This window comes from Notothenia rossii, assembly GCF_949606895.1.
Source record: "Notothenia rossii genome assembly, chromosome: 9".
Classification (NCBI taxonomy): Eukaryota; Metazoa; Chordata; class Actinopteri; order Perciformes; family Nototheniidae; genus Notothenia; species Notothenia rossii.
Genome location: NC_136907.1, coordinates 45,097,237 through 45,169,325, shown reverse-complemented (window position 1 = coordinate 45,169,325; position 72,089 = coordinate 45,097,237). Strand labels below are relative to the sequence as shown.

Below are 72,089 nucleotides of genomic sequence, written 5' to 3'. Positions count from 1 at the left end.
TAAAAAGAGGTGGTATAAGTATATATATATATATATATATATATTAGGGCCGGGACTTTAACGCGTTAATTAAGATTAATTAATTACACACAAATTAACGCATTTTAATCGCGCTTATTTTTGCACCGCGGAACGTTTCTCACTGGATGAGTTTCATGGGTAGCGATTATACTGGAGCACCAACTAACGTTCATGACTTCAGACAACAACAAACCACAGTGAACAATAGTCAAACATGAACGAAGAAGCTGATGAGACCGCTTTGGTTGGCCCCATGGATGGGACATTTTGTTTTAAAAAACGGACGGATGGAAGCATCGATAAGAGCACGGTTGTTTGCAAATTATGCAAAAAGGAATTTGCATATCACCGCAGCACATCAAGCCTCAAGTATCACCTCAATGCAAAACATATAGCAGCTAGCGTGGAAGCTAGCGTGGACGTTAGCCCGACTCGGAGTACAAGGACCCACACCCAATTCGCGTTGATCAAACAGTGGCCTATGCAACAGAGAGATTTTATTTTTCATCAGGAATTGGAAGAATAGGAGGGATTGAGGTCAATCACTGGCACTTTTTTATTTTATTTTAAATGGTACACTTTATGTTGAACTATTTATTATGTTGTTGGTGCAACTGGCACTTTATGTTGAACTGTTTATTGTTTTGGCCAAGTTTATTGAGAGAGTTGGACTGAAATGTATTAGATTTTTTAAATCAACTGTTGGTAAATCAACAAAGTCTGTTATGGTCTCTGAAGCAACAGAGAGATGTTTTCTAATAGTCAGGGTTTCCAATGTTCTGAATGTACTTGAAAGTATTGTGTTTTACTTAAAAAAATAATAATATATAATATAAGTGTTATAGTTTACAGAAGGTCTACCTACCTATAGGCTATCTGAATCTCTGAAATGTACTATATTCCTAAATATGCTATTGCTACACTTTAGGGCAAAAATTGCACTTTTCTGTTGGTCTTGGTTGAGTACCACCTTGAAAAAAATAAACAATGTTTTGTTGCTTAAGCTTATGTATTCAGTCACAATTCAATGGTATACTAAAATCCATGTGAAAAAAATTGCTTCTCACTGTTCTCAGGTCAAATATTTATATGTGATTAAAAATGCGATTAATTTCGATTAATTAATTACAAAGCCTCTAATTAATTAGATTAATTTTTTTAATCGAGTCCCGGCCCTAATATATATATATATATATATTTATATTGTACTTGAGTAAAAGTAGAAGCACTCAGATCTTGTACTAGAATAAAAGTAGAAGTACTCAGATCTGGTACTTGAGTAAAAGTAGAAGCACTCAGGTCTTGTACTTGAGTAAAAGTAGAAGCACACAGATCTTGTACTAGAGTAAACGTAGAAGTACTCAGGTCTTGTACTTGAGTAAAAGTAGAAGCACACAGATCTTGTACTAGAGTAAAAGTAGAAGTACTCAGATCTTGTACTTGACTAAAAGTAATAGTCCCAGAGTGTAGGAATACTCTGTTACAGTAAAAGTCCTGCATTCAAAATGTTCCTCAAGTAAAAGTAGAAAAGTATTATCATCAAAATATAGTGAAAGTAGCGACAGTAAAAGTAGTCATTGTGCAGATTGGTCCATTTCAGAATAATATATATGATATGTTTTATAATGATTGATCATGAAAGTGTTCTCAAAGCTGGTAAAGGTGCAGCTAGTTTGAATGACTTTGTATACTGCAGGGTAGCTTGTGGATTTACTCCAGGTGGAACTAAAGTCTGATTTAACACTTGATTATATTTCACTTAATTAATCCAGATCTGTGAAGTAACTAAAGGTATTAAATACATGTAGTGGAGTCAAAGTACACCATGTACCTCTGAACTGTAGTGGAGTAGAAGAACAAAGTAGCAAAACATTGAAATACTTAAATAAAGTACAAGTATCTCAAAATTGTGCCCAAGTATAGTACTTGTTGAGTTTATGAACTTAGTTACTTTACACCATGTGGCTATAAAGATAAAAAGACTAAGCCTTGCACAGAGGCATGCAAATACATTTTCAAAATGCTCAACAGTGCTGACAAAATTATAAACTGACTGCTACACAATTAAAATAAATGCTTTTATATATTTCTATTAGATGTGACGCTTTGGCGTTTCTGTTATTATTAACACTGCTGATTTAGTTGTTCTGACTGCTAAAATCCTCTGTTATTCCTCATTTTAAAGCCGATATTCCGTGGGGTGGGGGAGCCGGGGGCTCGGATCCTTGTCACCTTTTTCATACCTGATGAGTTTGCATCCCTGTATATTAAAAAGCCTCAGTCACCTTAATTAATGTAATAAAAACATCTCAGGTCAGTAACACTCAAAGCTAAATGTGCAATACCATGTTCAGCTATGTTACTATTTATAATGTTATTGTTGTTACATCAGAAGATGTACATATTGGAATGATTTCTTAACTTACAGTAGGCTATTTTTTACAATGTGTGTTGGAAGGATTTATTAAATTACTATGAATATTGTCATTGTTGAAGGTTTTTAGAGAAGGATGAACTATAAGCCTGAATTACATAACATTTTATACCTAAAAACATAAAAGCCACAATAAATAAATCACAATTATTGTAGTTATTTGTACCTCCCGTATTGCTTTCAACCCACCAGCTTTTATGGTGTTGTTACGTCACTAACTGTAAGCTTGTCTCATACAGTCTATGGTCACTCAGAGTACCTACAGTTAATTTAGCTGCTGGAGAAGAAAGATCAGGGGGGGAGAGGGGAGAGAGCTGCCGTTTCATTCACACTGTTTAAAAAACGGTAACAACGGACTATTTTTCTTAGCGGATGCATGTCAATTTAAATCAGTACATACAACTATTTTTTAAATCAATAAAAACATTTTCTAAATCCATTAAAGCATTTAAATTAATATTGGGAGTCATGTCGTTACTTTGTTGAGAATGTGACCATGTAATAAGCGGGATAATTTGCAGCGACTTATTCCTTATGGGGAAAATAGCACCCGTCATGAAGATCAGGATCCCTCCGCCACGCTTTGGGATCCTGATCTGCCGACGAGGCTCCATTCAAATATAAATATTTTTAGTGAATTACTGAGTTTAGGCACGTTAATAACGTTTTAATGAAGTTGAATACAGTATATTCATATGTGTCAGTGATTTCATGTCAATTCGGCGAACATAAACATAAATGATCGTGGTGAAGATGATGATTAAATTAGGATTAAAAATCGAGAGCCGGGCTGCATTTCCTCCCGTTCGTTTTTTTCGACCAAACAACATTATTTTGTTAAATAACAACATGGTGATGTTTTGTAAATGATTACATGTCTCTTATGTAGCACAGAGTATGATATCCGTGACATATGGATCTTAACAAAGTTCCGCTGTACATCCAGCGTACTGTATCTGACTTTATTTCACATGAGCTCCAGTGTGGAACCCCACTGCACCCCCTGGTGGATCAATGATCCATTGCAGCTGGCTTCATTATAATTACATTTATCTATCACGGGGGCGGTCTCAAGTCAAGCTGGAGGTTTTCCCTTGAGCGAGGGCAGATCACGTACCAATCACGGCCCTCGCGTTTCAAACTGTCTGAAATGAATCGCTACATCTGTATGGGTTGGGAGTATTGTTCCGCACGGATATTTATGTTAACCTTACGTACTGTTTTCCCTCCGGTCTTCTCTTCCCGGGCTTGAAGCTGATAACATGTGTTTTCCTGATGCTTAATAAAGTCTAACTGTCACGATCTGTCTGTGTTGTGTTTTGTCTTGTCTAGATCTGTCTTTTGTTTTCTGTCTGCGTTGTGTTTTGTCTTGTTTAGATCTGTCCTTGGTTTCCTGTCTGTGTGTGTTCCCTCCTACCTCTTCCCTCCTAACTGTTTACTTGATTGTGTTCACATGGTGCCCCTGTGTTTTCTCCTCCCTCCTCACCTGTCTCTTGTTTCGTTGATTAGTCTTGTGTGTATTTAAGTTCTGTTTTGCTGTCTGTCATTGTTGGTTTCTCGTTTGTCTGAGACTGTGTTCTCAGGGTAGTGTTCTGTTTTTTGTCACCGACAAACCTTGAAATAAAGGTATTTTTCTCTGTTCAATCTGCATTTGGGTCCTGCCTGTTTCACTAACGCTAACAGAAGAAACCAACCAATGATGGGCCCAGCAGATCCTTTTGAGCTGGAATTACTCAGTTTTTCATTTTCTTTGGCTGGCTGCTCTGATAGGTGGAGGGGAGAGTCCAGTGTTCAGCAGTGAGAGGCTGCTCTGGCTGAGGCGCATCAGATGGCTATGGAGAAACCATGCTTGGTGAAATTCTTACCTGGCTGGATTTTGGACTTCCTCTCGGTTTGTGATTCCCGGCCTTTTAGCTCCAGGCGTGCTATCCCCCTGCCTCCCGGTTCCCAGCCTGACACATACGTCTCGGCGTGTTCCGTCTGGAGTCAACCTGTGCTCCTTCCCCAGTTCCTGCTCCTGTCCAGGAGCCGTTCTCTGGAACTCGTCTGGCTTTTGGAGGTCCACGGAGCCTCTAAAAGGCTCCTAAGAGAGGAAGTCGCAAGTCCAGGCTAGCAGCCCGAGCCCCAAGAGTCATGGTTCCGGCCCCAGTTATGGCCCCAGCAGCCATGGTTCCAGCCTCATTCCTGGCCCCACAAGCCATGGTTTCGGCCCCAGTTCTGGCCCCAGCAGCCATGGTTCCGGCCCCAGTCCTGGCCCCAGCAGCCATGGTTCCGGCCCCAGTTCTGGCCCCAGCAGCCATGGTTCCGGCTCTGGTTCCGGCCCCAGCAGCCATAGTCCCTCCTCTAGTCCCTCCTCTAGTCCCTTCTCTAGTCCCTCCTCTAGTCCCATCTCTAGTCCCATCTCTAGTCTCCTCTCGAGTCCCTCCTCTAGTCCCTTCCCTAGTCCTTCCTCTAGTCCCTTCTCTAGTCCCTTCTCGAGTGCCGTTGGCGGTTCCGCTGGGGGTCCTGCCAACTACTCTTCTGCCGGGGGTCCTACCAACCCTATGTCCTGTGCCGTTGGAGGTCCCACCGACTACTCTCCTGCCGGGGGTCCTGCCAATCCTATGTCCTGTCCGGTTGGGGGTCCCGCCGACTACTCTTCTAGCGGGGGTCCTGCAAACTCTGTGTCCTGTCCCGTTGGGGGTCCTGCCGAATAATCTTCTGCCGGGGCTCCTGCCAACCCTGTGTCCTGTCCCGTTGGGGGTTCCGCCGACTACTCTTCTGCCGGGGGTCCTGCCAACTCCATGTCATGTCCCGTTGGGGGTCCCGCCGACTGCTCTTCTGCCGGGGGTCCTGCCAACCCTGTGTCCTGTGCCATTGGAGGCCCTGCCGACTACTCTTCTTCTGGGGGTCCTGCCAACCCTATGTCCCGTGCCGTTGGAGGCCCCGCCGACAATTCTTCTGCCGGGGGTCCTGCCAACCCTATGTCCTGTGCCGTTGGAGGTTCCGCTGGGGGTCCTGTCAGCTCCATGTCCTGTCCCGTTGGGGGTCCCACCGACTACTCTTCTACCGGGGGTCCTGCCAACTCCTGGTCCTCTTCCGTGGACCGGCTCCGGTTCCTGTCCGGCCGACACCGGGTCCTGCCCGGCCTCCGGAGCTGTCCCGTCAGCGCTTTCCTGCCCGTCCTCCGGAGTTGTTCCGTCGCCGCCTGCTTCGCCCTCGAGCCCGGCCCCCTGAGAGCCGCGGTCTTCGCCCTCGAGCCCGGCCCCCTGAGTGCCGCGGCCTTCGCCCTCATGCTCGGCCCCCTGAGTTCTCCCGCTGTGATCTTCGCCCCTCCATGGACTCTGCCTTGCCCCCGGGCCGTCCGCCCGAGACCCCCGCCATGGACTCTGCCTTGCCCCCGGGCCGTCCACCCGAGACCCACACCTTGGACTCTGCCTTGCCCCCGGGCAGTCCGCCCGAGTCCCCCATCTCGGCTTCTGCCTTGCTCCCGGGCCGTCCGCCCGAGATCCCTTCCGGGCCTTCCGCTGTGCTCCTGGGCTGTCAGCCCAAAACCCGTCTTCCAGACCCCCTCCACCCACCCTGGTGGCCCTAGTTTTGTGTCCCTCCTCCGGTCCCCCTCCGCCCACCCTGCTGGACGTTGTTTTTTTTGAACGTTTGTTGGATTTTTTTTTTTTTTTGTGTTTTGGGACGTCTGGGATCCGTCCCTTGAGGGGGGGTTATGTCACGATCTGTCTGTGTTGTGTTGTGTTTTGTCTTGTCTAGATCTGTCTTTTGTTTTCTGTCTGCGTTGTGTTTTGTCTTGTTTAGATCTGTCCTTGGTTTCCTGTCTGTGTGTGTTCCCTCCTACTTGTTCCCTCCTACCTGTTTACTTGATTGTGTTCACCTGGTGCCCCTGTGTTTTCTCCTCCCTCCTCACCTGTCTCTTGTTTCGTTGATTAGTCTTGTGTGTATTTAAGTTCTGTTTTGCTGTCTGTCATTGTTGGTTTCTCGTTTGTCTGAGACTGTGTTCTCAGGGTAGTGTTCTGTTTTTTGTCGCCGACAAACCTTGAAATAAAGGTATTTTTCTCTGTTCAATCTGCATTTGGGTCCTGCCTGTTTCACTAACCCTATTTAGAGGCAATGGACGTCCACTCTCGGGAGACGTCCGACAGTGGTGCGGTTACCCAAAGTGACAGACCTAATTCCCCTTGCATTCCTCCAGAGTCAAAATGTGTCAGAGTAATTTTTTTGAGAACCAGAGAAAAGGGGTGAAAATGAGAAAATGTATCCCAAAATAGTGCCTCACAACGCGGGTAGAGTCCCCTGTCAACTCCCCTTACATTCCTCCAGAGTCACATTTTCATTCTGGGTAGAAGAGTCAGACTGGTTGAGCTTGACTCTGCAGCACATGTGCTGCACCATGCATCATATGTGGTGATGCATCTTATGATGGCCAATTTGGCTGCTCCAAGAGCCCCAAAAGACGGACTAATGATGCAGCATGTCTCCATAACTTGGGCACTTAGGTTATTTCACACCGCCAGGACAGAGACCGCGAAAACCACCTCTCTGTGGCCCCTCACAGACCACCAAAGGACAGATTACAGACCTCCAGCATGTGTCCCTGAAATAGAGACTCTGTTTATTTCCCACTTCCAGGAGAGACGACGGGTAAATCCCCTCTCTTTACCGTCCGCCCATCGGCATCCATATTCGGCCTTATTCATGGCACGACCACCACCCCTTCTGTGGAGGATATTCTCATGCTCCTGGTAACCCTTTAAATAGTCTGATACTACCAGGGCTCATCACTGCACTTTACAAGCAATAAATAATGTTTAAATGGTCGGGGAAAGTGTTTTTAAACGTCTGGAAGAGCGTTTTATCCTGTCATTTTGAACGATATCATTTAACATTGAACTCTCCTGGAAATGCACAGAATATGTGCATTTCCAGAAGAGGTTCAATGTTAAATGATATCGTGCAAAATGACAGGATAAAACCCAGGAATAAGTGTTTGAAAGGCGGAGAAAAGTTGTTTAAAATATTCTGATACCTCCAGGGCGCATCACCGCATTTTACAAGCCAGGGAAAGTGTCTGAATCCTGGGTACATGAGTGTTAAAAGTGCATTAAACTGTTTTAATTCAACAGCCGGCGCTTCACAGCACTTTACAAGCCAGGAAGAGTGATTGAATCCTCGGTATACATGTTTTAAATAGTCTGATACCTCCAGGGCGCATCACCGCATTTTGCAAGGTGCGAAAAGGTGGTCGAATAAGTCGGCCACATCTGGTTCTTCTTGTGCCCTGCGTTGATGACATTTCACATTCAACAGTCTCTGATTTGTCTGCATCTGGCGTGCATGGTTGATTGTCTTCAGGTAAGTCAGGTTCTGGGTCCATTTGGGCGTTGTGTGGTGTTTTCCTCAGATTTCTCCTGTTGTGCCTTTAGTGCTGACCTGAAGATGTGACAACATCATAGGAACGTGGCTCACCTCTCTGTGCAGTGACCAAAGTTGGACGCCAACCCTGTTCAGTTTCCATGGGAACAGTACTTCCTGATTGCAGCTCAGGAAGCGGCCTCGTTCCTAGGCACAGCAGGCTGAAGCACCACGGTGGAGCTCGGTAAGGTGCTCCTTAGCACTCTCCCCATGAGCATTTGTGCGGGTGAGTATTGCATGCCTGTTACAGGTGTGTTTCTCAGGATGAGCAGGGCAAGATGAGGATCTGTGTTCGTTAGTTGTGCTTTTTTAAGAACATGTTTACAGTTTGTACGGTCCTTTCAGCCAGACCATTGGACTGTGCATAGCGTGGGCTGCAGTGGCGGCTGGTGGAAATTATTTTAGGTGGGGCTATTGTAATGGTGAATAAACCACAAAGGGAACATTTTGAGATATTACCCCTTAAATTAAATTGGCTACACTATTTCATTGTTGCTGTTGTATGATTGGTGTTTAGCTACGGTATTTAGCGTCTACAGCACCTCCGCTTTTAGGGTTGACATAGATCCAAACGTCGCCCAGAGGTCCCCCGGTGTTGTTGCGGGAGCTGCTGCACTAGCTAACGCTCCACTAGCTAACGCTACATTAGCAAAACAAACGCTTATTTCTTTTGCAAATGGTGCGGCGGGCTTCAAACACGTTCCCCTCCACTGGTTTCAACCAAGCACTAAATTAGATGTTTTCCAACCATATATGGTTGAACTGACACTTCCTCATATTAATTTGTAAGTAGATTCGAAGATACATCAGTTTCTGACTGCCGCAAGCTGAAGCTTGGTTGCTAGGTTACTAGCTGGATGTTCTCCAATAAGGGGCCGGGGGAAACAAAGTTAGTGATTATTGGTTCCATGTTGATTTAATTCAATAAAAATTGTTGGGGGGAACTGAAAGGCTATTACCGTACTGGTTACTTTGCAGCCCGGACATTTCCCACAAAACACATTTAGACGCTATCGCAACACAGAAGAACCTTTCAAATCCAACCATTTTTAAGACCTTTTAAATCATATTTAAGATCTTTCTTATTTTTTTGGTCATATTTAAGACCTTTTTAAGGCCTTACATTCAGATTATCAAATGTAATACTTTTTAAGACCCCGCGGGAACCCTGAGGAGACTAAATACAAACATTATATGCAGACACAGACGTGGTTCAGAAACACAGAAATATTAGAAAACAGACCATTAAGGCAAAACATCTAGTTTGATGGATGCTGTCAAAACTACTGTTTTAATTCAACAGCCGGCGCTTCACAGCACTTTACAAGCCAGGAAAAGTGATTGAATCCTCGGTATACATGTTTTAAATAGTCTGATACCTCCAGGGCGCATCACCGCATTTTGCAAGGTGCGAAAAGATGGTCGAATAAGTCGGCCACATCTGGTTCTTCTTGTGCTCTGCGGTGATGACATTTCACATTCAACAGTCTCTGATTTGTCTGCATCTGGCGTGCATGGTTGATTGTCTTCAGGTAAGTCAGGTTCTGGGTCCATTTGGGCGTTGTGTGGTGTTTTCCTCAGATTCCTCCTGTTGCGCCTGTAGTGCTGACCTGAAGATGTGACAACATCATAGGAACGTGGCTCACCTCTCTGTGCAGTGACCAAAGCTGGACGCCAACCCTGTTCAGTTTCCATGTGAACAGTACTTCCTGATTGCAGCTCAGGAGGCGGCCTCGTTCCTCTGTCATAGGCACAGCAGGCTGAAGCACCACGGTGGGGCTCGGTAAGATGCTCCTTAGCACTCTCCCCATGAGCATTTGTGCGGGTGAGTATTGGATGCCTGATACAGGTGTGTTTCTCAGGATGAGCAGGGCAAGATGAGGGTCTGTGTTCGTTAGTTGTGCTTTTTTAAGAACATGTTTACAGTTTGTACGGTCCTTTCAGCCAGACCATTGGACTGTGCATAGCCTGGGCTGCAGTGGCGGCTAGCGGAAATTATTTTAGGTGGGGCTATTGTAATGGTGAATAAACCACACAGGAAACATTTTGAGAAATTACCCCTTAAATTAAATTGGCTACACTATTTCATTGTTGCTGTTGTATGATTGGTGTTTAGCTACGGTATTTAGCGTCTACAGCACCTCCGCTTTTAAGGTTGACGTAGATCCAAACGTCGCCCAGAGGTCCCCCGGTGTTGTTGCGGGAGCTGCTGCACTAGCTAACGCTCCACTAGCTAACGCTACATTAGCAAAACAAACGCTTATTTCTTTTGCAAATGGTGCGGCGGGCTTCAAACACGTTCCCCTCCACTGGTTTCAACCAAGCACTAAATTAGATGTTTTCCAACCAAATACGGTTGAACTGACACTTCCTCATATTAATTTGTAAGTAGATTCGAAGATACATCAGTTTCTGACTGCCGCAAGCTGAAGCTTGGTTGCTAGGTTAGTAGCTGGATGTTCTCCAATAAGGGGCCGGGGGAAACAAAGTTGATTATTGGTTCCATGTTGATTTAATTCAATAAAAAGTGTGTGTGTGTGTGTGTGTGTGTGTGTGTGTGTGTGTGTGTGTGTGTGTGTGTGTGTGTGTGTGTGTGTGTGTGTGTGTGTGTGTGTGTGTGTGTGTGTGTGTGTGTGTGTGTGTGTGTGTGTGTGTGTGTGTGTGTGTGTGTGTGTGTGTGTGTGTGTGTGTGTGTGTGTGTGTGTGTGTATTTAGCACGGGCACATAGTATCTGTCCACGGCTGTTTGAAGAGCAAGCATGGGAAACAAAAGACAGTGTTTACCTCTTTGCATCCACACACACAGTTACAATCACACTCCCTGTAATTGACATAATTAATAGATAGTTTAGCTTCTCACCATCATTTGCTGTGGCCCACTGATGTTAACGATCGTAACTGAAAGGCTGCCTGTCAAACGTAAACATTCAGCCACGTGACTCGCAAACTCTAGCGAGAGTTTTACACAAGACGGATCCTTTCTAGCCATAACCATCAGATTTGACACCGCTGATTGGCTGAAATTATGTTTCGGAGCCATAGCTTACACATAGCAACAGTCAGCTGCTAGTGGCTGCTGCTGTACTGGTTGAGGGCTCCTCTCTTAGCGCCCAGACGAGAGAAGGTAATGATACACGGGCAAGGCCAGGCAGGAAACATGTGACTTATCAGTAACTTTAGACATCGTAACACGATTTTAAACGAAATTTGATTGTAGATTATACATGTTCATTAAAAAATGTAATTCTTTTTTTTTCTTTTTTTTAAATATATATTTTAAAAATAAAACATTTAATTTTAATTTTTCTAATTTTAATTTGTAATGTGAGAAGAGGTGGGACGGCGCCCCTAGCGCCCCTATGGGCCGCCCGCCACTGCGTACACGTACTGATGGAACCTGTTAACAGAGAAGACAATTGTTAACAGTTCCTTTTCTATTTGAGGATAGTTCTTTTCTGTTTGTGTTAGTGCTATTGATGCATAGGCAATTGGGTGGCCCTCGTGCATTAGACATGCTCCCAAACCATCTTGGGATGCATCTGCCTGTATGATGAACTGTTTCTTTGGGTCAAAATAACTGAGTACAGGACCTGTAATGAGAGCATCTTTCAGTTTTTTGACTGCTTCATCATGTTCGTGCTGCCACAGCCACACACTGTCTTTTCTCAACAACTGTCTCAGCGGTGCTGATATGGTGGCCTCACCTGGGATGTACTGAGCTACATATTTCACCATGCCCAGCAATCGCTGTAGTCCTGTTTTGTCAGTTGGTGTTGGCATGCCTGTGATAGCCTTGACACTGCTCAATGGATTCCTTGCGTCCCTCACTTGCGTCGTTTCCCTGTGACTAGTCCCTCCCACCAGGGAAGCATGGAGGGACGCAAGGAAACCACGAGAAACAGGGAAATTAGTTTTAAGAGAGATGGGACGTCCTTTCCTCCAGAGCGTCACGTGAAGCGACGTCCGTTTGTGATGACGCTGCACAGCTGATCGTCTGACAGCAGCCAGCTCTGTCCCCGTTATTTCCACACATACCCCCGCCTCTGTTAGTACACATTTACTGACACAAACATTTGTATCATCTGTTGTAGACCCAAATAAATCAAAAATAAAATAAGAACTAATTCTCAAAAAAGATAAACACCATTCTTAAAATATATAAACGAACAATAGTTTGATTAATATTGATTAGAGTGCACAAAATAAATAAAATAATTCAGAGAAGAAAAAGAGATACTGTATGTTATATATCAAAACCCAGTTAGATTAACATTCATTGGATTGCACACTTTGTTTGTTTGTTTGGATATGTAGCAAATTAACATTTTAAATAGCACTTAATGACTGACTGAATGGAAATGATAATAAATGAAAATGTAAAACGAAAAAAGCGATCATAAAAATGTTTCCAAAAAATGAATAAAATGATTTTTGACCACTTTGTTGTTCAGATATATCACATATTTGTAACTAAATGATACATTAATTTACACAAAAGACGGTATAAACTGAGGAGTGACTCACGTGAGGTTCATGTATTTTCTTCACTCCGCTGGGAAACTGCTCTCATGTCAAGAAGCAACAGATCAGTGCATGCACTGCATCGTCCAATCAGTGAGCGATACACAGTAAGTGGGCGGGGCGAGTGTCTGAGGATTTCATTGGAGGATGGTCTGGTGGTTCCTTGATTATAGCTCCTCCATTATCGCTCCTCGCTCCTCCGACAAAAATAAGGCCATTGTGACCAGTGGTTAATTTGAGCCGGATCCTGCCGGAACAGGATCCGGCACCTCTTCATTTTGGCCACCCTGTGTTCCGGCACCTATTTGGGCAGATCCGGTACCTCTCACAAAAAATAAAAATAAAAAATGGTTAAAATGAAATAAAATATGCAGATATTAATTTACAGAAAAAATCCCAAGAATTTCATGTCGTTTATTAAGATTAAGATTTGAAAGAGTCGGAGATCTGTGTTGACGCACTGAAAAGCTGGACCAACGGACAAACGTCTTTCACTTTTGAAATTCGCCACATGAGGAGCACGTCGCAGAGAGGAAGAAATGGTGATTCAATGCAAGCATGTCAAAAAGACAGTTAAATTTACTGTCTTTCTTCAAAAAGAAGGAAGAGGTAATAGACACTTCAAAACGAGTCAGAAAAGCCTCCACAAGCAGCGACGAGGGCAGCTGCAGCGGTCATGTTGATGGTCAAAACCAGGAGGAGGTTAGCGCCGCAACAGCTAGCCAGCTAGCTAACCGACAGCTAGCCAAGCCCGGGCAGCGGGTCAGGTTCACCGCCAGCCGGAACAGGAGCCAGGTGGACCACCAACAGCAACGGGTGGGTACCCTGGCATCAACTAGCCCGGTACAACAGCCGGAGCAAGAGGCGAGCGGAACCGCGACATCAGCTGGCTTACAGCAGGAAGATTCAGTAGGAGAGGAGAGCGCATTGAGCGTAGAAGAGTGTGGGACGTCCAGCGACAGGTCAGTTTTTTCTAACTGTGGCCAAGAACTTGGAGGACCGTATGTTATCTCAAGGAGGCCGGATGCCAGATAAAACTGGATATAACAAGTTCATTGAGGAGTTGAAGGTGCTTTACGCACAATACTGGCCCGAGGACGCAGGTGCGCTGTATGGAGAGACTGAGGTCGAGTCACTGTGTCAGCGCTTCAACATTGCCAACCCGCGCGCAGTCATACGGGCCTACAGAACGTACAGAGACTCAGATGGTAAAGACACCCCCGATGAGCTGATGGAGTTACTTGTTGCTGTCAACAGCATTCCCATTGCAAGTGCTGAATGTGAGCGCGGATTTTCTCAAATGAACTTGATTTGCACTCCCAACCGTAGCTCTTTGCTCACATCTACCATGTCATCTTTACTCTTCCTAAATCTTGTTGGACCCTCCCTGGCTAAATTCAATCCAGTCCCGTACGTGAGGTCCTGGGTGGCCAAAGGACACAGAACTGCCACAGACACACGCAGTAAAAGCAGAAAAAAAGAGATAGAGGACAATGCGGACATGCTCGTGATGTGGGATGTTATAAACAACTAAATATGGTGAGCAAACATACTGTCTATTAATAGGCCGCCGTGCCAATCTTTGAATAGGCCTAATACATATTTTTTGTACACGTTAAACCTGTCGAGAAATTAATTGATGGCTATATACTGAAGTCCCACCTTTGGTGATGTGGGCATTTGCCTATGTTGTGCGTACTAGCCTAAAAAATTATAAATTATCGTCATAACATTTATACCATGGATATTATTTGAAATTGAGGCTTGTAAGTCCCACAGCGTTGCAAGTGGACATTTTCATGTTGTTTTCAGCACCTTTTCTGTATACGTTCCGGGACCTGTACGCGTCTCGTCATCCCTGAGCTGTCATATGTACTTTGCGTTCCGGCACCTTATGATTTACAAATTAAGCACTGATTGTGACGCTACTCAAGATGGCGCAGACAAATCAACTTCCGGTGAGACCGAGACCGAGGAGCGAGGAAATGAAAAATAAGAGAAGTGAGAAAGGCCCCGAGCTGTCCGACTTCAGGTGAGCTTTTTGAGACCTCCCCGGCTGCGATCGGCTATTCTCGTCTACTTTTGAGGCGAGCCGCAGCTCGTCTCAAACAAGCCTACCGACATATCACTGGAAAGACCAGGATATCCTCTGTACAGTATATCAGGGATTGATAGAGTAGCTCAATAGTCCAGCAGATATGTGAAAGAATTTTGCTTTTGATGATAAAAGCATGACATTTGGCAAACTGTTAGAGCATGCCCTAAGGAAGATTTTTGGCTATAGGGCCATCGCAAATTTGTCCAATGGCCGCCATTTTCAAAATGGCCGCCATTGGTTGTTATTTTACCAGTAGTTTAGGATCTAGACCACCTAGGATCTTGATTCTGGTGGCTAATCCTACATTTTCAAGGATGGGGAATGCATTGGTACTATTTACAACATGCTAGAATATAGCTAACTATATGTATCTGGTATTCAGGGAACAAAATACACAGTAAACCATTAACATATTTATTATGGTGAAGTCATACATGTTACATAATATATATGAAATATTACAGGTTTTCAACTAAATGCAGACTTAGTTCTGAAAACACAGTCCACCACAGTGGCAAAGGGCAGTGTACTGAATTGCTACCTTGACACATTCAGGAGGAGTTCACGACAGGCCTGGGTCGATTGGGCTGCTGTGATTGCCAGTAGGCTACTACCACATCCGTGTCAACTGTGCGTATTGACACCTTGCTATACCCTTCCTTCACAGCATCTCCTAGGTGCAGTAGGATGCGGGTATCAGCCTCCTCATGTGTGCATGTTGCAAGTACTGATTATTTGTTTGCCAGTGTTGATGGCTGTCACACTGGTTGCCAGGAAGAAGAACAGTTCAGCCTTCTTGTCTTCAATGCGCAGAAACTCTGGTCAGTTTCCAGGAATGACACTGGATGGCTCAACGCGTCTATGAACTCACTTCCCTCTCTTGCTGCGTGTTTCAGCCTTCAGACTTTCGGGGAAATATTCATCCCACGCGACATCAATTCTGCTGACATGCTCCAGCTGAGACAGGATGTATGGTGAGAACGCTTTCTGCGCATAATAAAAAAATGTCATAGCAGCACCAGGTCGTAGCATGTTCACAAGAGTAGCCCCATCAAGGATGAGGCATTAACTGTATGGTGGGATGCAACTCTTGTAAAGAAATCAGGTCCTCCAAACAGCCCACCAAGTCTGACTTGGTACCAGTTCTGAGTTTGCCCATTTGTGACAATGATGATGGACATGCCTGGTTTTCAAGTTTATTATATTTCACGTAATTAATCACAAAAAACTCATCCAGACTTCCATCAAGTATCTCAGATACAATGTACAGCCTAGAGAACAGAAAACAGTCATTTTTCAGAGATGAGAGCTGTTGTTGGGACCTGGACTTATCTTGGACTGGAGGGTGGCTGAATAGAGGGAGGTTTTTCCTTTTAATGGGATCTTTGATGGGCTTTTTCTGTTCGACCAGGCGCTCACTGACATACAGTGGAGGAAATAAGTATTTGATCCCTTGCAGATGTTGTAAGTTTGCCCACTTACAAATAAATGAACAGTCTATAATTGTAATGGTAGGTTTAATTTATCAGTGAGAGTAAGAATATCAAAAAGAAAATCCAGAAATGTACATTATATAAAAGATACAATTTGATATGCATTAAACTGTGGGAAATAAGTATTTGATCCCTTTGCAAAACATGTGTTAGTACTTGGTGGAGAAACCCTTGTTGGACAGCACAGAGGTCAGACACTTCTTGTAGTTGGTCTCCAGGTTTGTGCACATCTCAGGAAGGATTTTGGTCCACTCCTCTCTGAAGATCCTCTCCAAATCCTTAAGGTGTTGAGGCTGATTCTTGGCATCTCAAAACTTCAGCTCCCTCCACAGATTTTCTATGGGATTAAGGTCTGGAGACTGGCTAGGCCCGTCCATCACCTAAATGTGCTTCTTCTTTAGCAGCTCCTGTGTTGCCTTGGCCGTATGTTTAGGTGTATTGTCCTGCTGGAAGACCCATCCATGACCCTTTTCAGTGTCCTGGCTGAGGGAAGGAGGCTATTGGCCAAGATCTTACAGTACATGGCCCCGTCCATCCTCTCCTCGATGCAGGGAAGTCGTCCTGTCCCCTTAGCAGAGAAACACCCCAAAATTATAATGTTTCCACCTCCAGTTTGGTGTCATCTGACCACATCAGCTTCTACCAAGCCTTCTCTTAATCATTCAGATATTCATTGTCAAATTTCAGAAGGGCCTTTCATGTTCTTCTTGAGCAGGGGACCTTGCGGGCGCTACAGGGTTTGATCCATTATGGTGTAGTGTGTTACCAATAGTTTTCTTGGGTCTGTGGTCCCAGCTGCCTTGAGATCATTAACAAGTTCCTCCATTGTAGTTCTTGACTGATACCTCACCTTTCTTATGATCATCAATACCCCAAGGGGCGAGATCTTGTGTGGATTCCCAGACCGAGGGTGATTGATTGTTGATTGATGTCCATTTTTTTCCCTTCCATTTCCGAATAATCACAGCAAAAGTTGTCACCTTCTCCCCAAGCTGCTTGCTGATGGTTTTGTAGCCAACCCCAGCCAAGTGCAGGTCTACAATCTGAGTTCCTTAGACAGCTCTTTAGTCTTGCCCATGGTGGAGAGGTTGGAATCTGATTGATTGATTCTGTGGACTGGTGTCTTTTATACAGGTAACAAGTTGATATGAGGGGTACTTTCCTAAAGGAAATGGACTTATTCAACCAGTCTGTGGGAGCCAGAATCCTTTTTTTTTGCAAGGGGATCAAATACTTATATCCCACAGTAAAATGCAAATAATTGTTTATCTTTTATATAATTTCATTTTCTGGTTTTTCTTTTTGATATTCTTACTCTCACTGTTAAAATAAACCTACCATTAAAATTATAGACTGTTCATTTCTTTGTAAGTGGGTGAATTTACAAAATCGGCAAGGGATAAAATATTTATTTCCTCCACTGTAGGTGTCATACCCGTCCTGTCCGAGTTTCTCAATCTGGTTCAGAGTGTCAATGACTGCATCTGCAAGGTCTCTAGTATCCAGTACAAGAAGATATTCAATGCTTATTTCACAGAATGGATTGCCCATGTAGCACCAATTAGTGCTTTAACATCTTGTGCAAATGCCATTTGTGCATGTTTGGTCTGCTCATGGTGCAGGGTGTCAGTCTTCTTTCTCTTCTCAGTGGAGGCCTTAAACTCCCCAACCACACATGCCATCTCGGGGCCAGACACCATCCAGCATCGCAGAGCTGCAGGGTTCTCTGTCAGGCCTAAAGCACCACCATCACCTTTCACAGAGGCATTGTTCTGCTTGTGGGCATGGTCAATGACAATAGCAGAGAAGCTGCGTGTCGTCTTCTTCACAGCAAAGTTTCCTTTCAGAAACTGTTGATGGACATCAGGATGGTTATCTTTTAGCACAATCATGTCACGTAAGTGGACTGGTATCCATCCGGCATATTGGGTGTGTCCCAGGGAAAGGACCCTTCAGGTCACCCTTGAAAAAGAGATCAATGATCTCAATGGGATTCACCTGCATAAATAAAGGTTTGAAATGAAATGAAATGAACCAAGGCACAATCTTGGTCAAGGCATTCATGTAGAGTAGGAAGTCGCCCTCTCTTATTGATCGCACATAGATCATCAACTCTATTTCCAGCTGCAGGATGATAGACCAGAAGTGGAACTGGGAACATGACACTGCTCTTGTCCACCCGCTACCCCTCCAGGAGGTCGCCAAGTACCTTGAGTGCTGCCATCTCAATGTGAAACCCAACAAACATCACAATAAAATGATCTTCACTGTGAGTTGCTGGCCAGCTCCACTGGTTTTGTTTTGTCACAGCGTATAGAGGTTGATCCAGAGTGATCTGACCAGGATTCAGAATCTCTAATGCCTGACTTACCTCATAGATGGAATGACGAATCATGGCCACATATTTGGCCTGGTCGTAGAAGAGGGTAAGTAGAGAAGTGAGCATCGATTCAGCACACAAAGAGAGCTGCCTTCCAAGCTGGTCACTGCTGGGGACAGATGCAGCCCCTGAACTCCCATCCCCAGGTGACTGGGGGTGGAAGAGGAAGGCCACAGGTGGATGGGAAGTTTACTGGACCACATTACCAGGCCTGTTGTGAACTCCTCCGCTGTGGATGCAAAAAGGGTTGCAGTGGACAATGCAAATGTGTCAAGGCAGCAATTCAGTGCAGTGCCCTTTGCCACTGTGGTGGACTGTGTTTTCAGAACTAAGTCTGCATTTAGTTGAAAACCTGTAATATTTCATATATATTATGTAACATGTATGACTTCACCATAATAAATATGTTAATGGTTTACTGTTTATTTTGTTCCCTGAATACCAGATACATATAGTTAGCTACATTCTAGCATGTTGTAAATAGTACCAATGCATTCCCCATCCTTGAAAATGTAGGATTAGCCACCAGAATCAAGATCCTAGGTGGTCTAGATCCTAAACTACTGGTAAAATAACGACCATTGGCGCCATTCGACAAATTTGCGATGGCCCTATAGCCAAAAATCTTCCTCAGGGCATGCTCTAACAGTGTGCCAAATGTCATGCTTTTATCATCAAAAGCACAATTCTTTCACATATCTGCTGGACTATTGAGCTACTCTATCAATCCCTGATATACTGTACAGAGGATATCCTGGTCTTTCCAGTGATATGTCGGTAGGCTTGTTTGAGACGAGCTGCGGCTCGCCTCAAAAGTAGACGAGAATAGCCGATCGCAGCCGGGGAGGTCTCAAAAAGCTCACCTAAAGTCGGACAGCTTGGGGCCTTTCTCACTTCTCTTATTTACTGTGTATTTTGTTCCCTGAATACCAGATACATATAGTTAGCTACATTCTAGCATGTTGTAAATAGTACCAATGCATTCCCCATCCTTGAAAATGTAGGATTAGCCACCAGAATCAAGATCCTAGGTGGTCTAGATCCTAAACTACTGGTAAAATAACAACCAATGGCGGCCATTTTGAAAATGGCCGCCATTGGCGCCATTGGACAAATTTGCGATGGCCCTATAGCCAAAAATCTTCCTTAGGGCATGCTCTAACAGTGTGCCAAATTTCATGCTTTTATCATCAAAAGCACAATTCTTTCAGATATTTCACATATCTGCTGGACTACAAAGAGTAAAAGGAGATGCATGTTAACAACATGTCAACTAAAGTGGACATTTTCAATGGGCTGGGTCCCAGACTGAGGTGCTCTGCTTTCTGCACGGACCTCACAGTTGTTCTCACTGTAAACATCGCGTCCAGGGGATGAATGCTGAGATCAGTCCGGCCATGCGTGCGTCACGACTCTTTTAAACATCACTGTTGCCGGAAATACATCCGCGGAGGATCCTGTGTTGATTAGATAGATACACACTCCTACCACAAGGTGTCGCCACATAGTTGTGACCTATGTTTAAATCCACATGTACGGTAAGAGGTCCCGAACAAGACAGCTTGATCAAAGATGGCTAACGGTACGTCTACACTACAGGCATCAAAAAATGCTTTCAACGCTTCGCCCATTCACTTGAATGGGGTGACGTAGAAGATTTTGAATCTTCGCCAAACTGCATTGTGGGGAGCATGGCATGGCTTTGCAAGCATCACGAGCATCTATCGGCATCAAAAGTTGAACAATGTTCAACTTTTGAGGCTCGATGCTTGGCATCAGCCAATCAAATCCCGTTTATGCAAATCCCACCAGTGCAAGCGCAGCCAATCAAACCGCGTGCAAGCTGGGAGAGCCAGACCGCAGTTCATTTCCTCATATTCCAAACGAGATATTACGGTAGCAAATCACCCGGTTCTTTACGACCGGAACTATTTACCGGGATACAAACCGGAGGAACCAGGCATGGAGGGAGGTGGCAGAGACAGTGGGTGAAACTGATAGTTTTTTCGCCTGTTTGGAGAGTTTATATCCAGTTTACTTCGTTTTAACATTGCTATTGCTTTGTATGTCGGGGGCGGGAGATTCATGTGATTGGTTGCTCGCAAAAAATCGCCAAGCTTCAGACACGCCCAGCTTCAAGATTTTTTCATGCCTGTAGTGTAGACGGGCCGTAAGACTTTAGCACGGAGCAAGAGTCAGTTCATTAATAGACCAACAAACAAAACATGGTACCAGGAGTAAATTATGAAGTAAAATAAAAACACATTAAGTGAGGAGTTGTGACAAGCGACATGGATTCATTAAAGCCACCGGAGATGCTAAAACTTTTGGGAAATGTCGACAGCAACTGGCGGACCTTCAAGCAGCAGTTCCAGCTTTACATCACGGACATGGGACTGGAAACTAAGCCGGATGCTAGGAAGGTAGCGCTACTGCTAACTATAGCAGGCCCACAGGCGATAGAAGTGTACAATACTTTTGTGTATAAAGAGCAGGCTGATAAAGACAAACTGGATAAAGTGCTCGAGAAATTTGATGCCCACTGCTCTCCCAGAAAGAACAAAACATACGAGAGATAATTATTCCGTTGAGCAGCAGCATGAGCCTTTTGATAGCTTTCTTACTGACCTGAAGCTAAAAGCACAGTCATGCAACTTTGCTACGCTGAGGGACTCCATGATAAGGGACCAGATCGTTTTTGGCGTGGAGGATAAAAAGGTCACAGAAAGGCTGTCCCAAATGCACGTCAGGACTTTCAGCGAGATGGCGGGCGCAGCTAACGTGACGGCCCGTCTACACACAGGCATGAAAAAAATCTTTCAAAGCTTTGCCCATTCACTTGAATGGGGTGACGTAGAAGATTTTTAATCTTCGCCGAACTGCATTGTGGGGAGCGGAGCATGGCTTTGCAAGCATAGTGAGCATCAAAAGTTGAGCAATTTTTGATGCTCCCGATGCTTTCGAAGCTGGCGTCAGCCAATCAAAATCCCGTTTATGCAAATCCCGCCAGTACAAGCGCTAGCCAATCAAACCGCGTGCAAGCTGGGAGAGCCAGACCGCAATTCATTTCCTCATATTCCAAACGATAAATTACGGTAGCAAATCACCTGGTTCTTTACGACCAGAACTATTTACCGGGATACAAACCGGAGGAAACAGGCATGGAGGGAGGTGGCAGAGACAGTGGGTGAAACTGGTAGGTTTTCGCCTGTTTGGGGATTTTATATCCAGTTTACTTCGTTTTAACATTGCTATTGCTTTGTATGTCGGGGGCGAGAGATTCATGTGATTTGTTGTTGGTCGCGTTGCTCGCAAAAAATCGCCAAGCTTCAGACACGCCCAGCATCAAGATTTTTCAAGATTTTTTTCATGCCTGTGTGTGGACGGGCCGTGAGCAGTGTTGGGCAAGTTACTTCCAAAATGTAATATATTACATATTACTTATTACTCTCTTTTGAAAGTAATAAGTTACATTACAATATTACTGTCTCTGAAATGTAATGAGTTACACTACTTTAGTTACTTTTTTGGTTACTTTCACCAAAATAACCGCAAAAGAATGGCTAGTTATTTTAAATGCTAAAATGTAGTTTAGTGCAGCTCATTATACATCCAGTGAAGGGCAATGTGGTATAGCACAACAACTGTGTAGGCCCTGAAGGCTACTAACAACTTATACACTTATTTAAAGCAGACAAAGGATCAAAGTCTAGTCAATTATAGTAGAGATACTGTAAATATGTATAAGTCTAGGCCTATATATATATTAAATACAATAGAGCTAGAGCTAACTATAATGAAATCTATAACATTATGAAATGACAAGGTGTGCAATATATTTTTCTTTTTGTTACTTTCTTTTATTTAATTCAAGTTCCAAGCACAAGAAGTTTGAATGTATTGAGTGGACAAAGAAGAAGCTTTATCAAAAATACGAAAAGGATTATGCCTCAAGGAATAGCCTACGGCTCAGCCATTTTCAGTCCAAAACTATTAACATGTAAGCCAAACATTGCTTAAAATTACTACTAAATGCAACGTAGGCCAAAAATAGGAGCCCTGCTATTTGCCAAACAACGCCGAGAACATAGGCTACCAAACAAAGTCTGGTCAAATCTAAATACAAAAAAGGCCTCGTAGGAAATACTTCACAAAACAAATGAAGCTCCACTATATTTAACACACACATTGGAATATTGAAAATAAAACAAATAAACAGGAAACCTGTTACTGCCAAAACAGAGGTAGAATACAGCCGATTAATGCTCGTAAAATACATTTAAGTATGAAAGCCCTTAAAGCCTTGACCTATAGCCTACTTATTTTTCTATGGTGGGGGGCTGGCCTATTCCATTACCGCTTTGACTGAAATGACGGTTGAAGCGCATCAGGAGAAGGCGTTGAAAGCGTCCATCACCGAGACGGTTGCGTTTTGGGGTCAGCACAAGATTTCCAAGACTGAAAAGTGTTTCTACTGGTGCACTGGATGGCGTTGGGGCATTACAGCGGAGTGCGATTTTTTTAATTCTTGGAAACTGGTGCAGACTTTCCATCGTAGGGGCAGAATTGAAATAAGACATTACCTCTGTTTCCACAGACATGGGCGCATCAGCTGTGGTAACGGGCTGTAAGTCTAAGGCAAAAAAATCCTCCTCGCTGGAGGCAACAGCAGCAGGTTGAGGGACATCGGGCATGAGGGCTGCAGGCTCTTGTGTTGTTAGGGAACGACACTCTGACATGAGGAGTATCTTGATATAGTCTCTTCTGGCTTCTTCTTTTACCCAACGCAGCTTAAACTTAGGCAGTGAGACAGCGGCAAGCAGCGCTTCCTTGGAGTCAATTATTGCGGCAAATCGAGTTTTGATTGCTCCCACAATAACTTCAGGCAGCCCAGTGGTCATTGCTGATAGGCCAGTTTTCATTGCTAAGATTTTTCCCATGAGAACTTCAAGTGTTGGTTGAAGCGTTCCATAAAAACAAGTGTCCTCACCCTGTAAGATATCCAGTGCAACTGTGAAAGGCTTCATAATGGAACAGTATTCCTTGAGAAATTGGTATTCCCTGTCGTTCATACATTTCATTTGAAATTGTGTGCAGATATTATTGATGTCAGTGAGGGGAATTTCTGTGATCCGAGAATAGGCGTCAAAGTATGAGTCCCACCTTGTTACTGTGGGAACAATCAACTTTCTACCACTGACCTCTTCCAGGAACTCTGATGCGACTGTGGAGCGGCTGGCCTTCGTCCACAACGCTGAACATTTGGCTGTAGCACTACGATACACAGCTCTAGATTCTACGTTTGATGACAGCCATTTATCAACCTCATTGTTCGCAATTAGATTAAGTGTATGGGCTGCGCATCTATGATGGGGAGGCAGTACACATAGCCCGTCCTGGGCATTATTATCTTTGGCGGCGGCAAGCACACTGTGAAGGTCTGTAAAGTCTGCCTCACCATCGCCATCCACCTCATCTTCCTCCTCATCGGACTCCACTTGCCGCTGCTGATGCTCCTTGAACGCCTTCACAAAGTTACTCCCGTTGTCCGTCACACATGCAGTCACTTTATCGTTGGTAAGTCCATATTGAGAGAAAATGTCCTCCAGCTCTGTTGCTATTGCGTCGTACGTGTGTCGACCCCTAAATCTTCTACAAGCGATCGCAGCCTTCTTTCGTTTCAAGGTATCTGCATCGATCCAATGCACAGTCACCCCCAATAAACTTTTCTTGTTAGCACTCCATATGTCTGCCATTGTTGACACATAATCCTGGTCATAGATAGTTTTCCTCAGCTCCTTTTCCATGATAGCATATTCTTTATCCAACACTTTGGCAATTGTCTTTCTATCTGGCAACACTTGCTGAAAATTAAGAAGATAGAGATATTAAAGTCATGCTAGATAATAAACTAATGCTCCATTTATAACTGGGCTAAATAATATTTAAATACCGGTAATATTACTGTAATGATAGGTGCTTATGTATAGGCAATGCATCTTTTTACCACCAGGCAGCAGTATAACATTTAAGCTAACCATGTACAAAGAGTGGAATAAGATGCGAGTCCACACACACACACACACACACACACAAACACACACACACACACACACACACACACACACACACAAAATAACAACATTACAATTACGTCGCTGGTCGCTAACATGGTAGTACAGCCTCGGCATGGCCCAGTAATCTACTGTATTAAAAAGTCTCTATTGCAACGTTAGCTTACCTTGTCATTGGTGGTGTTGACAGGGATTTTGCTGACAAGTTTTCTAAATGCCGGCAACTCCACAGTTGACAGAGATTGAATGTCTTTCACAACATACTCTGCCACGAGTCTCTTAACTTCTCGGGGTTCCAGAATCATAGAAGACCGAGAGAATGTTAACTTGTGTTGCTTCGGCGTGCCTGCACTCACGTCTTCTGTATATTTTCTTTTCTCCGAGCTGGCAGATCTCTCGAATAACTTATTGTTAGCGTGGCACCGGTCCAGGTGTTTCTTTAAGTTGCTAGTGCTATTTCTTGATGTAGACAATTCCTTTGCTGCCGACGAACATAGATTGCACTTGACTATTACGTTTTTCTCTAATGAACTGATAATAATGTGAGAACACCCATCGCTCAAAAGTTCCTCCCGCCATCTTAACCCAATAGTAAACAATGCATCAGGTTTATTAATCTACCCGCACATTTTTTCTCTGGGGTCGGAATGTCTCGCGATATTTGTAAATTCTTAAAAAACAAAACACCATTTAATTTCGGGTTAAAATGTGTCGTGTAGCTGCGTTACTGAGAATTATAACGGGTAATATATTACCCAAATTTCATTAGTAATGCGTTACATTACTTCGTTACAGCAAAAAGTAATATATTACTGTAACTCCGTTACTTTTGTAACGCGTTACACCCAACACTGGCCGTGAGTGATGGCGCAGCAGTTGGTGCAGTCTCCAGCCAAGGCAAATGGCGTGCACAGACGCGGCCTACACAGCGGTCGGAAGAAGGGACATTCGGCTGTAAGCGCTGCGGCTCGAAGCACAAACCACGACAGTGTCCAGCATTTGGTAAGCAATGCTCTAATTGCCAGGGCCAGAACCATTTTGCTAAGCAGTGCTTCTCAAAAGGAAATGAGAGGAAGAAAGGAAAGTCTGTAAACAACTGTGAGTACACCAAATGACTCTATTGATTGTAAAGTACAGAGTTATGCAGATGTGTTTAAGGGTTTTGGGTTTTTTGGGGGGTTTAAGGGTTTTGGTGTGTTGCCCTTCACATACAAAATCCAGCTCAAAGAAAATGCACAGCCAGTTGTGCATGCTGCAAGAAGAGTTCCAGCGCCACTCAGAGATCGCTTAAAGAAAGCGCTCGACAGAATGACAATGCTCGGAGTGATAAAAAAAGTTGAGGAGCCAACAGACTGGGTTAACTCGATGGTCTGTGTAAAGAAGAAAAGTGGTGATTTAAGAGTGTGCATGGACCCAAAAGATCTTAATGAAAACATCAAGCGTGAACATTATCAGATACCCAAGCATGAGGAAATCACAAATGAAATGGCAGGTGCCAGCTTCTTCACAAAGCTTGATGCGTCTCAAGGCTTTTGGCAGCTGAAACTGGATGAAAGCAGCACCAAATATTGCACCTTTTAATACACCCTTCGGCAGATATTGCTTACTCAGACTGCCGTTTGGGATCATCTCAGCATCCGAAATATTTCACAAAGTGATGGAGCACATCATTGAGGGGCTGGATGGTGTTCGAGCATATGTTGATGACATCATTGTGTGGGGGTCTACACTACAAGAACACAATGAGAGGCTGAAAAAGGTGCTGGAGCGCATACACAAGTATGGACTCAAACTTAACAAGAGCAAATGCGAGTTTGGAGTTCAAGAAGTTGTCTTTCTCTGAGACAAGCTCTCTGCACAAGGTGTACAAGCTGACCAAGAAAAGATCAGAGCCATACAGGATATGCCAAGGCCCACAGACAAGACAGGTGTACTTCGCATTATGGGGATGGTCAACTTCATAGGTACATTTATTCCAAACCTATCTGCAAAGACATCTTGCATCCGTGAGCTCCTGCACAAAGAAAATGAGTTTAAATGGACAGTCAAACATGAGCAAGAGTGGAAAACACTCAGACAGACACTCACAACTGCACCTGTATTGACATTCTTTGACCCAACAAAGAAGATTAAAGTTTGAACAGATGCTTCAAAGGATGGAATAGGCGCAGTGCTCCTACAAGTTGAAGGTGAGCATTGGAAACCAGTGGCCTATGCTTCCAGGTCAATGACACAGACTGAGTACAGATATGCTCAAATAGAAAAAGAATGTCTGGGACTGGTTTATGGCTTGGAGAAGTTCCACAGCTACGTTTATGGCCTACCTTCATTCACAGTAGAGACAGATCATCGTCCACTTGTATCCATCATTAAAAATAATTTAAGTGAAATGACACCAAGGAAACAGCGTCTCATAATGAAGATACAGAGATATGACTTTGAGCTGATCTACACACCTGGAAAGCACCTGATACTTGCTGACGCTCTCTCACGAGCACCTACAGTGGATTATGTGAGTACAACTGAAGAGGATGTGAAAAGTCATGTGAACATGGTGTCTGCTGCTCTTCCTGTATCAGAGACAAAGTCCAGACAGATAGCTGAAGAAACAGCAAAAGACACAGAGCTGCAGTGTGTCATTGCAAATATGCAAAATGGATAGCCTGTAGGTTCCTGTCCGCTCTTCTACCACATCAGATATGTACTGAGTGTCGTTGATGGACTATTACTGAAACAACACAGGATTGTCATTCCACGCGCATTGAGACAGGAAGTACTACAAAGAATACATGAAGGTCATCTGGGTGTTGAAAAATGCAAAAGACGGGCGAGAAACAGTGTTTTCTGGCCGGGAATAAATAAAGACTTCGAGAGACTGATTGGTACGTGTGACACATGCCAGACACACAGAAACAAACAGACTAAAGAGCCCATGATGGTGACTGATGTTCCAACAGCACCATGGGATAAAGTTGGAATGGATTTGTTTCATCTCAAAGGTAAAGACTATTGGTCATTGACTATTACTCAAACTTTCCTGAAATGGCACTACTATCAAACTCATCATCAACATGTGTGATAAAATACACATGCGTTAATCGCGTTAAAATAATTAGTGGCGTTATTTTTTCTTTTTGCGTTAACGCGTTAATAACGCTAGTCATAACACATTCAAAATCAATTTTTGCCAGACATGGCATACCTAACACAGTAGTGAGTGACAACGGACCGTGTTTCAACAGCAGAGAGTGTGCAGAACAGTACGAATTTAAGCTATGGAATGCCATTTAAGCCAAAATAATTAAAATAAGTACATATATATATAAATATGCCTATGAAATAAATTCTGAAATAAATAAATTAGGCAATAAATATGTATACATGTACATTTAAATACACATTTATTTATTTCATGGGACTTTTATTTCATAATGACACATTTATTTATTTCAGGGGACTTGTATTACATAATGACACATTTATTTATTTCAGGGGACTTGTATTTCATAATGACACATTTATTTACTTCAGGGGACTTGCATTTCATAATGACTCATTTCCATTTCTTATATGCAAATGAACGGGGCGTGGTTAGCTCAAAGATCCAGAGACCCAGACCAAAGCAAGAGCACCACACTGACTACTCGAGAAGAGGAAGAAAAGGGAGGAGAAGGACTACTGAATAAAAATAAGGCAAATTACTAAATGAAAATAAGGCAGAAGCAGAAGTGGCATGATTTTGTTCTCAGGAGGGGACTTTGAGAGAGTATTACCCAAAAAGTGCACAATAAAAACTTCCTTTTATTTTAGCAGTCAAACTAGGACTGAGTCAAACAGTGTCAGTTTTATTAAGAATTTATGGTACAAATGACTTGTATTGCAAATAAAGCAGAAAAAAACATGCATTATTTTACCCTTGTACAGCGTTTACCATAAGGGCACTATTAATTGCGCACTCAAAAATGAATAGCTGCTGATTTGACCAAGTGAACGCCAGAGACGGCTGAGTTGACCGCAGTTATACAACAGCAACCGAAGCTAAACTGACTATCTTGACTACTTGTTGCTATCCTATTGTGGTATAAGCCGTTTTCTACAGGCACATTTTACCTTTTCATTATGATTCTACTTGTGATAGTCCGACAGCACAACCTGTGCAGCCCATGTATTGATTCCATCTGATAGCTGCTATAATACAAAACAACACTTATATATACATTTTTATTCATTGGGATAAACCCCTTGAGATGCACCACCTCGTTTTCAAGGGGTCCCGACAATAGCAACAACCTACAGACATACCTAAACAAAAAGCAAAACATGACACACAAGACAAACCACATGCAGTCTGTTAAGTGAAATTCAAGCAATGCACACAATCATTACAATTTGAGACAGTAGAGCAAATCAGTTTCATCAATATCAGTTAATAACAAGTACAGACCAGCTGAAAGTGAGATAACAATGCATGTTTAAATATACCCAATGATCCAAGAGATCTAATAGCATCAGGTAAAGTATTCCAGTCAGTTGGGGCTTTGAACATGAACGCTCTTCTGCCAATTAAATTTTTTTGCAGAGGGGACAGAGAAATAAATCTGAACAGAATGTCTAACTTGATGATTTGACGAGTAGGGTACGAAATACTGCTTTAAATAAGGGAGATAGTTAAGATAAATGCATTTAAATATCAGCTGAAGCCAATGCGTGTGTCTTCTTGCATTTAAAGAAGGCTATTTAAGTTGGTATTGTGCAGTGATGTGTACGAAAAGGACAACCAAGAACAAATCTGCATAGTCTATTGTAGGCTATGTTGAATGGAGCAAGATCCAATTTATGTGCATTTTGGTAGACAACATCACAATAGTCCATGATCGGAAGAATAAGTTGAGAAGCAATTCTCTTTCGGACACTGAGCGTAAAACAATTGCGAGAGCGGTGTAAAACACTGATTCTGTCATTTACTTTTTGTATTACATGCTTTATATGTAGTTTAAATTAAAGTTGAGAGTCTAGCCATATCTTGTGCGCTGACAGAAATGCTAGAGAGGTTCATGTTGTTTATGTTTGCTTTCTCTCATTTCAGACTTCCTGATTGTTTTCACCCTGTGCTTATCAGCGTCAGTCCCGCCCCTGATTGGTCTCACCTGGTTCTCATTACCCTGTGCTTAAATTCACCTGTCTCACAGTGTTCTTTGTCAGTTCGTATTGTCTTATGCTATGGTCAGGTTGATGTTTCTTGTGCTTGTGAAAAGTTTAATTCCTCACTACGTGAGCACTTTCAGTTTTTGTTCGCTATTTTTGTCATCTCGACTAGAGATTGATAGTTACCTTTTTTTGTTGTTCACTAGGGATGTAACGATATATCGAATATCGCGATAAATAGATGTCTCAATACCGTCGTGAGACTGACAAAATATACCGCGATTTTTTTAATTTAATTTTTTTTTTTTATTAATTATTTTTTTCTTTTTATAATTATTTTTTTTTTAAACTTTATTTAACCAGGTGGTCCCATTGAGATCATGGATCTCTTTTTCAAGGGAGACCTGTCCAACATGGCAAGAAGTAGGTTACAACATGAACATAAAACAACAGATAACACAAAAGGACATCGTATTTACAGGGCTACATGTACATACCTAGAGACATTGACAAGTTCCAACAGTATATTTATATCTCGCCCTGTCAATAGGCCTCACCTTCTTGGCAAAAACTGTATTGTTTTTGAAGTGGTTGAGAGACAATGCACAGTTTGAACCACTGCTGTCACCCATGGCCAAAGCATATCTCTGTCCCAGCAACATCAGTACCAAGCAAGAGAGTTTTTTCCACAGCAGGGGATATTGTAAACGCCCAAACATCCCAGCTTCTACCTGGAAATGTGGACATGCTCATATTCCTAAAAGATAACCTTGATGATGCTGAGTGAGTGAGTTAGTGAGTTAGAGTTGAGTTACGTGAAAAACTAAAGTGAAACTTGATTTATTCTATTGCAGGGTCTGATTATTATATTGTTGACACTTTAAAATACTACTATCCTACTAAAATACTGTACAAATCAGATGTATTATTTAATTTAAAAAAATTCCAATGTTTTTATTTTATTTTTCAATATCACGATAAATATCGTACCGTGGACTTTTTATCGCGATATTATCGTACCGTGAGTTTTTGGTATCGTTACATCCCTATTGTTCACTGCTGTATTGGAAAATAAAGTATCTAACAAATACTTTACTTTTGTCTCCCGGGTCGTGCAATAGGGTCCTACATCTTAAGTGTCTGAGTTCGTAACACCATACACCAAGATATTTAAAGCTATCAACTTTATGCAGAGAAATGCCATCCTTACATGTTATTACTACATTAGGTTTGGATTTGAGCTTCTGCCTGGTACCAAAGACCATGGTATAAGATTTTGTTTTGTTAAGCAGTAGTTTATTGTGTGATAGCCAGTCCTGTGAAATATTAAAATCCGATTGAAGAGAGATCTGAATTTGTGAAAAATCTGATATGGATGTATATATGACAGTGTCATCAGCATAAAGGTGAGTACAACAGTTAATGAGACTTCTGCCTGCTCTCCACAATGATCAATGACAGTGAACGGATTGTCAAAGTAAGGTACAAATAAACAGAATCACACGAAGCCTGGTTAGTGTTGCCTGACTTTATAAAGTGTGTTATTTTTTTATAAGTGTGTGGTTGCGTTCCTGCTGAAAAAACCAGCATGGACCAGCATGGTGTTGACCAGCATGGAGCAGCATATATTGTGTTTTGGTCACCAGCATGTTCCACCAGCATGATCCACCAGCATGGACCATGCTGGATCATGCTGGTCCATGGTGGTGGATCATTCTGGTGGTCCATGCTGGTCCATGCTGGTGACCAAAACACTACATATGCTGATTTTGCTGGCATACCAGCAGACCAGCAGACCAGCATTTATCTATCACCAGCTTATGTTAGCAGTGTTTCCCATACATTGATTTATTTGTGGCGAGCCGCCACAATTAAATATCATCCGCCACAAATGGATCTCATAAAAAAATATATATATATATTATTATTTCCCCCCCTGTAATTGGTCATTGTAAGTCGCTTTGGAATAAGGCGTCTGCTAAATGCCTGAATTGTAAATGATATTTTTGGGAGAATACACAGATCTTCAACTCCGGTGTGTTTCACTCATTAACAACGCAACACAGAGCAACAAGATCGTTGTCTACAGTAGCCATGACCTCGCATGTATTATCTTATTTGAGGGGGGGGGGGTGGATGCATGGACAACCCGAATAGGTTAAGGGGCCTTTGGCTTTTCTTGCCGAGGGGGGCGGGGGGTGTGGTGCGGTGCCCCCACAAATAGAATCGAATTCTGTGGGAAACACTGGTTAGTATTAAATATACAATATATTCTGGTAACTATCAAAATAAAGACATTGTATAGTGTTCATAACAGTATTTTTATTTAATAAATTATAATTAAAGGAGACATGTCATGGCCATTTCCACTGATCATAATTCCATTGTTGAGGTCTACCCAGAGGTTGCGCTAGACTTTTTCACTGCCCGTCATTTTGACGGATAGGATCGTAACATTTCTGTCAAAATTCAGTATTACCCGTCGGCCTTTACACTCTGGGGGGGGGGGCATGCCCACTGCACCTCGCGGGAGTGAGCACAGCATAAAGCCAAAACTCAGACATTTCAATGATTTGTATGGCAAAGTTGGGTTTGGAAACTGTATCATTTCCTTTTTGGCAGGCACTTTGGCGCTGTTTCGAGTTTGTTCCAATCCATCAAAATGACCGACTGCTTTCAGATTTTTCCGTCATTGTTAAAAAACATCCGTCATAGACGGAAAATATTTGGTTAACTCGACCTCTGGGTCTACTAGAATAGATTTATATTTAGACCCTCCAGAAAAACTTGATTCTGCGATCGCAGAATTTACCGAATAATCAGCAAAATGGCGCAGATTTTTAAAAGGCCGCATATTTATCAAAAGGCCGCATAATCCCTGCATCTTTCCACACAAAGTCGAGAAAAAAAAAAGTTAATTCGTCTTGACGTCATCACCTCGCGCATCACAGAACGTAAACAACACTGTATAGAGTGAACGTGTAGAGCCCACACGATAGAGAAAACACGAAGATGAAAAAACCTAATCCATCTCAATTACCGACGAACATTTCTACTAAAGACCGGGCAAACAGTGGGGGGAAACTATTCTGCACCCCGTGCAACTGTGTGTTGGAGCATAAGAGAAAATCGACGGTGACGACCCACTTCGATTCATTCAAACATTCGAAAATGCTTTCTGCTGCTGCGGACAAGAAAGCCAAACAACTCACGTTCACCGAGGCATCAACCTCCAAAACCCTTTCGAGGGCTACAAGAAACGAAGTGAGTAGCCTACAAGATTGAAGCTGGTCAGATAACGAACGAGTAAATGAAAACAGAATGAGTGGGAGAAGTGTGTGTGTGTGTGTGTGTGAGATTAAAATAGCCCAATTCCTTTTACAATAAATAAACATTGAATGTGTTTAATTGAATAGTAAAGGGGTTTAACGTTAGTGGCAGGTTGTGTGTGAGAGAGAATAAATAAGACAGCCCAATATTTAAAAAAATTGTTATTCTTTTTCCCCGCATATTTCGCAACTTTCCGCATATTTTGCAACTTCCCGTAATTTCACCGCATAAAATCACATAAAAACCCTGCATGTTTAATCGCATAATCAAGGAATTTAGCCCGCATAATCAAGGATTTTTGCCCGTGTTTTTCTGGAGGGTCTATATATTGTGCAATTTTCCAAACTCACATTTTTTCTCATACAGCATCTCTGTAAACTGCGTGTATTCACTGAATTTCACTCTCTGCCTTTAACGGCTCGTTGTAGTTCCAATAGCTCCAGCCCCCACCCTCCCTGTGAGCAGTGTGCTCTGATTGGTCGGGACGTTGTGAATCGCGCTGAGCTCCGTGAAGGTGTTGTTTCCTTGTTTAGTGATACACAGCGAAACACAGCCAAACTCATCCTGAGCACACACAAAGTCACAGCCGAAGTAAAAACAATAAGTGTGGCTTGATATTGAGTAAGAAAATGGTTAATAAACGCTGTGAGAATGGGTCTGCAGAGAGAATTTCGCGATCCCAACTGTCTGTTATCAGCCTGCAGCCAGGGAGGAGAACTCAGCAGAGCTGCCTGCACTGTGTGTGTGTGTGTGTGAGGAAGTCCGTGGATTGGTCAATTTGGACCAATCAGCGGGGGCTTAACTTAATGGCTCCGCTGACGCAACGTAACGTCCATTTCGTTCCAGGTACGTGCTTACGTAATCTCGTACCCGGAAGAATCAAATGGATGATGACGTTTCACCAACGAGGCGTTTTGGGGAGGTATTTTGTTTTACTCGCTATAGGGTGTACTTTGAGGGTTTTGACTCTGCAGACCGTTTACATTCCATCCGGGCCGGTGGAATTGTGTTATCACTGGCCCCACAACTGTAACCACTGGCCCGGAGCATTCGTCTACCAAAAAAAAAATCGACTAATAATGAAGAAAATTAACACATTTGTTGCAATAGTAGCCTAATTTATGCACCAACTACATTACTACTTGTAGTACAACATTTGAATCATCAGTTCTTCCTCATTTTCCTCAATTGTTCATATTTGGTTTATTAAAATAATGATATTGTGGTCATTGTTAAAAAAATTCTGCTATTATTATGAGTATTATTATTTGTATAATGCACTTTCTGCCTTCCTGTCATTAGGAGTTAGACATGTAATGGCTACTGTATGTAATTGATTTGATTAGAACCTTCATTATCCTAAACTGCTGGGACATTTCGCCGATACCTTTATATTTTCTACTCTTCACTTACTTGTCAGCATAGGTCGGCATTGATGTACAGAGCCGACAGAAGACCTTGTTTATATTGGCATCATATTGAGAGGTGCAGCCAGTGACGCGTCCTAAAACCAGGAAGTAAGCTGCTGGTTCCCTCGACAAAAAGCAATGGGATCTCTACACAGGGTTTTGGAAAATAGCTGGAAATAAAGTCTGTGGAAAACAAACCTGTTTGATAAATGCACGTTTTGTTCAGCCGGATAATATCCACATGTCTACCCTACTTTTATAATTTTCGAATCATAAATCTAATCGATAGATTATAAAAGGGTTTTAGGACGCGTCACTGCACCACTAGAAGCCAACTCCGTCGATCAAGCTGGCTGAAACTTTCTCTCCCTCTTCTTCTCATGCTCCCTGTCACTCTCCTTTAACTCCTCCGGTGACTTTCTTTTATTTGAATATTGTTTTTTTCCCGACACTTGGCCGGTTACCGCTGGTATTAAAAACATTTTGGCGAATGGTTAGGTGGCGCGCTGCGTTCCGCAGCAAACAGCTGTTTGCTTTTCACCCAACAACGACAACCGACTCACGGAACGCTATGTTGTAGCGTTAATAAACGAAACAATTTAACTAAATTGCTAGTCAAAATACCAATACCACAGGACAATTTTTTTTTTAAAGCAATATTTTTAGTGGCCCGAGCGGGCAAGTGGAAAGGACGTTATGCTGGCCCGGGGTGTCTAAATAGTGCTTCCGGGCCAGCGGGCCATTTATAATGTCGAGCCCTGTATATCATCTAAAATAGATGCATTTGATTTAAAAAATAACAAATATAATTCAAAATGTAAACAGCAACAAAAAAATTATAAACATTTTTTTTCTTTTTGTTGTTAATATCCATTATCTTCTCTGTTGTGTATCTTCTGGTCTTTGCCAATCTGGCCAGCATTTATTGGTCCTCCACGTCTTTCTCGTACAGCCACTGCTTGAAAAAACTGAAAATAAGAAACAACAATGTTTTAACAAATCCTATTAAATTATGTGATGATAGAACTGCAAACAGAATAGCTGAAACTTTAACAAAATAAATAACTCCGTTACCTCTAATCATTAACCCATGTTTGTATCATTGAGTTAACTGTGTGTTACTGCTAGCATCCATAATACAGTATACACCTGACGTGGAAACGTTACTCGTGGATGGGGGCTATAGAGTTACTAGAAAGACACTCGAACCCGGTGCATTTCTCCGTCTGAATGTGGTGCACTTTTGCTAAATGTTTAGACGAATAGCTCGTGTTACCGCCCTTACATGCTAAACTCTTATTGCACTTTTGGCAACGAGCATTTTCCACCTCAAGACCAAGCCCCCAGGAAGTGCGCCGGACTCTGAGGAAAATTTTCGTTGAGTCCAAACGGTGGTACTACAACTTTCTTATCAGTCCGTGACGTCAACCGGCCCAGAAATACTTTTTCCCATTTGACTAACATTGGGAAAGAGACGTCTGTAAATCGGTGGATAATTTTTTTTTAACTAAATAAACGGCTCAGTATGAACTATTTTATAGCCCTTATTAGAAACATTAGGTCCTTAAAGTTGTCAAATGCACTAAAAGCCGAATCTAGATTTATTTTCTCTCCATTCTTTCTAGTGAGCCGAGAGTGGGTGCTCGGGGGGCGGGGCTTAAGGGGCGCATGCTCTGTGAGCGCACATACAGGTTCTTCTGCTCTGACAAACAGGCATGATGGGTAATATGACGTTTCGCTCTCTCAAAAGTTGGGCCATTTTGACTTCATGCGCCAATGAGCAGCTCGGAAAGAACGAGACCCCGCCTCCAATGCTATATCCAGTTCTTATTATACATCCATGCTCAAGACGGTAACATATAACTACTCTCGGGGCGCTTAGTTCTCTACCATGTGTGTGTGTGTTTCTGTGCGCACGCGTGTGCGCACGTGTGTGTGTCTGTTGCATGCATGTAGCAGGTTGTGTGTGTAAATTGCCCCACCCCCTCGCACACCGACCGGGGAGAGAGATTTCTCGTCTGGATTGGAAAGATAAAAAATAAATCATAGCCGCATTTTTTAGTCCTATTGCATATTAGAAACGGAGTTGGCGACAGTAAGACTGCGATATAATGTTTATGTAGATATAATACATATGACATCTATTTTTTAAATGTCTCCAGTACCGATAAAAAGATCGATAACGTTGGACCTTAACGGTACCACGGTCTTTAATAATTCAGCCCCGGGGCCCCATTAATACTGGGGCTCGGTACCCATCCCTAGTTTTAATTATTACGTCATCAATATTACATTTCAAATAACCAAGTACTTGGTATCTCACAAAGAGCAAGTGGCTAGTGCTGCTAAGAACATACCTGGTGATGGTGATGATGGTGGCTCTTCGCTGCCGGATCTGGTCGATGTCCTCCTCGCAGAAGCGGTTGCCTTCGTCGTTCTCGTCCATGATGGCTGCGTAGGCTCCTTTCCTCAGCAGGTCCTCGATCTCCTTCTTGGAGAACTGCTGAACCGGCTAAAGGCGACGCAGAGAGACATTTACACAAGTGGATATAGAAAACTCTTTTCGAAAATAAACGACGCGTACTGCAACAGCGACTGACCCAAAAATGAATTGGCATCTAGAAATATGACAGATTTTCTTTTTCTCACCCCGTTGTTGTTGCCTTCTTTGTTCCCACTCATGCTCTGCAGGACAGCACGGTCCAGCCCGAGCTTCAGACTAGCTTTATCCAGCATTTCCCCCTCATAGTTTATAGTGATCAGACGGTACACCTTCACCGCCTTAGACTGGCCAAAACTATGACACCGAGCTTGAGCCTGAAATAAAAAATTAAAAGAGGGGTCAAGAAAGCATCATGTGCAGCTGCTGTTCAACGTTTTTAAGCATTAAATGGGAAAATATACACTTAAAGAACCGAAGGAATAAACGGAAAGACTGTGGTTGTTGTTGTAGCCCTATTGAACTATCTTTAGGACAGACAGAGCAGATATATATATACTGTATATCGTACCTGCAGGTCATTTTGAGGGTTCCAGTCAGAGTCGAATATCACACAGGTGTCTGCAGCAGTGAGGTTCACAAGTTCTTGATCAGGTGTTTGATGTGGGCTGGTACGATCCTTTCTGCAGCGATAAATAAAGAAAACAAAGAAAACATTTTTAATAATAGTAATGATAGTAACAACAATAATATTAGTATAACTATTTATATAGCACTTACACAATAATTGCAAAGTGATTCTCACAACAAAAATAAAGAACAAAACAATATCAACAATAAAAAACTAATTATTATAGGAATGTTCAGAGACAAAGAAATCATAAACATTCTAAGAGGCCGACTACAAAAAGTAGACTAAATGGCTCTTGATGACATCAATGAGCAGTCCCAAAACATGCTGTTGTATAAAAAGAAATAGGTCCTGATTTCTTCTATTGAGTGTTGGATGATTTGTTGTATTGATTGCTGATGGATGTTAAGATGTGTTTTACAATTAAAACAAAAAGATTATTGGAATTGGAATCCAAAAGTTTACAAATCGTAGTTTTAATAAAATGACTAGCAATATAGGATTTATTCAACAGCGGTAAAGCAATAAGTTGCTAAATTAACGGACACTGAACTGTAAAACTTACCACTATTTAGGAAAGGACCTGATCAGAAGGATTGACTAGTAAGACAGCAAAGACGCGGAGGAGGTCTCTGTCATGTACAACCATTGGTAGATGTTACACCTGAAAGAAAGATAAGTAAATAAGAGAAGACAGGAGGACAAACATCCTCTTAAGTAAAAGTCAAGAAAAAAAATGTCAAGCTTTACATCTTTCAGTCTTTACAATGCACTGTTGGAAATTACATTCCAAATGCTAAATTCAAACTCAATACCATAAATAACTGGGTACCAAAGTGCTTTACCTGATAGAACACGTTCCACACGGAGCAGCAACCATCCGGCTGGGCCTTTTGCTGCATATCATCTCCTCCCTCTCCACTGTTTCCAGTCGATATCTACTGCCTCTGTCCAATAAAACAGAAATGCCCCAAAACAATCATATTAAAAAAGTTAAAAACAATAATTTGCTTTTGGCATTCAAATGTATTAAAATCTCACCTTTTTCCTGGATGTCAGGAAGGCCAGGAAGTCGTTCCCTTCAAGTCCGCAACCAGTCTTAGGAGTTCAAATGCAAAGCCTGAACGATGACAAGAGCGAGAGACTTACATTTTACAAGATAAGTAATACCAGAGCAGTGTTTATGACATGCAGAGAACAGATCAAATCCCCTGACAGACTCGCACACTTTGGTGATGTCCTCATCTGATAATGATGTTTCATTTTTAGCAGCAAAGTAACATTACTCATAGTCCAGCAGCAAGTCCTCAAAAAAGGCTTTAGTTTTCGAGATACCCCTACCCGAGGTAGAACAAATCACAACAATGATTTTTCTTATCTTTAGGGTCTCCCATTAATGGAATTGATTGTTGTCAAATTTTATTTGGGGGGAAAAAATCCCTGAAAAAGAGCCAAATTAGACCAGGCCGAATGTGGGAAAAGTGACAAAAGAGCCCATAACTTGAGAATGACAACTTTTTTCCTCTTTAGATTTGCTGAGGTATGAACCAGGTGGCTGTCCTACATCACTAATTAGTCTGACAATTATTTAACAAAAAAAATACTGAATTATAGTCCTGTAAACTTAGCTTTAGTTTAGACGGAAATTATACTTTTTGGTGATAGGAACATAGGACTCAATCACTTTTCTCTCATTTATCAGAAAAACAGAAATCCCTAAAAAATATACCATTACTTAATTGTCTAGGGTGCTATTGAACACTAACCAGTAGTTGTATGGAAATATCTGGTACAGTTCTATTGTAAATGAGATTTCTTTAGACATAGGCCTACCTCTTCTCTGCGAGAGTCAAATTCCGAATGGGGGATAAGTGGCATAAAAGCCTATAAGTTAAGAATGCTTACTCTGATGGTCATTATATTTGGAGAGGGAAATACCAGGTGGCTGAACTACATCACCAAATATTCAGAATAAGAGTAACCCAATACAATAAAGTGTATTAGTTCTAAATTGCAAGCCTCTAAAACATAGGTGTAAATAGTACAGGTTTTATTGAAACTGGAACCTTAATTCAAAGTACATTATAAAAATCATCATCAAATAATTCAGTGAGAGGTCAAGTATATAGATACTTGAATATAATGTTAAATGTCAGGTTCCTCAGAAACGTTAGGGGACACATTTTGACATTCTGCACAGCAGATGCAGAACCCCGTACAGGGAAGGCCAACAGAGAGGCACTGGCACTTTCCACTCTCTCCACACTTTGCATCTTTGCAATACAAGTGAGTAATGTCTCTCACTTCTGTAGGTGCTGGGGGTTTTGTAAATAGCACTGGTTGAATGACCCCATCTCTGACAATCCACCCCTTGCCAACAGGACTCCATAACAAGGGTTTGGGTTTGGCCTGTGACACCATATCGCTGTCTGAAACATTGCTCTTTACATGTTGTTGAAATGCATCCTCTGTTGGTGGCAGATTTTCTGAGGCTGCATCTGTTGTTGATGCAATTATGAACCTCAGTTCATCCAAGTTTGTGCACATCCGTCCAATTTCCTTTTTTCCATATAGCAGAAGCGCCAATTCTCTTGCGACTGGCAAAGACTCTTCCAAGCTGGCAGAGAGTCCAAAATGGGCCAGATCTTTGAGCTCGCTGAGATGGGTCTTGAGTTTGGTGAATGCTGTTGTCTTTCCTATTCTGTAAAAACTACTTGTTGTGCCACAGCCAGTGAGTGCACGACATGCTGGTACACAGTTAGACATGTAGTTGCCGCCCAGCTTCAGGACCATCTCCAACTAAACGACCTCTTTTATCTCATTCAAACCAACGGTGTTTCAGGGCCGGTTCGTAGCTGGAGCTTGAAAAGCACCGGGTTTTCCTGTTCACACCGCAGCGGAGCAGCCTCTTAGCTCCGGAATCCGGTTCGTTTCAAGCACCAAAAAATTGTCCGGATGGAGCAAAAGCACCGCATACGTCACGCTTACGTCGAGGCGGGAGCAGGGGCAGATCAACTCCTGAACAACAACAAAAAAAGCAGGCGTTTTATCCAGTTTGATGGAGAAACTTAACAAGCAGCAGTGGTCCACTGAAGAGACCAGCTACCTACTGGGAATCTGGTCTTCTGAAGAGGTACAGAGGAAGCTGGAGCACAATCGGCCACTGTTGTTGTTGTCAGCTGTGAGGTGTTTCCACGCGCTTTGGCTTTATGAAGCAGGCACGCAAACGGTTACGTCATGACGCAAACGATGACGCAATGACGCTGGTAGACAGTCAGACATGTCTTTTCCAATTTTCTCACATATGATGTTGATGGGGAGATATCTCTATCTCATTCCATGCCCTGCATGCATGTACACTAGAGATGAACCAAACATGTATTTGCTTGCATAATATATGAGCTGTACTTCCACACCTGAGTCATCAGACCTCACAATGATGTGGGAACATGACTTTGCAAGATGTATGGCATGGAGCACCATCCTTGTGTCTGTTTCCTCCTGATCACTGTACAGTGATGTCAAACTGCTTACTCCTGCTGTGCAGATGCTCTTCACCTCCTCCCCTTCATCAAATCCTGAGTGTAGTCTCTGTGGGGCAGCAGTGACAATGTAGTTGCTCACAAACATGCAGAGTGCAGTCTTGTTTCCACTACTCCTCAAGTACTTCCTGTAGTTTGGGACATTTGTTTTGCTTTAGTTTATAACACTTGTGTTATTCTTCAGAGATGGGTTCTCGTTACAGATCTGCACTTTTGCCTAAACATTTGTTTTTAGGCCTTTCTTCAAGGCTTCAGTGGTCTGTGGAGTCCTCAGGTGGTCTGGCGAGTCTTCAGGTGGTCTGGGGAGTCCTCAGGTGGTCTGGGGAGTCCTCAGGTGGTCTGGGAGGGAATCCCACAGGTGAGGAGCAGCTGCACAGAAAGCCCGAACCCCCATTGTGCGGAGTTTGGTCCTGGGGGGACCAAGATGGTTTGTGCGAAGCAGATGGTTTGTTGTGGAGCGGAGGTTGCGTGTGGAGGTTTGTGATGTGAGAAGTTCCTTCAGGTATGAAGGAGCATTCCCGTGGATGCACTGATGGGTGAGCAGTGAGATCTTGTATTCAATCCTGAATGAGACAGGAAGCCAGTGGAGGGAATGAAGGACGGGTGTGATGTGGTTGTACTTTCTCACCCTCATCAGGATCCTAGCAGCACTGTTCTGTACGTATTGGAGCTTCTAAAGGCTCCCGCTAGGAGTCCCGATGAGGAGAGCATTACAATAGTCAAGCCTTGAGGTAACGAAGGCATGGACCAGTTGTTCAGCATCCGACTGGAGTTTTGCAATGTTCCTGAGGTGGTAGTAGGAGGTTTTGCACAGGTGTTTGATGTGGATGTCAAAGGTCAGATGACGGTCAAATCTTACACCCAGGTTGGTAACTGCTGTGGAGAGGGGTATGTTTTGGCCAGAAAAGGTGATATGGGTCATGGGGGATGGCTGGACCTGGTTTGGTGTGCCAACTAAAATAAGTGCTGTTTAGGAGCTATTTAGCTGCAGGAAGTTTTGCTGCACCCAAGCGTTTATCTCCTCAAGGCAGGTGTTAAAGGATGTTGATGGGAACGGTGATGATGATGGTGACAGTGAGGACGCATAGGGATAGGGTCTGTCTTTATATATAGCTGCGTGTCATCAGCGTAGCAATTGAATGATATTCCATGCTGGCTGATGACACGGCAGAGTGTACAGGGTGAACAGAGTGGGCCGAGGACCGACCCTTGAGGGACACCACTTGTGACAGGGTGTGTCTGGGACCTTGCACCTCCCAAGGAGACGTACTCTGTTCTTCCGGACAGGTAGGACTGGAGCCAGCTCAGGGCGGAGTCAGAGAGTCTGATGGTGTTTTTGAGGCTCAGAAGGAGGATGTTATGGCCGACAGTGTCGAATGCTGCAGTCAGATCCAGTAGGATGAGGAGAGATGGGGAACCAGGTTCAGCCGCCATCAGCAGGTCGTTTGTGACCCTGATCAGAGCTGTTTCAGTGCTGTGGGCGGAACGGAACCCGGACTGGAATTTCTCAAAGAGGCCGTTTAGTTGGAGATGGTCCGGAAGCTGGGCGGCAACTACAATGATGTCTAACTGTCTACCAGCTTGTCATGCACTCACTGGCTGTGGCACAACAAGTAGTTTGTACAGAATAGGAAAGACAAAAGCATTCACCAAACTCAAGACCCATCTCAGCGTGCTCAAAGATCTGGCCCATTTTGGACTCTCTGCCAGCTTGGAAGAGTCTTTGCCAGTCGCAAGAGAATTGGCGCTTCTGCTATATGGAAAAAAGGAAATTGGACGGATGTGCACAAACTTGGATGAACATAATTGCATCAACAACAGATGCAGCCTCAGAAAATCTGCCGCCAACAGAGGATGCATTTCAACAACATGTAAAGAGCAATATTTCAGACAGCGATCCGGTGTCACAGGCCGAACCCAAACCCTTGTTATGGAGTCCTGTTGGCAAGGGGTGGATTGTCAGAGATGGGGCCATTCAACCAGTGCTACTTACAAACCCCCAGCACCTACAGAAGTGAGAGACATTCCTCACTTGTATTGCAAAGATGCAAAGTGTGGAGAGAGTGGAAAGTGCCAGTGCCTCTCTGTTGGCCTTCCCTGTACGGAGCTCTGCATCTGCTGTGCAGAATGTCAAAATGTTTCCCCTAACGTTTCTGAGGAACCTGACATTTAACATTATATTCTAGTATCTATATACTTGACCTCTCACTGAATGATTTCATGAATTTTATACTGTACTTTGAATTAAGGTTCCAGTTTCAATAAAACCTGTACTATTTACACCTATGTTTTAGAGGCTTGCAAATTAGAACTAATACACTTTATTTTATTGGGTTACTCTTATTCTGACTATTTGGTGATGTAGTTCAGCCACCTGGTATTTCTCTCTCCAAATATGATGACCATCAGAGTGAGCATTCTTAACTTACAGGCTATTATGCCACTTATCCCCCATTCGGAATGTGACTGTATCAGAGAAGAGGTAGGCCTATGTCTAAAGAAATCTAATTTACAATAGAACTGTACCAGATATTTCCATACAACTACTGGTTAGTGTTCGATATTTTCATACAACTACTGGTTAGTGTTCAATAGCACCCTAGACAATTAAGTAATGGTATATTTTTTAGGGATTTCTGTTTTTCTGATAAATGAGAGAAAAGTGATTGAGTCCTATGTTCCTATCACCAAAAGTACCATTTCAGTCTAAACTAAAGCTAAGTTTACAGGACTATAATTCAGTATTTTCATGGTTAAATAATTGTCAGACTATTTAGTGATGTAGGACAGCCCCCCGGTTCATACCTCAGCAAATCTGAAGAGGAAAAGAGTTGTCATTCTCAAGTTATGGGCTTTCTTGTCACCTTTCCCACATTCGGCCTGGTGTAATTTGGCTCTTTTTCAGGGATTGGGGTAGTTCTAAAGAACAACCCAAGAAAAATGTTTTCCCCCAAAATAACATTTGACAACAATCAATTAAGATAAGAAAAATCATTGTTGTAATTTGTTCTACCTCGGGTAGGGGTATCTAAAAATCTGAGGGCCCTTCCTGCTGGACTATCAAGGTATATGTTGGACCGAACTCATGTACAGTATGTTTTGCATCTCCTCAACAATGGTCTGTATAGTTGAGTAGAAACAAACTGTCCCTACAGTCTCAGGTAGATTAACACACATTTGTAAGAAAAGTTTGCAATGAAGCACAAAACCCCTCTTTGTATTAAGCTACCTGCCACAGAAAGTACAGCTTAACATGCTAACCTTGTAGAGTTAGCTAACGTTAGCTAACTTCATGTCCAACACAAAACCTCTAACGTGCATTACATTGACGATTTTAAACACAACTTAACTCTCTCAACTTGTAAAATAATGTTAATTTAACATACCCTTAAATAACTACATCACATTTTTCAGGGGCAACACAAACTGCAGAAAACGTTAGCTAACGTTAGCTAAAAGACAGCTAGCTCGTAACAATAGCCTCCTAGCAAACTTAAGGTTACGTTAACATTAACTTAACGTTGTAAGAAAGCAAAACGAACCTTCGAGACATATTTTACTCTCAGACTTGGTGTAATTGTGTAGCGTTGCTTACCTCCAGAAGGACTTTTAGCTGTTTCTCAGTAGAGACTAGAGAGAGCTGTCAGAGCGGTTGCTCTCAGAAGAGCAGCATTGGGGGGAGTCACAGAAATGGCTCTCAAATGCTCTCAACTGATCTTCACCATGGATATCTTATAAGAACGATCTTCTCACTTTGCTCAGCGCTACTGCTTGTTACAACTTTCATTTTCCGTACTCGCCATAAACTGTTATTATGGCTCAGGTTAATCTAGCTCCCCTGAAACAGGAAGAACCAGAGCTAAATCAGGCTGTAGCCCGGAACTGGCTCTGGACTCAGAGCCAGAAAAAGCACAAGAATGGTTCTTGAACCGGTTTGGTTTATTGGCAGTTTGCAAACCACTTAAAGAGCAACTTGCAGGTTAGAGACACCAGTGAATAAATGTGTAGGAAAATGATGAATACACTAGATTTTCAAAAAATAATACAGAAATATACACTACAGCAAGGGTCGGCAACCTTTTTGATATGAAGTGCCATTTAAAAAAAAAATTGTTATCAGCGTGCCAACGATCGAGAATTATCAACGGGGTGGGGGGGGGTTGAGGAGCTTGACGCTTGTGAACTATCAGCAGGAGGGCGGGGGAGCCTCGCTGCGGGGAAGCAGTGTGTGGACCTGTCAGCGCAAAAATAATTGGTTTAAACGACATAATAATAAGGACGATCGCCCGTTCTGTGATTCTCCAGAGCACACAAGTTATGATATTAGGGTCATGCAGAGTGAGATGAGATCGCTGTCCCTTTTAAGAGAGAGAGAGGGGTGTGGCTTGTGCATGTATGTTTGTGGATGGTAGAGCGACAGTGAGGGAATGTGTGTGTATGTTTCTGGAAGTGAAACGAGGAAGCCGAAAAACAGTGGTCTGTGATGTATTTTGTTTAACAGAAGAACAGCTAAATAAATGCAACGGCCTCCAGAAGAGCTCGCCTCTCTCCAGTCATTTAAGCTAAAGTGGGTTATTGAACCTGAAACTTGTTGCTTCTGCCCTCCTCGACTACGGTCTGGGAGCCGAAAGGGAAGTTCAACACACAGATGGCCAGTTCGCCCCTTTGTAGCATATTATTTCGATGAGAGATGAGCAGATCGCCACTGGGCTTTCAACTAAATACACAGCCACGCAAAAACTGCGGCATTTGTACAGCTCCTTATGGGTAGGCCTACTGCAATTTGTGAAGTGCTTTCCTCCGTGGTGAAACGATCAGCAGTGCACCACGGAGGAAAGCGGCAGAAAGTCGCCTGGATTTAAAGAAAGCGGGGCTGCATTGGACTGCAACGGGGAGACGCTCTCTGGCGGCGGTCTCGTTCAGGATCCGAAAATACAATTAAAATATTTTGCACACTTATTCCACTTATTCCTAGTGTGCCACTGGTTACGGTGGCACGCGTGCCAGGGGTTGCCGACCCCTGCACTACAGTGACATCTGGCGTCGTTTTAGTAAGACATTTTCACTTCCGCATAAAAAAGCCTCCGCACGTGACCTCCCGTGTGTGACGTAACATGGGGGAGAGCGGCCGGTCTAACGTATGAATAAACATGGATCACAATGCTAGTTTTGACACAGAAGAGATTGAAAATATATATTCGAATGCATATGATTATAATTATGAGCCTGCTATGCGTCCAATAGACCAGAAGCAGCCAAGGATTACAAAAAATAACGGCCATCGGAGAGAAATTGAGCTTTGGTGTGTGGAGAACCAGTGGAGAACAGAGCAGCTGTCTTGGTGAGTGACCGGCGTTAGCAACATTTAATGTTAGCTAACGTCACATCACAACATTGTAAAGTTAGCAATCATATATCAGGCTATAACTAAAGTAGTATTGATAATATAGTAACGTTACTGGCAGGACCGTTGATACTGATCCATAACAGAAACTAATGCGCAAGTATCAGCCGTATCTCGCGTTACCTAATGCAACTCCACACTACGTCTTACGGTGCTGTGTACCGGAGGGGAGACGCGAGATACGGCTGATACTTGACGATCTGGCGGAGAAAGATTGTGGAGCCTCCGTTGATATGCCGTTGTAAATGGCTTGATGGAAAGCAGGTGTGTAGTCGGGGAGGGTGCACAGCTGATTGGAGCAGGTGAGTGGAGGTTAGCCGGGAGCCAGGAGTGAGCCACCACGCCCACACAAACAACACAGACAGGGGAAAACAAACACAAAGTAGACGGCTGGAGCAGTACAGCCACCACAGCGTTACCTAATGCAACTCCACACTACGTCTTAAGGCCCTGACACACCCAGCCGAAATCGGCCGTTTTCATTAGTCGGACGACGAAGCGTGCCCTGTCGCCCAAACTCAATTTGGTGTGTCCCGCACCGTCGGCCGTGACACGCCTTATTTGGCCTTTCATGCGTCGGGTCGGGCAGTCGGGCCAAATAAATCACTCTGATTGGCTGTTCAGCTAGCGAATCAGTGCATGAGAAGCGAAACGGAAGTGAGGGACGTAAACAAACGCTTTAAGAAGGCACGAAGAATGTCTTCCGCAAGCAACACTCCAATGGCTGATAGCTCCAGTACCGCACGAGACATGTTTCCGATGGACGAGAGTGAAAATGGAACGCACACGCTATTTGATGTTTGTTTATATCACGGAGTCTGTTCTTCTTCTCTATCTTCCGTTTGTTGCCTCTTTTGAATGACGAATACACATTACCGCCGCCTGCTGGTAAGGAGAGTTATTGCCACTCACGCATGCGCAGTTCGTACTGGCCAAGAAGCAGGAGACGTGAGACGACACAACAGTCGTGTTCCGTCGGGACGTGTTCTTTGGTGTCAGTTTGGTGTTGCAGGGCCTTTACGGTGCTGTGTACCGGAGGGGAGAGAGAGAGAGCAGCGAAGGGGGGGAGAGAGACGTAATACGGTTTCCTGCTAAAGCTGTGGAGACGGAGTATGTGCTGCAGTGAGGTGGATGCACAACGCACCCAGGAACGAAAGCTAGCTCCGGTCCTTTTCCCGTGAGGGAAACTGTGGACTCGATGTCCTGACAGGCTGGAGTTTGTGCAACCTGCACAAACTCCAGCTCACCATGATTACAAATGGTGAAATGCAATGTAAAATTACTGAAAAAATACCAGCTCACTAAATCACAACCGCTCAAACCAACTACAAACTACTACCGCGGATTGGGCAGAGAACGAGTCCGAGAAAGTTGCTCCCCCATGTGACGTAATATGACGCGTTTGACGTTAAAAAAAAGCAGTTTTTAGTAGCAGAGCTCAAAACGGCTCATTTTCCTCTGAATTCCTGCCCTTATGTCTTGTAAAACATATCAAATCCTGCATTAACATTTTTAATTGTAATTTTCAGGCAAGGTTGAGCATAAATGTAGTCAAAAAAAACCCTGCAAGTTGCTCTTTAAAGACAGGACTATTCAGTTAAGAGAAGAGAAAAAAGGAAAGAAAATTGTTATAATGGGTGATGTAACATTAATGACATACATATGATAATGAGGTCCTTGGCACTCATGGGTGCTTGGCACTCATGGGTGTCTCCTTGGGTCATTTTGTGATCATGGGGTATCACCCTTACAGCATCAGGACAATATCATATGGAGTCAGACACTGGAAGTCTGCTGGAGGCTGATGCGTTGACTGCAGGAGACTGATGGAAGGATGAGGCTGATGAGACTGAATAATCTGTGAGGAACGAACTAGCGGCTGAGAAATAATCATACAGTATATTAAAAGACAGCATCATCATAAGAGGCCAACAAAAGTGACAGAGTGTGACCAGCTATCTAGGCAAGTCTCTAAAGACTTTCCAAGGTGTAAAAATGCTGTTGCCGCCTGCCGGAGTACTGACTGGAAGTATTGCTGATATCAAGTCTACCATCCTCTTAAAATACTCTGTCCAACAATATCAGTCTCATGAAGAAAGGTTTTTTAACGCTTATTCAAAATAGCAGAGAAACATGCATTATTGTTCTCAGGAGGGGACATTGACAGAGGATTATTGGAAAAGTGCACAGTAAAAGTACTTCATAGTACTTGTGGGGGTAGTTTCACTATAGTACTGAGTCCAACAGGATCAATCTCACGAAGAACTAATGGCAACAAAAAATAATTCACTCATCAAACTTAGCAGAAGTGGCTTGAATTTGTCCTAAGCAGGGGACTTTGACAGAGGATTTCTCAAAAAATACACAGTAAAAGTACTTCAATGTATTGTTAGTAGTAGGCTAATACAAAGTCAAACAGTATCAATTTCCTTAAGAAATAATGGTAAATTTATATTTGTATCATTCATCAAAGATAGCAGAAAAACATGCATTATGGAGGGGACTCTTACAGAGGATTACTCACAAAGTACACAGTAAAAGTACTTCATTTTATTTCTGGTAGAAGTCAAACTAGAACAGAGTCCAACAGTGTCAGTTTCCTTAAGAACTTAGGGTAACAAATATTTGTATCACTCGTCAAATATAGCAGGAACAATGAAGAGCAGCTGATTTGAAAAAACAAACGCGAGAGACGGCTGAGTGACCACAGTGCAGAATCGCTGTATATTTTAAATCTCCTAACAATGTTGTCCATTTTAGACAGAGGCTTATTATATTTACAGCCGTTAATAACATCAATTTTCTGGGCTCAATATGTGTCTTGGCCGTTTTCGTTGTGATCGCTAAATTCCCCAGAGGTTTCTCAATAGTCTAATTTCCCCTCCTCGACTCCTCGACTCCTCGGTCCTCCGGTTGTGACCCGGAAATGGATTTCAGCGCGCCATGTTGAAGGACATCTCGTTTCTCTAAAGCCTCATCCCAATACCCATCCTCGACTCCTCTCTTCCCCTCCTCCGGGACTTGACCCGGAAATCGATCAAGACACGCCATTTTGAAGGACGTCCCAATAGCTGAAATGCACACGGAGGAGTCGAGGAGGGGTGAGGGAGGAGGGGTGCGGGAGGAGACGAAAGGGAGGATACACACGAGCAGACTACGCGGAAGTGTTTTCACTACTCGCGTATAAAAGCCCAGCCCCCACTTTCACAGCTGGTCGACTTCAACAGAGGAAAACCTTCAACTGGAAGATGAGTGGAAAAGCGTCACATAAATGTATAAGTGCTCCCAGCTCCGTGGGAATTATTATGTGCAATTCATTTCTAAAAGGCTTTCACATTACTATAATTATATTTTTATTTAAATGTAGGCTACATTTTACACCAAAACGGAACACAAAAGCAGGACCAGCATCATACATTGAATTCCCTGACTAACAAGAGAAAGATTAATTCATTTAAATAAATATTTAACCAGAAATGGGCCGGTTCTAAAGGGTTATTCAGTTAAGCTCGATGAGAGGGGATACAGCTGTGCACATGTCATCATTAACAGACGTCGTTTAAGAGTGACGTTTGAGTGAACGAGGACATCACAATTAATACCTGAGGACTCCTCTGTCCTTGCGTCACCTCCTTGTGTCTCTCGCTTGCATCTTACGGAGGCGGAGCTAAGATGCAAGGAAGGGACGCGAGTGAGGGAAAGGAGGAGTCGAGGAGGGGTATTGGGATGAGGCTTAAATGCACATCGAGGACCGAGCATCGAGCATCGAGGAAGCTCTCGGGAGGAGCTCTAACCGAGGAGACACTGATGGGTCCTCCTCCACGGATGCATTTCCGGGAACGGTGGAAGCGTTACGCACGGCCGGTGTCGGTACCAGATGTGTTCGGGGTACCATATGTGTTCGGGGTCCGTCTCTTACCAGTGACGTCACGACGTAATGACGTCAATGACGTCACGCATTGTGATTGGCTGTACGGTAATTTACCCACGTTGTCTAGAGTATAGAGGGGTCTTTTGATCATTACATTACATTGCATTTAGCTGACGCTTAAATGCATTCGACCAACAAGATAAAAACTTGAAGAAATACAATAAAACTTGAAGAAAAACAAAGACGAATGAGGAGAAGAACAAGAGAAATCGAAGGTAAGAAGTATATAACGTAATATGGTAGGTAATATGTAATATGTTCAGTGCCGTTGGTACGTTAGTTCAAACAGTAACAGCGGACTATTTTTCTTAGCGTATGCATGTCAATTTAAATCAATACATACAACTATTTCACATGTACAATATTTTCTTAGCCCTAATACTTAATACTACTTATTTCGTTTTGATTGTTATATTTGATTATATTATATATTATCAATAAATTATATATTATATATCAATATGATAGTATACTTTTCTATATAATAGATTATCAAAAAAAGTATTTATTAAGTAAGGGATAATGTGCAGCAATCACAATCAAGTCCACAATTGAATCCATAAAGACAAAGTAAATCTGTTTACAGTTGTTTCATATGGATGTTGAGAGGTATCCATATATCTCTTCATTTTGCTCTCAAAGTGCACCAGATTGATGCATTTAACTTCAATATTTTAAAAAAATCACTCCAAAGGGAGTGCTTGTTCTTCCTTCTGTCTGTCTGTATCTGTATTCTCATGTTCCGATTAACCCAGCCAAATTTTTCTTCTTTTGTGTCTTGATGTGATCTTGAGTCGAGGCTGATCCTCTTGCTGTGGTCCCGCATCCTGGATCCTCTATCCTGAGTTCTGGATTAAGTCGTGGACTTCGGGTCGTGGCTGAACCTGTCTCTGCGGTCCCGCCTGGGTCTCGTCGTGCTGCCTCCCTGAAGGCTCCCACAGGATTGTTGACATCTTCGTGGATTCATCCTATTATTATAGAAGCATGCATTTCCTAACATTCGTTCTACCTATGTTGTAAAATGTATTATCTCTTCGATTTACACACGGCATCTATTGCACGTCTGTCCGTCCTGGGAGAGGGATCCCTCCTCTGTTGCTCTCCCCGAGGTTTCTCCCATTTTTCCCTTTAAACTGTTTTCTCTTGAAGTTTTTCCTTGTACGATGTGAGGGTCTAAGGACAGAGGGTGTCGTTTTCTTCTCATACTGATATTCTGAACAAACTGCTGTTGTATTAGCTGTAAAATGTCTTTACTGTAGGGTATTTTTATTATTTGTACAGCACTTTGGCTCGACCAAAAATCGTTTATAAATGTGCTATATAAATAAAACTTGATTTGATTGATTTTATTTGAAAGGGTGTGCGCCAAGGTTCCATATTAGGACCAATAATTTCACCATATACTGTATGTAAATAATCTCTAATAATTTTTCAAATGCTGCTTTCCATTTTTATGCAGATGATACTGTTATTTATTGTTCATCCTCTTCTATAGAGCAAAGTCTTGATTTCCTCCAGTCTGCCTTTGATGTTATTCCATCCCATTTATCTCAACTCAAGTTAGTATTAAATGCAGACAACTCCAAACTCATGATATTCTCAAATGGCAAAAAGTTAACTTCTTTTCTCCCCAACATTTGTACTGTTCAAGGGACTGACATTGACATTGAAAGGGTCACTACATACACATATCTAGGTTTTATTATTGATCAGAACTTGTCTTTCAAGTCACACACTGAAAATGTTGTTTTCAAATTAGGTTTCTCCTTTCAGACAAGGAAACATTTGATCTCTGCAACGTTTTTACCAGTATTGGATTCTGGTGATCTGCTTTACATGAATGCCTCTGACCAGTGCCTAAAGAGTTTGGATACTGTGTACCATTGTGCATTATGTTTTATTACATATATATATATATATATATATATATATATATATATATATATATATATATATATATATATATATATATATATATATTGTGAGTTTGGAATAAATATGCACTTTATGAAAATTATTAGTTGGTTACTGTTAGTAAAAAACAGTAAGGTTAATACTGGATGTTTGTTACACTTGGATATGTTTTCTGTAACACTTGTAACATAATTATTCTCCAGTTTATGCATTTGAGTGACTTGCAGTTAATGCTCGACATTCAATTCAAAACCTTTATTTATCCAGGTAAAATCCCATTAAGATCAATGATCTATTTTTCAAGGGAGACCTGCAGCAGTAGGTTCCACATGAAGACATACAAACATAAACAACAGAACAACAAAAGGACATCATACAGCAAAAATTACAGGGATTACAATTTAAATATCTATCCACATGTACAGGTACCAACAGCATCTGACTGTGGAGCATCCAACCGAGATTTAAAAACATGTAGTGGTACCAGCTTGGTAATTTTACATTCTTTTTGCAGACTGTTCCAAGTTAGTGGAGCTGCACATCTAAAAGCTTTCTTCCCTAAGACAGTCCGAGCACTTGGCACATTTAATAAAACCACAGCATGAGATCTCAGGCAATAAGTACTTTCAATTTGCCGAGAGATCAGGGAGCAGATATAAGATGGTACTTTATCCAATATGGCTTTGTAAATGAAAATGTAGCAGTGACTGAGCCTCAGTACAGTAAGTGATGGCAAAACCGCCTTGGTTTACAGTGTACAGTGATGCGTAATTGCTTTACAGTTTGTCACAAATCTCAGTGCACTGTGATAGTAAAACCTTATTGTGGTGTAATTATATATCCAAAGCAGTCAGAAGTCAGAAAATCATTAGTGATGTTTAACCACTCAGAAGACAGCCCATCAAAATGAACACATTGGGACCTTTCAGAGAGGTAGTTCTTCTTCTACATATAATAACGGACAAAGTAAAGAATGAAGTGTAGGCTATGTTTAAATGTTCGGAATTTGACCGTGTATGATGGTCCTCTTGAGTTGCCGTACAGCCAATGGCGTACAGCCATTGCTCCGTTTTCATGTTTTTTTAACATGTTTTTCACAAACATTTTCACACGCTAGGAGCATAGGAATAATTCAATTCGGTTCGTCATGATCTATAGATTTGATTTGCCCCCGAGCACCCCTGGGTAAATTACCGTACAGCCAATCACAATGCGTACAATGCGTGACGTCATTGGTAAGAGACGGCCCCCGAACACATATGGTACCCCGAACACATCTGGTACCGACACCGGACTTATCTCAGCCTATGACAGCTCTGCATGCATCCCCTGGATATTATTTTAGTAACCGCTTCAACGGCGACGCGATGTTTACAGTGAAAACAGCTGTGAGGTCTGTGCAGAAAACATATATATATATATTTCCAGACTCTGATTGTGTTACGTTATTATGAGAGTGCTCTCATTGTTTTATTCCGAAATTGTATATATATTTATATACATATATGTGTGTGTATGTGTCCGCATCTGTAGCCTGTTAATGTCTCTTTATATCGCACTGTCAATTAATTAAAAAAAGTGAATATATAAGTCGTCATGAACACATCTGTCCATCAGAGTGCTGCTGTGTCTCCTGTCATCATTAATGGAAGTCTCTTTAAAATGACCGCTCAGAGGAGAGGAGTTCTCATTTCTCTAACCGCCTGCTGCTTCCACTCCTCTCTCCTCGGTTCCCCTCCTCAGTCCTCCGCTCGCATCTCCTGTGGGCGGCACCAAGTCTTGATGAGAGGAGTCGAGGAGGGGAAATTAGAGTATTGAGAAACCTCTCTTGTTTATAATAATCACCGTTCCTTCAGCAGGATACTGTAGTGATTCAAAGTGTGATTTTAGCAAACGAGTGCTTTTGTTTTGAAATCACCTCCGTGAGTTTCGCCCCGCCCCTCCCTCCAAGAACCATTTGACCATTTAGTAAGGGAAAAAGCAAAAACGCCTCTCAGACGTTCTTCCGTTTACGTGTTTAATAAAGAAAAACGATTGGTAGATACACGGATTTTTTTGGTTTGAATTCGTTGCTGACAGATACAAATAATTTAAGAAAAAGGTGACACGTGATCTTACGACCCGGAAGAGAAACATTGTTCCTGCTATTCCTTCAAAAAGTGAGTTATCGTATACTGTAGGAAAGAAAAGGAGAACACGAACGATTGTATAGTGTTTTGAGAGTCTGGAGACCTTCGTTCAGGTAGGAACCTCCTGGGTTCCAGCAGCAGAGTCACAGGAAGCTGCGTCATATCATGCTAACTGCTGAGATGGAGATTGGAGAGAAGGTATTTATCAGCAGCTAACTGTCATTACCAAGCTATGATGTCTCTGCATTTACTGCAAAAGCATTATATAACGATTAGAATGACAGTGACACATTAGTATAGGCTAGTATTCATTCCTCTGACAGTTACTGGATAAAGAGTTTACAACATGTTTTACTTCTGTTAGTGCTGCCTGTACTTTGTTAATATATTAACTTTACTTATTCACTTACTTATGTATACATCTGTTAATTGCGCGCATATCTATATATTAGTACAATTCGCAGTATTTTATTCCACTCTATAGTATTTTTGACTTTCTGTTTGATTTTATTCTACTTTACATGTAGGTTACTTGTTTCTGCATTAACTTGCACAATTATTTTGGCACTATTTTATTTTTTACTGTATTTCTATTTATAATTTATTTTCAATTTCTCTGTTTAGTTTGTTGTCTTAAGTATATTGTACATTGTATTGAGGAGCCTGGGACTTCATATTGTCCTCTTCACACAAGCTGTAGCTTTTGTGCATATGTCACTAAGGCCTTTGACAGTTAAGTATAATAAACATAATGATACTGAAAGGGGCTTCTCTACATTATGACTTTCTTTACTTAACCTAATCAAATGTGCTGGTTATTCTTACTATACTTTAGTTTTTACTAGTATTCAGTTTAAATTGCAAGATGTACTTTTTATTGTTAAATATATTTTTCATACACGTTTAGTAATGTGATGTACCCTGCTCCGTGTTGCAGAGATGAGCCTGTTTGTTCTGGATGAGGACAAGTTCCACCTGTGCTGTCAGCTCCTCCTGCAGCTGTCGGAGCAGTTGGGGGACGGCTGGAGCTGGGAGGGGGGGCAGGTGAGACCTCTGACCTAACTGAGATCCTCTGCTGCTGCTTTGTTATTGTTGTTGTTGTTTTATTTCTACACTTGAGCCTTTAGGAAGCTAACTCCTGCCCTCTGCTGCCCTTTCTCAATGCACTCCTGGTTTGGAGTTATATTATTAATATCACAATGTGAATTTGCATTTATCCTCCTACACCTATATTTTAATCAATTTGTTCTATGTCTATTCCATGCTCTTTTATGTTTATTTTCATGTATTTTACTGGTTACTTTATTCTATGTGATATATATTTTCTGTGACTTTTAAAAGATATCAAGTGTCAACTTTGAAGCCCTTTGGACTACAATTCTTGAATGAGAGGTGCTTCACAAATAAAGCTCATTATTATCACTGTGGGCGGAGCCTGCTGTGCTCCATGAATATTACTAACGGTTCTGATCCGGCTCTTCTCAGGAGGGCTACCTGAGGAAGACTACTCTCAGGTCAGTGGTAATCGACTCCAGTTCAGTGTGGGACTACGAAGGAGGCGGGGCAGACACTTCCTGTCCCTCACGTTCTGAGCAGCAGGAAGGGGAACAGGAACAGGTAAAAGAGATGCCAAAAATCATGAACCTTCGATTGAAATACTAACAATCAACACTGACACTGTTGGACTCGGTTCTAGTTTGACTTCTACCAGAAATAAAATGAAGTACTTTTACTGTGTACTTTGTGAGTAATCCTCTGTAAGAGTCCCCTCCATAATTCATGTTTTTCTGCTATCTTTGATGAATGATAAAAATATAATTCTACCATTAGTTCTTAATTAAATTGATACTGTTTGACTTTGTATTACTTAGCCTACTACTAACAATACATTGAAGTACCTTTACTGTGTATTTTTTGAGAAATCCTGTCAAAGTCCCCTGCTTAGAACAAAATCAAGCCACTTCTGCTAAGTTTGATCAACACACTGATAAACTTAACCTCAATAGCAATACTTAACCATGAACATAGTGCCTGGTTAGAAAAAAAAATTAAGGAAAATTAATTTAATTTAGAGCTGTAAATCAGGTCATAACAAAAAAGGAGAGAGAATTAATTTCTGTCAGCCTCAATGAAAAACAGAAATTGAACAGACGTGACTCTCCAGGAGATATAGCTTTGCCACATTCCATCATTATTAATCCCTTTTGTTTCTGACATGCATAGTCTTGTAGTATTAAATAATAAGTTCCTGATTTTAAATATTCTTGCAGGTCAAATGTCATTTAAGTGCGCTAGTAAAAAAATTGTATTAGACGAATTTGCCTAAAGAAGGATGATTCCATGCTTCAGTTTCAGACTAACACATAAAATTTACCGAGAGACAGAGCTGATGTTTTATTGTCCAACATCTGTCCTCCTCCACAGGCTGCTGTTGATGCCTCAGCTGATACTGACAGCATCAAAGGTGACATGGAGGATGAAGATGAAGATGACGGCGTGTGTGTGGCGTCTGCAGGCAGCAGCCAGCTGCTTCAGTACGAGTATAACATCCTGCACTCCTGCAGCTACAGCACACCGGTGCTCTACTTCAGAGCCTGCACTCAGGGTCAGACACACACACACACACACACACACACACACACACACACACACACACACACACACACACACACACACACACACACACACACCTACACACGTCACCTACAGTACAGCTCTTAAAGCATAAACTATCAGGATATTATGTGAAGCACTAAATCGTTTTAGAATAATATCGACTCTTTGTTTGTAGATATCTACTAAACTAAAGCATACCAATAAAGAGAGTAATGTAGGCCTGTTATATATCCTCCTGGGAACCGAGGAAACATTTTTTTTTCCAATCTTCTCTATTTTTAAAGAACCCAGACAATTAACGCAAAATCACAATAATAATAAAGTACATTTATAGAATCAACAATAGTATAAACAATAACAAATCCACAGCGCCTAAAACCTTAAACACACTATGAAGCAAAAAACAAAGGTTTCATCGTGTGCCACGTTTCATTTAAAAATTGTGCCCCCACATAATCACATTTCTAGTCTTTGAACGCATTTTTATTCCACTCAAATATCAGACTAAAGTTGCCATTGGTTTGTTCTGGAAGATAAATGTGCTGCTGTATGAGAGGGTCTGCATACCTTTGCATATTTGTAGTTTTCTTTATAAGTGATATTTCTTCTCTATGTTTCCATGTCAGAGGGACGGAGCCTGTCGTTAGAGGAGGTGTGGAGCTCCGTCCATCCAAACTACAGGCTGCGACTCCAGAACAGTCCTCTGAACACCATCACTCTGCAGGTAGCACCAGAGGCCTGTACTAAGAAGCCGGTTCAACATAACCTGGATATGTTTGAGTTACCTGGTTTACCTAATCCAAAACAAACGCGCTCTCGCTAAGCTGTCCTACGACGCTGGTTATCAACTCTTTAACTCAAGCCAGGGTTTCTCTGTCCGGCTGAGTGCTCGTTCACAGGAAAGGGGCGGGGTTAGCAACATTTGACCAATCACAAACATGGAGAAGCGTACTGACAGCGCAGCGTCATACTTCCTGAATGAAAAACTATAATATTAGACATATGAAGAAGTTAAACTTTAAACATCCATGACTCAAACACTTTATCCAGGATAAAAGCCACATAGCTGCACCTAAAAGGTGAATACAGCTGGTAAAAGAAAAAGTGTTTGAATGCGTACATTAACAGGTTTATGATATCACTGATATCTGACTTTAATTACATTTGACTCGAGTGTTTCGTCAACTTAATGTGTTGCTTAGAATAATACTTCTGCATACAGTATGTGACACTGTGAGTGTTGCACGGCCAGATACGGCTCAAGAAGCTGACTCAGATAAGGAAATATGATACATTATGATGTGGTATGAATGATAATGGGACACATCGACGTCTGGACTCACAGTGCTGCGGACTGTACTTAATGTTACTCTGATCCGGTTACTTATGTTGTGGCAGATATTTAAGTAAGCTTTCTTAATGCTAATGTTATAATAGTCAGATTTCTCTGAAGATGGGAGGTGATATTCTATTAATGTTCACGTTCACATAGCCGGTTATTTTTGCCGGCCGTCTTTCCTGCAACGGCAGTTTTTCTGTATTTCCTTTCTCCTGTAATATGGCTTGATCGCTTTAAACTCTGCACACTGAGCTCTGATTGGTCAGCAGGCGGTGCTTTCTCTGAGTTGATCTCTTATCTGGAACCTAACCTGCTCCGGAGCAGGTTAGCCGCTCAGCATAAGTTACCGTGGAGATCTACCCCGGTAAGAAGAGAACCAGCGTCGTAGGACCGGAAACCCCGAGTTTTCCCTGAAGTTAGCTTGCTACGCGAAAATCCGGCTTCGTAGTACAGGCCTCTGGAACATCAGCTTTATTAACTTCAGCCTCTGCTGAAGCTGCACTTTGATCAACGGAGTGTGTCTGTTTGTGTGTGTGTGTATGTTGGCTATCACTGACGCATACCTACACACACACACACACACACACACACACACACACACACACATACACATACACATACACACACCAGGGCCGCCTTAATGCACGGGCTGACATGGGCTGAAGCCCAGGGGCCTAAGGAGATCGGGGGCCTATCATGAGCCAATTAAAAAAAGGAAAACATTTAAATTCAATTTTTTGAAACAAATTCTTGGCTTTCAGAATATGAAACTTTTATTTCCAAAATCACACGATATATACATTTTTGAAGCTTAATGGAAGAAGACAGCTCTCCCTCGCCACTCTGCTGTGCCGCTGTTCCCCTCCCTCCGCTGAAATTATGAATGTAAGGCGTATAGTAATCATAGATAACACGGCAGGGTCCTTTTAAAGTTTGTTTTCATCTGGTTTCAAATAAACAAAGTCTTGGCTTTCAGAATATTAAACTTGTTTCGGCAAATTCAGATGATAAATACAACTTTGAAGCTTGTAACGACATAATTACAAGCAGAGAACGGAGTAACTTAACGTCACAGCAGGCATAACAACAGCCGGAGTTTCTCGTGAGTGTTTTCCCCGGGAAACAAACACAATACACACAAACGCAAAGATACACAAACACACACAAACACACACACACACACACACACACACACACACACACACACACGTATACACACACACACACACACACACACACACACACACACACACACACTCGTGAGCTTCCCCCAGACCAGTAATCCAAACGAAAATATCTTCCCTCCGTAGTATTTTGATCATTTGCTCCGTTAATCAATCAGAGCGATGGATTCCAGAGATTTTTCTCAAAAATGATGACTCAGAAACAGTCAGTGGGCACCCTTTAACAGCCAATCAGAATGAGAATATGTTTCACATGTGACTTATTCAAATTGCGAGTGATTGAGTGACAGATGAAGGTTGTTTAGGAGAAAATGTCGGAGAAGAAAAAGTTTGAAAGTGGCGCTCGGAAAAGGAAATTGTTGAGGGAAAAGGAGTTTTGAGACAAGCAGCTATTACAAAAAATGCGGAAGCTTACAGGTTATTTTAAACCTGTAGGCCAGGATGAGGAGAAAGGACAGATGAATTCTGTACCGAGCGGCAGCAATGCCGGCCGCGGCACCTCGGAGCCAAGTAGGCCGTCTGGTTCTGATAGCGATGGAGTAGCGGGAGAGGAAAAACAGACAGGAGGCACATTATCTGTTGGAGGAGATGGAGAGGATGACGAGGACTTGCTACGTGGAGGGGAGCCAACGGCAACCCGAAAATGAGGGAGGCCCGATACGTCACTCATCTGGAGGAGAGGACCAGGCGCGCGTAGAGCAGAGTGGAGAAGTGCGATCACAGAGCCTGCCGAGGCTATAAATGACTTTGATTTGTTGTTTAAATAGGGGGCCTACAAAACCGCCCCAGGGGCAGATGGCAGATTAAGGCGGGCTTGACACACACATACAAACACACACGCAAAGACTGTATGAAGCAGGGGGGTCAAACTGATTTGCCACATACAGCCAAATCTGATCTCAAGTGGGCCCAACCAGTAAAATCATAGCTTAATAACCTATAAATACAAAACAACTCCTTCCCTTTATTTTAGTGCAAAAAGTACATGGTATTAAATACATGAAGTGGAGTAAAAGTACACAATTGACCTCTGAATTGTAGTGGGGTAGAAGAAATAAGTAGCAACAAATTGAAATACTCAAAATTGTACTTTAGTACAGTACTTCAGTCTCATTTCATTTCAAACCTTTATTTATCCAGGTGTATCCCATTGAGATCATTGATCTCTTTTTCAAGGGAGACCTTGGGGTATACTACGAAGCAGGATTTTCGCTTAGCCGGCTAACTTCAGGGAAAACTCGGGGTTTCCGGTCCTACGAAGCTGGTTCTCTTTTTAGCGGGCTAGATCTCCATGGTAACTTACGCTGTGCGGCTAACCTGGTAGGGAGCAGGTTAGGTTGCAGGCTAAGAGATCAACTCAGTGAAAGCACTGCCTGCTGACCAATCAGAGCTCAGTGTGCAGAGTTTAAAGCGATCAAGACATATTACAGGAGAAAGGAAATACAGAAAAGCTGCCGTTGCAGGAAAGACGGCCGGCAAAAATCACCGACTATGTGAACGTGAACATTAATAGAATATCACCTCCCATCTTCAGAGCAATCTGACTATTATGACATTAGCGTTAAGAAAGCTTACTTAAGTTAAATATCTGCCACAACATAAGTAACCGGATCAGAGTAACATTAAGTACAGTCCGCGGCATATCACATCATAATGTATCATATATCTCCTTATCTGAGTCAGCTGAGCCGTATCTGGCCGTGCAACACTCACAGTGTCACATACTGTATGCAGAAGTATTATTTTAAGCAACACATTAAGTTGACGAAACACTCGAGACAAATGTAATTAAAGTCAGATCCACTCGTGTCTTCATAAACCTGTTAATGTACGCATTCAAACACTTTTTCTTTTACCAGCTGTATTCACCTTGCATGTGCAACTATGTGGCTTTTATCCTGGATAAAGTGTTTAAGTCATGGATTTTTAAAGTTTAACTTCTTCATATTTGTCTAATATTATAGTTGACTTTTCATTCAGGAAGTATGACGCGCTGCGCTGTCAGTACGCTTGTCCATGTTTGTGATTGGTCGAATGCTCCAAATACCACCCCTTTCATGTGAAAGCGCACCTAACTAGATAGGACACGGCTGGCTTGAGCGATCCACTTGATAACCCGCGTCGTAGTACCGTTTAGCGAGAGCGCGTATGTTTTGGATTAGGCCAACCGGCTAACTCAAACATATCCAGGTTAGGTTGAACCAGCTTCGTAGTATACCCCCCTGCTCAGGTTCCACATGAAACATAAAAAAACATAAACAGAACAACAAAAGGACATCTTACAGCATCATTACAGGGATTTACAATTTACATAACTATCCAAATGAACAGGTACCAACAGCTTCCGATTGAGTAGCATCCAACCGAGCTTTAAAAACATTTAGTGGCACCAGATTGCTCAGTTTCCATTTCAATTGCAGACTATTCCATGACAGTGGAGCTGCGCATCTAAATGCCATCTTCCCTAAGACAGTCCTAGCAGTTGGCACATTTAATAAAACCACAGCATGTGATCTCAGGCAGTAGCCACTTACAATTCGCCGTGAGATCAGGGAGCAGATGTAGGATGGAAGTTTCCCTAACATGGCTTTGTATATAAAAATGTACCAGTGACTGAGCCTCCGTACAGGTAGTGAAGGCAAACCGGCCCTTGCATACAGGGAACAGTGATGGGTTAATGCTTTACAGTTTGTTTCAAATCTCAGTGCACTGTGATAGGTGGCATCTAACTTGATCAGGCAATTGGCAGGTGCATTCATATAAATCAAATCACCATAGTCCAGCACAGGTCACAGTGACTAGCCTTTTCTTGGCCTCAAGTGACAAACAGGACTTGTTCCTGTAGAAGAAACCTAGCCTAACCCTCAGCTTTTTAAGCAGGTTATTGACATGAAGTTGTGACAAACATCAAGCCAGATACCGTGTGTGTGTGTGTGTGTGTGTGTGTGTGTGTGTGTGTGTGTGTGTGTGTGTGTGTGTGTGTGTGTGTGTGTGTGTGTGTGTGTGTGTGTGTGTGTGTGTGTGTGTGTGTGTGTGTGTGTGTGTGTGTGTGTGTGTGTGTGTGTGTGTGTGTGTGTGTGTGTGTGTGTGTGTGTGTGTGTGTGTGTGTGTGTGTGTGTGTGTGTGTGTGTGTGTCAGGAGCACCCTCTGCTGGGTCAGCCTTTCTTCATGCTTCACCCCTGCAGGACGGAGGAGTTCATGCGTCCGGTGCTGCAGGCGGCTCAGGACCAACACAGGTAGGATCCCTGCTGATGGCTCACCTGCAACTCAGTGCACGCATCACACTGTGGATCAGGCGCTTCAATTAACTCACATTTGTATGCAACTAAAAAGTGCATTAAGTTGTTGTTCGAGTTACAGCTGGTCCATACAGCTCTGATATCTCGACAGGTTATAAAGTCATTGTGCTGCTGCAAATCAGGAGAGCAAACTTTTTATTTTGAAAGTTAGTATCAGTGGAATACTGCACTCTGTAACGTATTAATAAAATCATTTTGTCAAATAATAAAAAATTCTGACACACAATTTTTTTTTTTTTAATTCTAGATTTTCCTTCTATATATTGGCTGAGTGGATACAGCAAAATTCAAATGCAAACATAAGGGTTCTTGTTAAAATGTCTGTGTGTGTGTGTGTAGGCCGGTGAACTACGTGTTGTCGTGGCTCAGTGTGGTGGGTCCTGTGGTGGGGCTGGACGTCCCTCTGAAGTACTCCACCCTGCTGCACCCTGCGCCCCCCCCCCGGCAGCACAGAGCCAGGCTGACTCCACCCCCCTGTGTCCGTCAGCATCACCATTGGGCCTCCTGTACGGAGGCTGCATCACTAATTAGACCCTCAGAGGCTGAAGGTGGATTGTGTGTCAGAGTCCTGCACAGGTCTGATTGTCAAGATCCGCAAACTGACCCGAACCCGCTTATCCTATGAGCATTAAAAATGTGCAATTATTAACACACGCAGTTGCATATTTGTCTCAAAAAGCGTGGGATGTTGGTTATTTTCTCCATCTAGGATGACACCAAAAGCCTCCCAGACGTTGGATTTCGCTCTTGAGGAAGTGTTATTGACAATGCTGTATTCTCCGAGCTCCGCCTTCACCTCAGCCATTTCGACATGCAGAGAACAGATCAAATCCCCTGACTCACACACTCTGGAGATGTCCTCATCTGATAATGATGTTTCATTTTTAGCAGCAAAGTAACATTAGTCAAAGTATATGTCGGACCCAACTCCTGTACAGTATGTTTTGCATCTCCTCAACAATGGTCTGTATAATTGAGTAGAAAAAAACTGTCTCTACAGTTTCAAGTAGATTAACACACATTTGTAAGAAAAGTTTACAATCAAGCACAAAACCCCTCTTTGTATTAAGCTAGCTGCCAAATAAAGTACAGCTTAACATGCTAACCTTTGGTAGAGTTAGCTAACGTTAGCTAAATTCACAGAAATGGCTCTCAACCGCTCTCCCGACCGTTAGTGCCAGATAAAAAACATGTTTTAAACCACTTTGTTTCAACCACTGCTGTCTCGCAGTTCCTCCATGTCCCGCCCTCTCTGTCTGTCACAGTATGTCTGTCTGTCTGTTTGTCTGTCCCTCTCTCTCTGTCTATGTCTCTCTCTCTGTCTAAGTCTCTCTCTATTTATTTAGCTAAAATGGTAATCCAACTTCAACAGCATAATGAGACCTTGCTGGTGTACCAGCTTCACCAGCAAGACCATGCTGGCTGGTGTACCAGCTTTCCTATGCTGGTCTTGCTGGTCTACCAGCATGGTCTTGCTGCTGAAGCTGGTACACCAGCAAGGTCTTGCTGGTGTATGATCAACAAAATGAATGTAGAAAAATGAATGTAGAAAAAGTTTATACATAACAAGAAATACAAAATATAGTCATAGAAATATGAACAGGAATGTAGTTCATTCATAAAAGTAAAGAGAAGTAATAAATATGTAAACTTATATTTACAGAAATATGGTTTCTGTAGCTGAAAGTAGGCTGAATGATACTTTACGAATTGACAAAAAAATGAATAGAAAAATATTTATGTTTTAAAATCTAATATCATGTTAAATAGCCTCTTGGAGGTGTCTCAAAAAAACGTACAGGAAGTCGGACATTTTGAATTTCGCCCTCCATACTTCAGAGATCTTCTAGGGATTTGATCCGATCGACTCCAAATTCGGCGGGTAGTGTCTCAAGACATGGGGGATGAAAATGTATCAAAATCGTAATTTTTCACTGCACGGTCTAGTCGTTATACGGCGTCCATTTTCACGTTCACTCGATGCTAGGCAATCCCTCGCCATGGAACACGATGATGTCATAACTCCAACTGACATACTCAGAAAGCCGCAAAACATCACTTGATGGTTAACACTGCGGCACTGAACAGTTCTACGCCAAATCTGAAGTCTCATCATATGCCGTTTCCATGACAAACGCAGACCTCGCCATAAAACACGATGTGGTCGTAACTCTTAGGAAAATTGTACAAATGGCACCAGACTTCAGATGATGGCTAATGGTCTGGCCCTCAACATGTCTATATGACAATTGTGAGATTCGTTAAAACGCTGTTGCCATTACAACACGTTACTCGCCATGAAACACGATAACGCTGTCACTCCTATATGAAAATTGTCAAAAAGTGCTCAAACTTCACTTTTGTGCTAACGGTCCAGCCCTGAAGACATCTGCATGTCAGTTTTGAGATGTTGTCATATGCCTTTGCCATGGCAACACAATGCTCGCCATGAAACACGGTTTTCTCATAACTCCAGTGAACACGCTCAAAACGGTCCAACACTTCACATGTTTGATAACGATGCAGCCCTCAAGACATCTAAGCTTATTATGGGGTATCATCATATAGCGTTGCCATGGTGACAGATCACTTTTCATTAAACAAGATTTGTATGTTACTGCTGTAACTCCTGTTGACATTGTCTGATCGGCCCGAAATTTCCCACGTTTGCCAACGGGCGAGTCCTCGTGACACCTACGTGAGGTGTCGACGTGCGGACAACAGCCAACCTGCGCGGATCGTTGAAGACCCGCTCATCGCTGCTCACAGTTTTAATTAAATTAAAATTTGTTTTTGTCCTGTCCTTTTGTTGTCTTTTTCCTTCCTGTTTTATTTTGAAAAGTAATCCTCCCTCTCGTTTCAGGTCGCTGTACTCCCCCCCTGTGTGTCTCCTGCGTTTTTGATTGTCTACCCCGCCCTGATTGTTTCCACCTGTGCCCCCTTACCTTGTGTGTATATATTGTCCTAGTCCCCCCCCTGTCCTGTGCCAGTGTATCCATTAAAAACAACAGAGCCCCTCTCCATCCCAACACCTTTCATCTAATATACAATCCTGATTCCATTACCTATATTATCTTGTTTTGCCTAACTGCCAACATTACTAATACTAGCACTTTCATCTAAACATACAGTAGGCTATAGACTAGACTCGAGGAAGGAGCATTAGCAGTATTATTTTCGGTGGTGGCAAAGGCAATATTAGTATTAGCAGTTTATACATTTACTTTTCACACACACACACACACACACACAAACATCAGATCAACACAACAGCCCTTGTTCTGTGTCAAAGCTTATGTTCATTGTTCTGTTTACTGGTGGTCTTCTTTATGTGTCCTGTTTATGTTCTGTCCAACTGGATTTGATTTAGTTAAAAAAAGTTTTATTGTTTTATCATTTATATGTTTTACCTTTCATATTTATATTAAAAGTAAAACTTCTCAATACCACTATTCATAAATAGGCTTCTGTTTGTTAAAGTGTCAAAATATCATGTGGTGCGACCAAATATTTTTTTACTGCAATAAATTAGATAGAAATATATCTTATTTCTCTTGATGAAATATGAAGTCTTAAGTGAATTGTATTTATTTAAAAACATTTCTCAGATTTATGAGATTTAAAGGAAACATTTGAAACGATACATTGAAATTATTAAAGAGAAATATTAGATCACTTCAACAAAATATCTAAAGAAATGCACATTTACAATCCGTGTATCTACCGTCCAATTGTTTTTCTTTATTAAACACGTAAACGGAAGAGCGTCTGAGAGGCCTTTTTGCTTTTTGCTTTTTGCTTTTTACCTTACTAAATGGTCAAATGGTCCTTGGAGCGAGGGGCGGGGCGAAACTCACGGAAGTGATTTCAAAACAAAAGCACTCGTTTGCTAAAATCACACTTTGAAACACTACAGTATCCTGCTGAAGGACCGGTGATTATTATAAACAAGGGGAATTTAGCGATCTCAACGAAAACGGCTAAGACACATATTGAGCCCAGAAAATGGATGTAATTAAGGGCTGTAAATATAATAAGCCTCTGTCTAAAATGGACAACATTGTTAGGAGATTTAAGATATACAGCGGTTCTGCACGGCAGTCACTCAGCCGCCTCTCGAGTTTGTTTTTTCAAATCAGTAGCTCTTCATTCCTGCTATATTTGAAAAGTGATATAAATATGTTTTACCACAAGTTCTTAAGAAAACTGACACTGTTGGACTCGGTTCTAGTTTGACTTCTACCAGAAATAAAATGAAGTACTTTTGCTGTGTACTTTGTGAGTAATCCTCTGTCAAAGTCCCCTACATAATGCATGTTTTTCTGCTATATTTGATGAATGATAAAAATATAATTTTACCATTAGTTCTTAATGAAATTGATACTGTTTGACTTTGTATTAGTTAGCCTACTCCTAAAATACATTGAAGTACTTTTACTGTGTATTTTTTGAGAAATCCTCTCTCCAAGTCCCCTGCTGAGAACAAAATCAAGTCACTTCTGCTAAGTTTGATGAGGGAATTCTTTTTTGTTGCCATTAGTTATTCGTGAGATCGATCCTGTTGGACTCGGTTCTAGTGAAACTACCCCCACAAGTACCATGAAGTACTTACTGCTTTTCCAGTACTCCTCTATCAATGTCCCGTCCTGAAAACAAGAATGCATGTTTTTCTGCTATTTTTAATAAGCGTTAAAAAAAAAAAACTTTCTTCATGAGACTGATATTGTTGGACAGAGTATTTTAAGAGAATGGTAGACTGCACTCTGACACACTCTTGTCACTCTTGTTGGCCTCTTATGATGCTGCTGTCTTTTAATATATGATTATTTCTCTGCTCCTAGTTCATTCCTCGCAGATTCTTCCATCAGTCCCAGTCATTGCATGTCAGTCAATAGAGCTTCGAAAAATGTGTCCAATTCAACTAAATGTTTTTTTGTGAGTGAAGGCCAGAGCTAAATTATAGATTGTTTGATTGTGTAATTACAAGGGGAGAGAAAATAAATCCACATCCTCCTATGAAACGTATTTTATTTCCTTTTCCATGTTATACTTACTTGCATTAGAACATTTGCATGTTGAACTACATGCTGGATATCTTCCCAGCCTCAAGGAAATACAATAAAATAAATGGATTCATAATTTTAAAAAATTGATAAAAATGTATACATTAATAATGTTGTGGGCAAACATTTCAAATTGAAATATAAAATGAAAATAAGTTTACTTTTGAAATGATTTCTCACAAAAACCTTTCTAAATTATAGTAAATTATTAAAAAAGGTTTATTCAATATACGTTTTTCTGCCTAAAATAGTTGAAATTGAACGTAAACTATATCAAACACCACATGCATGGCAATTAACCTATTTTTGCCCGCTGTTTAAATTGACTTTGGTTCGTTAATACAAATATTGATATATATATATATATATATATATATATATTTTCTGAACACTTTTTAAAAAAAATACTTCAAATGAAGAATATTTTAAATGTTCTGCACAGATAGTGCCCTAACTTACAGCAGTTGAAAATATGTGTGGAAGGATAAATTATTGATGGACTTCAATGGCTCTCTAGATAAAGGGCGTTGTATGGTTGCTTGTATTATCCTCAGATAGTGGTTTGTTTAAATAACTAGTGACATTTTAATAAATATTGCAAAAAAGGGCTCCAAAAAAGGCATATATAACCTGTCCAGCTTACCCAGTGTGAATTTATTCAAGCACCACAAGATTCATAGTTTATAAAGTACAATTCTGGGCCATTGATTGTGTCATTTCTCCAAACACATACAGTAAAAATGCCTGTTTTGAAGCCTTCAAATGGTGCAGGAAAAGGACTTTACATTGTATTATACTTAAAGACAGGACTATTCAGTTAAGAGAAGAGAAAAAGGAAAGCAAATTGTTATAATGGGTGATGTAACATTAATGACAGACATAATATGAGGTCCTTGGCACTCAGACTTTAGAGGGGTCATTGTGTGATCATGGGGCATCACCCTTACAGCATCAGGACAATATCATATGGAGTCAGACACTGGAAGTTTGCTGGAGGCGTTGACTGGGACTGATTGAAGGATGAGGCTGATGAGACTGATGAATCTGTGACGAACTAGCAGCTGAGAAATAATCATATATTAAAAGACAGCAGCATCATAAGAGGCCAACAAGAGTGACAGAGTGTATCAGTGTGCAGTCTACCATCCTCTTAAAATACTCTGTCCAACAATATCAGTCTCATGAAGAAAGGTTTTTTTAACGCTTATTCAAGATAGCAGAAAAACATGCATTCTTGTTCTCAGGAGGGGACATTGACAAAGGATTACTGGAAAAGTACACAGTAAGTACTTCATACTTGTTGTGGGGGTAGTTTCAGTAGTACCGAGTCCAACAGGATCAATCTCACGAAGAACTAATGGCAACAAAAAATAATTCCCTCATCAAACTTAGCAGAAGTGGCTTGATTTTGTTCTCAGCAGGGGACTTTGACAGAGTATTTCTCAATAAATACACAGTAAAAGTACTTCAATGTATTGTAAGTAGTAGGCTAATACAAAGTCAAACAGTATCAATTTCATTAAGAACTAGCCTAATGGTGAAATTATATTTTTTATCATTCATCAAATATAGCAGAAAAACATGGAAAACTATGGAGGGGACTTTGACAGAGGATTACTCACAAAGTAGGCTACACAGTAAAAGTTCTTCATTTTATTTCTGGTAGAAGTCAAACTAGCACCGAGTCCAACAGTGTCAGTTTCCTTAAGAAGTTGTGGTAACAAATATGTGTATCACTCGTCAAATATAGCAGGAATAATGAAGAGCAGCTGATTTGAAAATACAAACTCGAGAGACGGCTGAGTGACCGCAGTTCAGAACCGCTGTAGGTTATATCCACCTATAGTTTAAATCTCCTACAATGTTGTCCATTTTAGACAGAGGCTTATTATATTTACAGCCCTTAATAACATTAATTTTCTGGGCTCAATATGTGTCTTGGCCGGCCGTTTTCCTTGTGATCGCTAAATTCCCCCTGTTTATAATAATCACCGGTCCTTCAGCAGGATACTGTAGTGATTCAAAGTGTGATTTTAGCTAACGAGTGCTTTTGTTTTGAAATCACTTCCGTGAGTTTTGCCCCGCCCCTCGCTCCAATGACCATTTGACCATTTAGTAAGGTAAAAAGCAAAAAGGCCTCTCAGACGCTCTTCCGTTTACGTGTTTAATAAAGAAAAACAATTGGACGGTAGATACACGGATTATTTACTTACCTTTTTAACACTAAGATTACTGGCAACTTAATGTTAAAGATATGTTAAAGATATTAAGATGCAGTTTGTTTTTATTGAAAATAATGATCTGAAACATCAACATCGAAAAAGCATTAGAAAATGTAAACGCTTTAACATAAATGTAGGGGAGAGTGGGGTAATTTTTGCCAAGGGGCAAGTAGTGCCACCCCTGTTATCTAGAAAACCATAGAAGAAGTTGGTCATGTGACCACATATTTTTGAAGAGGCATCCATTTCAATCATCCTGCAAAGAAGAGAGACACATGGCTTGAGAGGTAAGCACATTTAAGTTCAAAAAACATTTGTTTGCCCTCCAAAGTAAAATTTATATGATCAAGGTTTTTTGATTGCTGTGTTTGAACAATTGGGATGTATTTTTTTCAAAATGGTGGGCTTGGGGTGATTTGTGCCAAAGGGCCTGGGTTAAGTTGTGCCAGTGGCACAACTTACCCAAACTTATGATTATTTACTATATATTACTTTATTGTATTTTATTGTTATTGTACGTTGTATTCTTACATTTGATCACTAAAACTATGTGACATTCTTAATTTTAGACCAAAATCCATCATGCCACGCAAATACAAAAGGAAGACAGACAGGGTTTCAACTCCTCTTGAGGAGTTGGAAAGAGCAGTGAAAGAGGTGCAACAGGGGAAGACCATACGTCTTCTTCCCTTGCCAAAAGCCACATAAAGAAAAAAAAAATTGTAAGAAAGAAAGTGAAAACAAGAATCGTGACCGACACACCTGAGAAGATGGAGTTGGAGAAGGCTCACAAAGAAAAAGAAGATAAAAAGGCTGAACAGGAAAAGAAAAAGAATGAAAGAGAGAAGAAAAGGGCTCTGAAAGCTGCAAATCAAACCAAAACCAAGAAAAAAACAGCTGTGTACAGTAGCTCAGAAGAAAGCTCCACCACCAATGATGAGGCAGAAGATGGCCTGGAGAAGACACACAGCAGAGAAAAGGAACGGGCTGAAAAGAAGAAAAGGAGTGGAAATAAGAAGGGGGCTCTGAAAGGGTCAAAACCAACCAAGCCCAAAAAGAAAGTGCTCTCCAGTAACTCAGAAGAGAGTGACTTTCCGATTCCACTTAGCGATGCCACTCATTATGAGAGTTCAGATGTCCAGTGATGATGATGATGGTGACAAGGATCTGTCTGCTGGTGACTTTGTCATTGTGAAGTTGCAGGTAAAAAATCCAAATCCTATAACTATGTTGGATTGGTGGAGAATGTTGAAGGTTACAAGATCAGTGCAAAGCTTCTGAAGCAAAGTTGTAAGAGGTCTGTTGATGGAAACCCCATCTTCACATTTAGAGAGAATGATGAAGGAGTCATCCCTAGAGGTGATGTGCTCAAGAAACTACCCACACCACAAAAACTTGGTGGTACAGCCAGAAGGGAGTATAAGTCCACATTCCCCCGCAGCATTGACAAGTGGGATGTTCAGTAGTAGGCCGAATCTGTGAAGAGATTCAGATGCAGATGATTTGCAGATGATTAGGTGCTCATTTTGGAATTTTAATTTTGTTCTGAGTATGTGTTCATGTGGCGCTAGGCCTTGTTTAAGCAAATTGGCCACACCACAAAACTTGGTGGTACAGCCAGAAGGGAACAGAAGTTCATATTTCCCTGCAGCATTGGACAAGTAGGATGTTAGGTGTTCATAGGCCTTGTTATAGAAAAGTGGCCTTTGACGTTGTTACAACTTTAAATAAACATTAAATAAATAATTTTGTATTGAATTTGTCTTGCTTTTATATAGCATTATTGTTTGTGAGATTAAAATGATCTGTTTTACTTCAATTATCAATGGCACAATTTACCCCAGTGTATTGTCTCTAATGGCACAACTTACCCCGCACCGGGGGCAAGTTGTGCCACAAAACCACTTTTTTCTCTAAAGCTATATTTCTCAAACAGTTTATTTAAGATCCGAAGTGATTGTTCCCAGGGATGCACAACATCCTAAACTATATGTACATATTTTAGTTGGAGGCATTACTGTAATCCCCTTGCTTTAAAGGCACTTTAAGTAAAAATTGGCACTACTTA

The 72,089-nt window shown here is 42.0% G+C and overlaps 3 protein-coding genes across 6 annotated transcripts in view; 2 read left to right on the top strand and 1 right to left on the bottom strand.

Annotated features, from left to right (window-relative positions):
- Nucleotides 1–33,944: 33,944 nt before the first annotated feature.
- Nucleotides 33,945–44,769, bottom strand: LOC307020035 (chromodomain-helicase-DNA-binding protein 8-like). Of its 2 annotated transcripts, XM_079651123.1 has the most exons (8): nt 44,516–44,769; nt 38,420–38,498; nt 38,224–38,325; nt 37,944–38,042; nt 37,319–37,430; nt 36,957–37,124; nt 36,665–36,819; nt 33,945–35,275 (listed from the first exon to the last, which is right to left on the bottom strand). In XM_079651123.1, the coding sequence occupies exons 6-8, from the start codon at nt 37,041–37,043 to the stop codon at nt 35,230–35,232; spliced, it is 288 nt and encodes a 95-aa protein (XP_079507249.1). In that variant the 5' UTR covers nt 37,044–37,124; nt 37,319–37,430; nt 37,944–38,042; nt 38,224–38,325; nt 38,420–38,498; nt 44,516–44,769; the 3' UTR covers nt 33,945–35,229. The 2 variants fall into 2 exon arrangements, with proteins under 2 accessions (XP_079507249.1, XP_079507248.1); XM_079651122.1 differs by lacking the exon at nt 33,945–35,275 and having other exon boundaries at nt 36,503–36,819.
- Nucleotides 44,770–53,420: 8,651 nt separating this feature from the next.
- atg10 (ATG10 autophagy related 10 homolog) lies at nt 53,421–67,468 on the top strand. Of its 2 annotated transcripts, none has more exons than XM_079649966.1 (7): nt 53,421–53,562; nt 55,236–55,342; nt 55,784–55,915; nt 56,723–56,903; nt 57,541–57,638; nt 62,576–62,673; nt 63,076–67,468. In XM_079649966.1, exons 2-7 carry the CDS (start codon nt 55,238–55,240, stop codon nt 63,359–63,361), a joined length of 900 nt encoding a protein of 299 aa, XP_079506092.1. In that variant the 5' UTR covers nt 53,421–53,562; nt 55,236–55,237; the 3' UTR covers nt 63,362–67,468. The 2 variants fall into 2 exon arrangements, with proteins under 2 accessions (XP_079506092.1, XP_079506091.1); XM_079649965.1 differs by lacking the exon at nt 53,421–53,562 and adding an exon at nt 53,659–54,496.
- A 2,477-nt stretch (nt 67,469–69,945) lies between these two features.
- The window catches only part of fam151a (family with sequence similarity 151 member A), a 59,054-nt gene continuing 56,910 nt past the window's right edge, over nt 69,946–72,089 (top strand). Inside the window, exons 1-2 of one of the 2 annotated variants that reach the window (XM_079649389.1) lie at nt 69,946–70,308; nt 70,591–72,089. The exon at nt 70,591–72,089 is cut by the window's right edge and continues 425 nt beyond it. The gene's annotated coding sequence lies outside the window, so the exon portion shown is untranslated. The other variant, XM_079649390.1, reaches the window with a different exon arrangement.

Bases quoted from the DNA above. Each gene is read 5' to 3' on its own strand.
- LOC307020035 (XM_079651122.1), bottom strand. From the start codon at position 37,043: ATGCTGGATAAAGCTAGTCTGAAGCTCGGGCTGGACCGTGCTGTCCTG. The intron at 36,820-36,956 runs GTGAGAAAAAGA...CGTCGCCTTTAG, and splicing joins AAGAAGGCAACAACAACGGG to CCGGTTCAGCAGTTCTCCAA.
- atg10 (XM_079649966.1), top strand. From the start codon at position 55,238: ATGAGCCTGTTTGTTCTGGATGAGGACAAGTTCCACCTGTGCTGTCAG. The intron at 56,904-57,540 runs GTCAGACACACA...TTTCCATGTCAG, and splicing joins CTTCAGAGCCTGCACTCAGG to AGGGACGGAGCCTGTCGTTA. The intron at 57,639-62,575 runs GTAGCACCAGAG...TGTGTGTGTCAG, and splicing joins TGAACACCATCACTCTGCAG to GAGCACCCTCTGCTGGGTCA.